This window comes from Corylus avellana, chromosome 10 (genome assembly GCF_965113065.1).
Source record: "Corylus avellana chromosome 10, dhCorAvel1.hap1.2, whole genome shotgun sequence".
Taxonomy (NCBI): Eukaryota; Viridiplantae; Streptophyta; class Magnoliopsida; order Fagales; family Betulaceae; genus Corylus; species Corylus avellana.
In genome coordinates, this window is record NC_142499.1 from 16,080,358 (window position 1) to 16,152,446 (window position 72,089).

The window sequence follows — 72,089 nt, forward strand, 5'->3', positions numbered from 1 at the left end:
CATCAGTAGGTATCAGAGCCCAAATTACTTTCCATGAATGGGGAGGGGCAGCCGGTGTGCACATATGAACGAAGTGCACGTGCGCACAAAGGTAGCACGTAAGGAGCAACTAGCGATTCGTTTGCGGCACATGGGTGATGGTCCGCACGGTTGTCATCGCCAACCAAGACCGCAGTACACGGAGGCGGAGGGCAAATTTATCGTTGAGAATGAACCTGTAAATCCTTTTGCTGGGCGCGGAGTGCGAAAGGAATTTCTTACGTCACAAGCTCATGCTATTTCACGGTTAGTAGGCGTTAAGCTCGACATCCTAGATTGGGTGGTTATTGTTGAAGAGGTTCTTGACTTCAAAGGGGTGCCCAATGAACGACGAGTCTCTTTGGTGGTAATCACATTTTGGGGAAGAGTTGCTTCGTGGTGGAAACAATTGAAGCAAACTAGTGTGCGTGATGGCAAATTGAAGATCAATAGTTTGGAGAAACTATTGAAATACATGCGAGTCGCTTTCTTGGCCCATAGTTATACCATGGGCCGAAAATCACAGAATTGGAGACAAGGTTCTATAGTTGTGACAGAGAAAATAGAAAAGTCATACTAAAAGAAGGTGTCTAGGGAGGCGGCGGAGGTCAAGTATAAATCTGTATCCCGATACATTAGAGGTACGTGCCGACGATTTCAGACCACATGCACCATGGGAGGCAAGGTGGCCAAGCTTGTCATTGATCCAAAGAGTCTTGTGAATGTAGTCTTGGAGGAAGCGGTTCAAAAATTGGGGCTTCAAACCAAAGACATCCTACTCCCTATCAGGTAGAATGGCTCACAAGAGGAAACAAGGTAAATATTTGTAAACGTTCTCTAGTGTCCTTTACCATTGGAGCTAAATCTTAGGATTATCTGTGGTGTGACTTGGTCGCCATGGATACGTGTCACCTATTGCTACGAAAGTCATGGCAATATGAGAAAGCTGCTGTCCATGATGAAACAAAGAACACGTACAACTTCATGGTTGACAACGTCAAGTTGACATTTCTACCTATCCAAGATGCAGGGCCAAAACTTTCACAATGGGATGGTAAACCACTAGTAGCAAGGCCAAAAGTGACTGACACAGAAAGGGCCATCAAGAGGGTAGTATTGGAAGTGGGTGAGGATGACATGGTTTCCTATGGCGAGGTGATGTGTCAACGGGAGGAGGTACGGCTAGACGATCGGGGTCCGAGGTGCGACACCTTAGCCATTATTCGCAAACCTCAACCCCAGCTACCAAATTCGTATTATGTGGAGGAGGAAGATGAATGGGCTAACAAGGAATTACAAGAAGAAGGATTCATTGATGAAGAGTTCAAGTAACAAGAAGATGTTGAAGAGCCTTCACAGGGGTTGGCAGATTGGGACCCCTCCCCCCAACATGTGATCCTGACGAGGAGGATGAAGATCCTAAGGAAAGACCCTTGCCATTCGACCAAGAGGGAGAGTACGCAGCAGACTAGTTTACTACCATGTTTGGTGGCCTCTACCCCGAAGAAGATGACCCATTGGAAGAGGAAGGACTTGCGGATGGTATTGCAGATCTAATGCGGTTTTCGAACCTCATGAGGTTGATGAAGACCTTCCAGGTGGAATGCCTAACTGTAATGATGAAGGAGTAGGTTATGTTGATTTCCTTGGTATACAAGATATTTTATTAAATTCTAATACCAATGATTTTGATGAGCTTTATGCGGTGGAGGAGAATTACATGTTCACAAGGGAGACAATGACTGACCTAATTTTTAGTATTTTCATGGCATGTGGAAGGGAAAAGGTACGAGGGAAGTGCGGCAAACCTGACGTATTGCTAGGTGGCGTGTGGAGCCTTCAAAATAATCATCATAGTCTACCAATGATTAAGAGCATCACGTCTCTTGTGGGGTGTTGCCTTGTCTTGATCTTGAGTAAGGAAGAATGGAACGAGTTAATAGGGCACCTGAAGGACCAGGGAAAGAATTATCCGAATTCGATGACGAATTCTCTCCAACCTGAGGAGAATGATGTAGATCAAGGGACCTAAAGGGAGGACTCTGAAAATCGCGTCCGGACACGGGTCTAGCCTATCCAGAAATGCCATCAAATAAGGAGTTTTTGGAAATCGCATCTAGACATGGCGGCTGGCCGTCCGGAAGCCTCTATGTTAATTTACGCACGTTTTAAGTGTCTGTCTAGACAGGGGTATGTCCTATCCGGACAAGCCTTCAATTCTGTCTTTATTTCGTATTGCTTTTAGGATTAGGGTTTGGGGGCCTTTAAATACATGTTTTATAGACCCTAGAATGTAGCTTTTGATATTATTTAAGTTTTGTTCAATAAGAAGTCTCAAAATGGAGTTTCTTCATGATTTTCCTTCAAAGCCTATAGAGTATCTAGCGTTTAGAGAAGATTTCTAGATCTTTGATAGACTCAAGATTTAGAAATACCTATCCGTTATTTTCTTGCTGTTCTTCTTTGCAGCCCACTAAGTCAGTCACGTTGCATCACTTTATGTGTTGTTTGTGATTTCATAGCTTCATACTTTCACACAACCCTTTTTGTATATTGATCATGTTTTAGAACTTTGTTGGTAATAAAGGTTACCTCATTTAAGAGTTTTGTGTTAAAGGTGAAATCTTTGATATCTAAATATGTTCTATGTGTGTAAAGTGCTTACATTTAGGACCCTAGGACCCCCTTCTGCTAGTGGGTTTTGGAAAAGTTGAATGGTGGGACAGGGAAATGGCTTAAATGGGTTTTGGACAGCTAGTGATCAATCAACCCTAAGCAACCCAAACCAAAAATTCATATTTGGTTTTTTAAGTGTATTTAGGGTATGTCTTTCAGAAACCAGAAGTTTGATTTTTCGAAAAGTCCAATGTTAGATTTTAGTGTTTTAAATAAGTACTCAACCATTGAAACGCCAAAATACTTTGTCATCAACCGTGGATATTTTATTTATAAATTGTGCAGTTTGACATACGTGTCTTCCGAAAAAATATGTTGTGAGCCCCGGTATTTTATAAACGATGATTTACAAGTGCATTGATTCATTGTAATACCCATGAATAAATTATGCATTGTTTGGGGTGAAGAATCTGGGTACATGCACACTAATATATGGATTTAAGCATATGGCTCACATTGTATGTTTAATGTTAATTTCCTTGGATCCGATGGTTGGAAGTCCCCGGCGCAACCATGTACAGATGGTAGTCATACTCCAAGTTATGTAGTTCACCTAAGGTCGGACTCGGTTTGACAACTAGTGGTGGCTAGCCAATGAACCTCACTGAGGCACCGATGTTGTACCATATGTCCCACAAATGTGAAACTTCACCGTAAAAGAGTTAAAAGTAGAGATAGGCCATCTAGAGGACGATTGTGGACTATAAAATAATTATTGTTATTTTATTGGGCACTTCATCAACGTGATTTTCTATTTCATTTGAATTTTTCCCTCTTCTGATAGAACAGTATTTAGACCCAAACTTCACCTAAAGGGGACAAAAAGTGATCTACCACACAACAACCAACCAAAATCAAATAAACCATATAACAAAGAAATCACAAGATTTTGGTTACCAAGCTAAAACCTTTGAAAAAATGTTTATAGGCTCGGAAAATCAGTCTACTAATGATTAAAGTTTACTAAACAACAATATTACAAAACCTTTGTAAAATAACCTTACTTGTACCCAACAAACAACTTGTTTATTCATTTCACAGTTGCTCCAAAACTCTAGTCAATCTTCACTCTGATCTCATCTCACACATCAAAAGTTCCGATGACTGAAGATTAATTCTTCTATGTGTGTGTGGTTTATCAAACTACAAGAGAGAGCATAACGTTTAGGCTTCAATGGTGCAGTGCTCTCTTAGTTCAACCAAAATAAATTGTGGGTATTGGTTCGATTCGGTAGAATCATTTTCGGTTGATTAACCAAAATTTTCGGTTAAAATTGGTAATCGGTTACTGTGGGTTTTTTTAATTGGGGAAAAACACCAAAGGGGGAAAAACTATACTTACGCAATTGCACAGCCAAACCTTCTGCGCTTTTTCTTCCTTGCCATCTCCTTCCACCTTGGAGGTTGAAGAACAACCTAGATTGCAGTGTCAAATACAGCTTTGACATTCTAAACAATTAGAGCGGCTGTAGTGGGAGACGAGAGAGAAAGAGGTAGGCGTGAGAGAGAGTGGTTTGAGAGAGGCTGTCGGCAGGACTGTGAGAGAGAGAGGAAGGAGGTAGGAGACACGTGAGGAGGGTTTGGGCTAAAAGTGAAAGAGAGGTATATATACAAGCCTAAAACGACGTCGTTTTGCATTCCAATTAATTTTTTTTAAAATGAAACGACATTGTTTTACTCTGAAAATTTCAGTTTGATTAATCGAAAAAAAATTTGATATACCGATTAACGGAACCAAACCGACGGTTAATTTTGGTTAGGCCATAGTCGGTAGGGAGTCGGTAATTTGTAGGCAGTTAATTTGCCCACCCCTAAAAATAATGGCTTTAGCAGCATAGTACATAGCAAGCCCTTTTGTGTTAAAGGATAAAATCTGAACAAATCAAGCATATCCCACTAAGTCAACAATCCCTTGATTTCCTCCCCATGTTTCATGCTTACTCCATATTTTATTCTATGATTTATGGGATGTGTTTCCCATCATTAGTCTATATATTATCTTCTCTTGTAACCATGGAAATCATTGAATAAAGATGTAGTCCTTTGTGTTCTCTTCTTCTTCCCTTTCTTCTTCTTCTCTTTACATAACTTTCATCAACTTTTCTATATTTTTACATGGTATCGGAGCACTAAATCGACCAACGTCGTTCTAGTTCCTTGCCCGTTGTCTCTCTGAGTCATTTTATTAAGCACCTTAGCCGCATCACATCTATTTGTTGAATTGCAGGTTGCAAGCTCACTCCTTCTCCACAGTTACCGCACACCTACCTTAATCCTTGGTCAAACTTCTCTCTCACCTTCATCTCCGACCAAACTCCACAAAAAAAAAAAAAAAATCATTTTCAAGTTTTTCGTATTTTGCGGTGAAATCTAACCATCCATTGGTGGTTTTGCGGCGAGATCTGACCGTCCCTTGAAAATTTACATTGAGGTCTAACTTCTCTTTGGTATTTTACGGCAAGATCCGACCGCCCCTTAGTGTTTTTGCAGTGAAATCCGACCGCCCCGGGTTGTTTATGGAGAGATTCAACCGACAAACTGCCAATTACTTTTTTGTTTATCAAATTGAAGGAAGTTCCTATCATCAATTTGTGGGGGAGTGTTAAAGGATAAAATCTAAACAAATCAAGCATATCCCACTAAGTCAACAATCCCTTGATTTCCTCCCCATGTTTCATGCTTACTCCATATTTTATTCTATGATTTATGGGATGTGTTTCCCTTCATTAGTCTATATATTATCTTCTCTTGTAACCATGGAAATCACTGAATAAAGATGTAGTCCTTTGTGTTCTCTTCTTCTTCTCTTTACAAAACTTTCATCCACTTTTCTATATTTTTACATTTTGTCACACCCGAATTCCAAAAAGGTGACCAATTAATGCAAAGATTCTTTTTTTTTTTTTTTTGAATGAGTTAACTTTTCATTAATATAACAATCAAATAGAGCAAAATGCTTTCTACAATACCAAAGATACAATATTGAATCTTCACAACCCAAATATTATCTATGTTATGGTCTATGGTTTGCTCCAAGAAAAATGGTAAGTTTGGAAAACTCAATATGTGCATGCATAAAAAATAAATTAAGATAATCTTTAAAAATCTCAGTAATCTGTGAAATACCTCCTTGATAAAAAGTTATCTCTCTTTGGAAACTGTTAAAATAAGATGTCTTTGAAATTTTTTAATTTAAAAGTTTTCATAAAAAAATTTCTTCTTCTTTGATAACTCTTAAATAAAAATGACTCTAAATTGTAATGCTTTCATGGTAAAAACTCTTTTTTTTTGTCATATAAAATAACTCTGAATTATAATGCTTTTATAGAAAAATCTCTTTCTCTGTGAAATTTCGTAAATAAATAAACTATAGGTTAAACACATTTTTAGTATATGTGGTTTAAAGACTTTATTTTTTACCCACTTTTCATTTATAAAAGAGCCTTTTTTTTTTTCTTGAAACCATTTAATCATTTCATATATCATTGATGAATACTTTGAACAATACGTTCAACCATTACAATATCAAAAGCACATTGATGAGCTTCTTCTATTTGAATTACTTCTTACATAATTGTGAGAACACTCTTTGCAAGCCTATGAGCTATTTTGTTTGCTTATCGTCGAACATGAGAGACTCTACTTTGTGTAAGAGATTTCAACACAATTCGAGCATCGTCAATTACTTAGCCGTAGCGACACCAATTTTGCCCCTCTTTTCGTAAGGCCTGCACTACTTGTAACGCAACTCCTTCTAGCTCCACCTTATTCTACCCCATCTCTTTAGCTGCCCGTAAAGCAGCAACAGATTCAGCTATAATTGGGTCAGTAATATTACCTTTTGGAGATTGCAAGGCAGCCATCACCTCTCCCACAGAGTCATGTACAATCACTCCTATGCCTATATTCTTATTATGTATGTCTACTGCGGCATCCCAATTGACCTTGACAATTGCTTCAAAAGGAGTTGTCCAACGATGGCAAACCACTGTTTCTTCATCTTCTATTTTATGTTGGATGGTTTGTGAATCTGTATATTCTTGGATGGTCTCAAGGGCCTTCTGAACAAGTTGGTTAGGATGGTCAAATCCCCCACATGGACCACATAATTTCTTCTTAGCCATAAGTTTCGAGCGACCACCACCATTGCCTCCAATTCATCCTTATCCAATTTTTTGCGAATAATATCTACAAAGAGTATAAACTCATTATACATCTCACCACATTTTTGAAGCTTCCGACAACATACACTCCATGCATCTCTAGCTCGAACTTGGGAAAAAAGAAAGTCAACTTGACATTTATAAGGCCCAACACATATCAAGTAATTAATGCTTCAAAATAAGAGAAATGCTACAGTTACTCATAGTGTTCTCTTATTCCATGTGAAAAAAAAAAAAAAAAACTTACCCCACTAATCCCACATTATTTTTTTTAACAAAAAAACAATATCTACGTGGGATTAGGAGAACATAAGGAGAAACCAAAACATTACCCTTAAAATAATGCGTGTGTATTCACTTGTGTATATTCCTTTTATTTATTATTATTTTTCTTAGATATTTTGAAGTTAATATGTACTATACACAAATGTGTTTGCATGGTGATAAAGCACTTTGATCATAGATCGAATACTATCACTACAAAAAACTTACCAATTTATAACGTGTCCACTGTTCATTACTTTTTGACACGTTACCAATTAGTAACGTGTCAATTTGTGACACGTTACTAAATATTTTAATAACGTGTTAAATGTAACACGTTACCAATTGGTAATGTGTCAAACTGCCACGTTACCAATTTGGTAACGTGTGTAAATGACACGTTACCAATTTGGTAACGTGCCAGTGTGGCACGTTACAAATTGGTAACGTGTGTAACTGACACGTTAACAGTTTGTAATGTGCCAGTTTGACACGTTACGAATTGGTAACGTGTCAAATTGACACATTACAAATTGGTAACGTGTTAAAATGACACGTTACTAATTTTTTGTCCTTAATTCGAATACTATTATTTATACTATTAACATTATATTAGTAATTCCATAATATATACTAAAATGATTTATTTAGTTTTCAAAATAATTTTGTTATATTTCATAATAATATATATTAAAGTAGGAAGAGTTCCAATTGTTGCTCAAGTATAAATTATTCATGTTACCAAAGTATATAAAGCTTTCCATTTGATATATTTATCATATTGTAATGATAGTTAAACTATTCAAATTAATATAACAATTATGAACTAGCTAGCGATCGATCCACTTACTCCCAATGTTATAATGTTATTAAAAAATAACATTGTGATTTTTAGTAATAATATTCTAGACTATATATAATACAGAGTTGCCTGGTGTTTTCCTAATCTTAAGTATATATATTTTTTAAAAAAACCAATTAGTTTGTAAGAGCCATATATATATGGAGAAAATTTTATTTGAAAGAAAATTTGATTCATTAAAAGAGGGCATGTTTCTCATAAGTATATGATAATTTTATATAGCCAGTTGAAAGACGTTTTTTTCGACACAATTTTTTTTAGAAAAAAACCTTGTCCAAAAAGAGAAAACTATATATATTTTTCTTGTAGTAGAAATTCAAAATTTGATGTCTATAAAAATTGGTAACATGCCACATGGCACGTTACCAATTAGTAACGTGCTGCGTGTGGCACATTACCAATTTTCATCAGGATTGCGCGGGTAAGGCTTCTTCTTTTTCCCCTTCCTTCTTTTTCTTCTCCTCCCGCGCGCCACTCTCTCCTTTTTCTCTCTTTTGCTCCGGCCGGCACAACCTCACTGCTCCAGCATTCCTCACTCTCCGGCATAAAATCTTTCTTCGAGCTCCTCCCGCGCGCACGTCCGCCCAGTCCTCTCTCCCTCTCTCATTTTTCTCTCTTCTACTCCGGCCGGCATTGTCTCCCTCCCAGCGGTCTCTATCAATCTGACATTCTCTCCCTCTCCAACAGCAGCGTACTGCAGGTATATATATATATAATTATATATAATTATTTATATATATTGTAAAAATTGTAATTACGTTTTTTTCAATTTTTTTATATGTTTACAATTTATTGTCATATTGTTTGGGGAAAATTTAGATTAAGAAATTGATTTTGATTACGAATGTAGGTATTTCGGTTGTGGGTATTTCATTACGGATGATTTTGATTAAGAAATTTTCTGTTTGTAGTTGTGTTTTTGAGAATTTTCTGTTTGTAGTTGTAAAAATTGTATTAACGTTTGTTTGTATGTTTGGATAAGATTTGAGTTGATTTGGTTAAAAAGTTTATGTTACTATCAACATTAAATTTCACTTGCTATCGGTGTTTGATTTAGCGTAAGGAGTATGAGGAAATGTGAAAATTTCTTACTGCCCATTAATCTATTTAGTAATTTCCCGAAACTTATATAGGAGAAAAAATTGTTGATAGTTTGCGATAATTAGGTAACATGAGAAGATGTGAACATTAGCTTATTTTGGAACTAAAGCTTAATTTCTGTGATATGATTCAGATTGTTTGGGGAAAATCTTTTTCAGTAGATAGACATTTGTTTTGGCGAGGAAAGATAAGGCAAGAGAAACGCAATAATAAACTTTTGGCACCTAAAAAAATAATAATAATAATTAAAAAAAAATATATTGGCCCTTATTTTTCTGCTAAAGACAAACTATGGGTCTTGATTTTAACAAAAATGTTCTAATTATTTCACAAAGGTTCTAACATGTTGCAGAAAGTGTAATTTAGTCAAGAGTGGGGTAAGGAAAAGTGTATCTTTAGTATTTAATAAAATAACCATTTATTAAATCCTCACCTTGGTTTATTTGACCCTATTCGTACTATATATCGATCTCAATATCTCCACGGTATGAAATGGACATCTAACTTCCTTTCATGGTAAACCAAAAAAAAAAACATAATGGTTAATTTATTTGTTAACATCTTCAAAATATATTTTCTTTAAGATAGGGATAGGGATGGAAATTATATATACATAGGTCAATCATAACCCGACCAATTTAATTAAACAGGTCAACAATTGTTTGTCATTATGTCGCATATCAAATTCGGTTCGTGTTGAAACATGAATATAAGACTGTATAAGTCAATGATAACTCGACTCATTTTATAAGATAAATGATAGAATTCATTCTCATTGTCAACCATCTTTTAATCATCTCCATAGTGAATAGATGAATTCACTACTTAAGATCAAACGTTAATACAAGCAAATTGTGTATTATGTTTACAATTTATTGTCATATGTTGTGTTGTTATATTAATTGTGAGAAAAAATTTTATGGTGAATGATTAAAAGAGATTTGGCTCAAGTAAGTTTTGTAGAGGGTATATTGAATTTAAAAAGAAAAGACAAACCAGAAGTCTAATATTGTGTAAATGTTAAAAAGAAAAGAAATAATTACTTAGATTAATTTTGTTTAGGGTCCCCATAACAAATGTATGTAAATTAATTAGTGGCCAATAATTTTGCTTAGGTTTATTAATAATATATTCATTTGTGTAATTTTTAATAATAAAAAAAAAACAAACAAACTAGCCTAGATTAATTTTGTTTAAGTTCCCTATAACAAATGTAGTTAAATTGATTGGTTACCAATAATTTTGCTTAGGCTATTAACATTATATTAATTTGTGTAATTTTTATTAAAAACAAAATAAAACACACTTATGGGTCAAGTCTAATTTAAGAGAATGAATAATGAGTCAAATCTAATTTTAATAACATGCATGTGATTCATTGATTTTTTTTACTCTCTTCCACCGACCCATGGTGGAAGAGAGTAGTGTATTTTCCTTGAATGGTATAAAAGTTACTTGAATGGTTGAGGCTAGTGTATTTTCCTTCCACATCTATTCATTTTTTTATTTTCAATTTATTACTTTTGTTTAGAGTCCCCATAACAAATGTAGTTAAATTAATTAGTGGCCAATAATTTTGCAATGGTTATTCCAAAACTAACCTCGACTTAATTAATGTACGTAGTAACGCTATGGACAAGAGTTAGATGACGAAGTTTAGGGGTGCGAAGGAATACAGAGACGGGTGTAGATCATTTGTAGACTTCGCAATTAGGAATTGTAGAACTCCAGATGGACTTATTGTGTGCCCCTGTAAGACGTGTCGAAACAACAGGAAACACCCGCTAGGGTTGGTATATGAGCATTTGATAGGGGGGAAAGGAATGTGGACACAATACCAACAATGAATTTATCACGGCGAGAGGTCTGTACGAGCTCCAGTTGAAGGCGCTCATTTAAACCGTTCTATCGCAGATGTGGGTGAAAACGCATAACAGGGTGGAAATATGCACAGCCTGTTGTGTGATTTATTTGGCATGCACGAAGTTAGGGAAGACAATTGTGAGCGTCAGGTCGAGGTGCAGGGTGAGGAAGAACACATTGTGCATGATGAAGCCGATGAATGTGACGTACGAAAGTACGAGTACTTACTTAAAAAGGCAGACAAGCCGCTTCATAAGAAAACCAAACACAACAAACTGAGTGCTACTATACATCTGTATACCTTTAAGTGTGTAGGTGGAGTTAGAAATAAGATATTCTTAGCTTTCCTAGAGTTCATCAATTAGTTGCTGCATGTAGATGATGGGGCTTTGCCAGTTAATACATTTGAGGCCAAAAGGTTTCTAAGGGACATGGGACTCGGGTATGAGAAGATATCGGCTTGTCGTAATAACTCTATGTTATTCTGGAAGAGCAATAAGGGGTTAGATTTATGTCTTAAATGTGGAGAATCTAAATGGGAGGATGAAATCCATTTAGACGAGGATGGCCACCCCATAACGTCAACTAAGCGACATCCGGTGAAGGTGTTGCGGTGGTTTCCAATCATACCACAGCTACAAAGGCTTTTTATGTCGCAGCATACCACACTCCATATGAGATGACATGCAGACGGCTACACAAAAGATAGTGTATTGAGGCATCCGGCGGACGGTGAAGTATGGAAGTCATTTGATAATTTATATATGAATTTTTCAGCGGACAGTAGGAAGGTAAGGCTTAGCCTCATCTCAGATGGGTTTAATCCTTTTGGGAACAAGAGCACATCCCACAGTACTTGGCCTGTAATGCTAGTACCATACAACTTGCTTCCTTGGATGTGCATGAAACAAACTTCTTTTATATTATCCTTGATTATTTCAGGTCCAAGTTCACCTGAAATGGATATAGATGTTTACCTGCAACCTTTAATTGATGAATTACATGAACTATGGAATGTAGGGATACAAACATTCAATGTCGCCCTGAAAAAGAATTTTATGCTCAGAGCACAGTTGATGTGGACAATTAATGACTTCCCCGCATACGGAGACTTGTCCGGGTGGCCTGCTAGGGTGGAAAGGCATGCCCTTGCTGTATGCATGCAACAAAGTCTAGACGGTTAAAACACGGGAATAAATTTTGCTTTATGGGGCATAGGCGATACTTGCCTATAGATCATCCGTGGAGGCGGAACAAAAGGACATTTGATGGTAACAAAGAACTAGAATGTGCCCCTGATGTGCCAGGTGCAGATGAAATCCTAAAACAGTTAGAAGGGATGGTATTTGGGGATGAGAGTACCGGTAAGTCAAAGCCTACTGATAAATCCAAAGAGGAAGAGGACTCATAATGATAATGTAGTGTGGAAGAAGAAAAGTACTTTCTTTAGGTTGCCGTACTGGAAAGATAATTTATTACGGCACAATCTTGATGTTATGCACATAGAGAAAAATATGATGGACAACATAATAGGCACACTGTTGGGCATCAAAGGGAAAACGAAGGACAACCTCGAAGCACATGAAGACTTGCAAGAAATGGGTTTTAGACTTACACTTCATCCGTTCATGAAAGATGGGATAATCTATATGCCCCCAGCTTGCCACACGATGTCCAATGAAGATAAAACAAGTTTACTGAAAGTTCTTTGAAATGTAAGGGTGCCCGACGGATATGCCTCAAACATTTCCAGGTGTGTACGACTTAAAGACCGGTCGATTTCGGGTATGAAGAGCCATGACAGTCACATACTGATGCAACAGCTTCTCCCTATTGCATTGCATGCCACGTCACTACCAGATAAAGTGGTTAGACCTCTTGTTGAGATGTCTGCAATCTTCAGAGGCATTTGTTAGACGGCATTGAGTGCAGAGGATATGAACCGTATTAAGGGTGACGTCTGTATCACTTTGTGCAAGATGGAACAGGTATTCCCACCCGGGTTTTTCACGAGCATGGTTCATCTTGTCATGCATCTTGTCCGTGAATGCCACCTCGGTAGACCGGTACAGTATAGGTGGATGAATCCGGGAGAGAGGTAAAGTTAATTCGACGTAAGAGTTACATTTTTTTGCCCTTCATTTATTTAAAAACAATGACTAAATGCAATGATTGACTGATTTTATATGTAGGAGCCTTGGGGGTTTCAAATCTAATGTGCGCAATAAAGCGGCTCCTAAGGGTTGCATTGCAGAGGGCTACAATGCAACTGAGTTGGTGACGTTTTGCTCTCATTATTTAGATAACGTACCAACATTTCACAATAGGCCGCAAAGAAACCTGGATGGGTCTAAAGGGGTGGGGACACGAGTCGATCTCGACAAATGCACATTGACTCAGATCCACCGTTATATTATGTTTAACTCGGACGAGTTTCTATAATTACGGATGTGATTCGGGTTAATAGCATAACATGTTCATTTATCTTACACCCTTAGTTGTGGATTATAATTTATTGATTTAATTTGAAATTGTAGGATGCACATGGATATTCTTAGGGAACCAAGAACTAGGGGGCGACTAACGGACGATCAGTTGGAAACCCAACATGTTGAGCAATTTTGCCATTGGTACCGTGACTACGTAAGACTAATGTCATGTGTACGTACTAACTTAATAGTATTTGCTTCTTATTTCTATTCCCTCACCACACTAACTATGTGTCTTTCATTGTATTATACTCACAGGTCGATCGTTTGGACGATCGACGCAAGAATGAAATGGGTCACAAACTAGTAATGCATTGTAGAGGGTTGATGATCTCAGCAGTCCAATGTAATAGATATGTTGTCAACGACAAGTTGTTTCGCACTCTTGCACATAATGTGGGAAAGAGGTCGCAAAATAGTGGAGTGTGCGTGCCGACTGTTGACGGCCAAATATACTTCGGGAAGCTAACCCAAATACTTGAGGTGGAGTATTATGACAGGACGAAGTATGTTCTGTTAAAGTGTGATTGGGCGGACAACACATTGGGCAGGGGATACGAGGTGGACGAGTATGGCTTAACATTTGTGAACTTCAAAAACCTTGTCCATAGGGGAGAGTTGATTACTGATGAGTTATATGTGCTGACTTCTCAAGTGGAACAAGTTTTTTACGTCGAAGATGAAAGGAACCCAGATTGGGCTTGCGCTATAAGGACAAAACCTAGAAACGTATACAACGTTGGTCAGGGTCAAAGGCCTCATGATGATCATGTCAACTACCACGAGAGTGAACCACTACTATTAAACAGAAATCTTGATGATTAGCATGATGACGTCGAATACGTTCGACCAGATTTACCACCGATCGAAGCGTATGTGATCATATTATATTTGAATATTGTGTACATGTAAAGCTTTGTTATCTATTTATACATTGATTGTCATTCATTGGTTTGATGGCGTATATTTAAACATTGATTGCATATTTGCTACATTGTACACATAACTAATCTGTGACATGCTTTATTTCGCAGGGTAGTATGAGTACTCGAGGGAGGACGACAAGATGACAGAGGACACAGTCTTCTACGCCACAGACTACAGGTGGACATGGGTCGAGACCGTACGACCCTAATGATAGTGAGGCGCAGGACGTTGCTATGCTCCTGAGGTAGCAGTCAAGGTATCGACCGATACTTCCAGAGCATGTGGACGGGCAGCCCCCTGCGACACATATTTATGTCTTCAACATTGAAGATATTGCAGGCCCCTCGAGTCAAATAGACCCGACTTGGCTTGACCCATCCCGTCCGACAGGTCTTACCCAATTCGGATGTCGATATGAGCCTAGTCCTCCTTGCGAGTCAGGCGAATCCCTGCGTTTGCCATCCCTGCCGCTGACATTGACCCAGCGAGGTTTGTTGCCGCACGGCTATTTTGATCGGCCGCCACACTGCAGTGCACACATGGATGATAGTGATATGCAGGCCGATGGCGATATGGAGGATGAGACAAACGACCCATTGGACCTCCAGCCCGTTGGACCTACTGGGCAAGTGTTTGGAGTCAGAGAGGTTCGGACGATAGATATGTATGCTAGTCAAGGTTGAAATATATATGTATTTGTTTATGCATATTATTCTATATATGTAGTTATAAGCATTCACTTCCAATTAATGTCGGTACTTATTTTTGTGTGTGTTAAACATCAATGCAGATTCACAAGATAAAATTGAAGTATTGTATATAAATGAGTCGCGCAAGGTGTGGGACATCCCCTCGGGAAAAGGATTGTGATGGAATATAATGGATTGTGGCAGCCAATAGGACAAAGCGGGTCAAAATTTAGGCAGGTGATGGGCAAGACTGCCAGGAGCGGGGCTTTCCTCAGGATATTTGACGACTGGTTGAAGGTACCCGACAACACGGAGGAGGATTTATGGAGCTCATTGATGGTATGTGAAACGTTATGATATTCTTAATTTACAATCATATGTACATAGCAGCTATTTTACTTATTTTGTGAAACAAATAGTTGATGGTGAAAGTACAATGTAGGGTTCATAATTTCCCAATTTCAAACTTATGCAGATGCAGTTCTATACCCCGCTTGGCTTGGACATTTAGGCAATCAAGAAGGACGCATTCCGTGACATGGGCGAGAAGTTGAGGCATTGGAGACATGACTTGAGAAAGAAACTCAGTATTCAGCACGATGAGACACCTGTGACAGTGAAGCGGAGGATGTGCAAGCTCCTTGGAGGGTACAACAGAGCAGACGTGGATACATTGTTGGAGAAATGATGCAATTTATCCTATCAAGTAGGTCATTAAGTTAATTTCAATTGTGTAGTTTTAGTAATTGTAAATATTATAAAGATGACTCACATATTAATAACGTATATATGTTGTGTACGCATAAGACTATGCTCAGCATATGAGAGAGATATAAGCATTGAATAAGACACCACACTGCACCGGCTCGAAGAGCTTGGCAAGGTTATCAAATGAGGAGGTATGTTTGCCATTTACCATTTATATAAATATATATGTCATCATTAATTTAATATACATACTAACATATGTTTGTTTTTTGGGTTTTTAATTACAGCTAATTACTACAGGCAGGGCCCCTACTTGAGCGAAGGCTTACATCAAGTCCTATCGAAAGAAAGACGGTAGCTACCCAAATCAGGAGGTTGAAGAGAGAGTTGTATGTTGTTTACATCCTTTATCTCTCATTTGTATTTGTGTATATAAAACTTATTTATGATTAACACATAAAGAACAATGATTGGATGTAATGTAACATACATGTGAGGATGGAGGAGCTATTGGAAAACGATCCTGCGGAATTGGTAGACGCTCCTCATGGGACTATTCGGTGGGTACCGAACGACGCATACGCCCAGGCGTACGGCTCTAAGCCTGAATATGCGGGTCATGTTCGGGGGGTTAGTAAGAATATTCTCCCTGCACACGGCTACATCCACTCTTATTATACACCATCGCAGTCACGCTCACAGAACCTTAGAAGCTCGAATGTCTCGCAAATGATTGAAAGAACACTCGAAGCTGAAAGAGAGCAGCACAGGATACATATGGCTGCACAGTTGGCCCAGTAGAGGATTAAGATTACTGCGGAGGTGACCCCGCAGGTTATCGCACAGATGGCTGCACAGATTGTGGAGCAGATGGCGGTATATGAGACCCGATTTCGTGTGCTTGAGGGCTCGAGACATGTCTCCGAGCCGGAGGTGACCAATGTTAGAGCTCCGCACGACATAAAGTCCCCAGTCCATGTGATTGTGAGGTCCTCAGTTGTAACATCCCCAGCTTGTTAAGGCCGAGTTTGCTACTTTTCTTCTTTCACAACAAAAGTTCTTGCAAAGATCTATAAGGTCTATCAGAGTACTTGATTTTGAAAGATACGAAAAATGCATAAAACATTTTTCAAGAGATTTTATTACAAGCGAAATTAGAAAACATTAAACTTTAGTTGCGGAATATCATATCATTACAATAACTTATATGAAAAGACTTTGAAAATTAATAATTATTCCCACCCCATTCCGGCCTTCTATTCCAGCATCCTTTCTACCTGAAAACAAGAAATAAAACTGAATGAGCCCAAAGGGGGCCCAGCAAGTAAAATCCACAACCATAAATAGTTTTACTCCTTTATCTCAGTTTTGAAAATCGTTTTCGCAAATAAATATAATTCTAGCCATAATAATATCTGTATGTACGGTTGCATCTCCCGTAACATATACATACTATTACATCTAGTAATAGATCATCGTTGTAAATCATCTTTATAAATCATCATCATAATGCATCATTATAAATAATCTTTGTAAATCATCATAGCATATCATCGTTGAAAATATAGTATCATTTTCTCATAATAGGGCCCATGTACACTATTACCCCTGTGCACGAGGGTTGCGGGTCCTTGTGACCATGGCACTGAACTGTGGCCACAGCCATGCCCGACCGTCAATTAACTCTTTCTTGGTGCACTCAACGGTCTAGTTGATGGAATACCACCTTCTGGCATAGCCTCCTTCAGTGGTTTCGCCTCCATCCGAGTATCGGTACCGAACTCTCATCTTTACTTATCTTGGGGCCAAAAATACTCTCCTCCATACATGTGCCCTTATTTCATAAACATTTATCTCATCTCTTGTACTTTTCTTTGTACTTCTTTTGATGCATCTTAGGGCAACATGTAGGAGGGTTTATCATCTTTTTTCTTTCTTATAATCATCATCATTTTTCAACTTTCTTTTCTCAAAATGGAAACCTTTTCAAATATAAACTTGTTGTACTTAGAAAGCGTTTAAATAAATAGAAACTTTTTAGATAATTCTTTTAGAAATCCTTCATGCATGCAACATAACTTCATAATACATAAATAAAATAATCATTTACAATTTACTAAAGAATGAATAAATAGCATGACATGAAGTAATTTTAGAAGGGGTAGTGAATTTACTTACCTCGAGACTGAAGCTAAAAGTGGTATGAAGGAATCTAGTTGCTCCAATATGACTAACACCACTAGTATATCTTTTGAAACTAATTTCTAAAGTCCGCTATCTCTTGTGTTCTTTCTTTCTTGTAGCGCTTGGTCTCGCCCTTTCTCTCTCTGTTCTGAGTAAACACTCTTAGAAAGAAGAAAGACCGAGTAAAAAGCGGAAGAAGGAAGAATATATGCAAGAGATGGGAGAGGAGATGAGTGGTGAAAATTCTGAAGGAGAAGAGCTCTATTTATAGGAGAAAATCAAACACTATTCTACCGTCAATTTACAATTATACCCTCATTTTACTATTTCACCAACCCTATACTATTTCACCAACCCTATACTATTCTACCTTCAATTTACAATTATACCCTCATTCTATCTTCAATTTACAATTATACCCTCATTTTACTATTTCACCAACCCTATACTATTTCACCAACCCTATACTATTCTACCTTCAATTTACAATTATACCCTCATTCTATCTTCAATTTACAATTATACCCTCATTTTACTATTTCACCAATTACCATTCTCTAATTACCACTCTCATAAATTTTCCAAGAATTAAAAATCCTTAGCTACAATGGATATTAAAATAACATCATTATCAAAATAATCTATTTAAATAGCTTTGAAAATTCTGGGACACTACATCAGTAGCTAGCCGATTAGGTAAAACTATATTAGTTTTTGTTTTTCTTTAAGTAATACTATCAACTTCTGAAATGACTATCAGTTTAACAGTTAGTAATTTTGTTTGGTAATCACACTTTGTTCGTATGTTTTTGGAACACATGCATGTGTATAACACATTTACACCATAATATGTGTGGATGACGTAAGGCTAGAAACTGACGACAGCGATCAAAAAGAAAACCCACAACGGACCCCGAGTGGACAAAAGTCTCGCTTATCAAGACAATGTACCACTGGTTCAGCAAGCCTGTACGTATACATATGACTTAATAAGAAGTTATTATCGAATATTTATAAATAGCGTATATACTTAACTCAAAATACTTGAAAATTAGGAATACAAATTAATATGTGTTGTGGTTATGGAAATGCTGGATACGCGTAGATCATATATATGTTTCATAATTTCAGATCATTTTCACATTTTGAATGGATTATCATTGAAACTATGTATATACCCTAAGGTGTGTGTTGGCAGTGTAGATATAACGTTGAAGTTGTTTGTCTGACATTTATACACGTCACTAAACCTGAATATTATTGAGTATGACCTTCGTATACTTTGACATTGCTAATCGCTTAGAACTTGATGATTCCTGATTGATTATTCAAGTGTTTGTTTGCTGATTGATTGTTGTTTAATCATTTGCAGTGAGTGCGGAGAATTCGACCCATCATGATGGTGTTCAGTCGGTTTTTTGTTGAGGTGTTTGTACGTAATGTATTCGTGAATCACTTAAGTTGTATTTCTTATGTTTTGTTGATGTATATATATATAGTTGGAATTATTTATTTATTAACAATGTTGATGTATATAGACAATGATGTATATATGTATGTTTTGTCGACATCATCTCGATTGATAGTTCGGATACGACTTGAGAAATGATGCATGTTGAAAGCAATTGATGTCGGGAAATGGATGTATGTTGATAGCAATTGATGTTGAAAAATGGATGTATGTTGAGAAATACATCCAAATGGATGTAATAGATATGGATGTATGTTGATGTTGGTAACAATAACAATTGATAGCTATTGTTATCAGGTGTACAAATAAATAAATTTCGAAGAAATTTATTAAAGACAAATTTATTTATTTTGCATGGTTTTGTAACGTGTCAATTTTGACACGTTACTAACGTTTAGTAAGGTGTCAATTTTGACACGTTACTACAGTTTAGCAACGTGCCAAAATTGGCATGTTACTATTTAGTAACGTGCCAATATTGACACGTTACTAATATTTAGTAATGTGCCCAAATTGACACGTTACTAAAGACACGTTAAACTTTAGTAACGTGTCAATTTTGACACGTTACGAAAAGCTTAGTAACTTGTCAATAGGGTTGGCACGTTTCTAACTAGTAACGTGTTAAAATTGACACGTTTCTAAAATGGATTTAGCAACACCCAAATTATTAACACATCAGACACGTTACTACACACGTTACTAAAATATAGTAACGTGTCAACCCTATTGACACGTTACTAAACTACCGTTACAAGATATACAATTTTTTGTAGTATCATTTTGTGACTTTTTTTTAAAAAAATTTTTAAATTATAATTTCGAAGTTTAAAAGTATTTGATCAGTTTCTTTTCCCTTTACAGGTTGGGCCATACAAAAGATTAAGGGCGGTAAGTTTTGTGAAGAGTGTTCCAAAGTCATCTTCAGGAAAGATTTTGCGAAGAGTACTCATTGAGAAAGTCCGATCCAACATATAAAGGTACCAAGCTCTCATAAAGCACTTGTCCCCCCCTTCAAGCCTTAACCAAGGCCAGCCTATCTTGTCTTTAACAAATGACTAGATCGACAAGGTGAATTATTGTTGTGCCGAATATCACCTAAATTAATTGACAATATTCAGTACGTTTTAACTCGCAAGTGCACAAGATCAAACGATAGTATAGTGCAGCAAATATGAGATCATTCCCTCGAGGATTGTTGATTTTATTTAGAATTGATTTTCTAACTTAAATATCAAGATTGTCACAAAATTGATATACTGAAAGAGATAAAGATAAATGAAAGTGTTAGAGGTTCGACATTCACTACTAATCAGACTCATTAAGATAACAATATGCCAATGCGTCAATCATACCAGTATATTTAATGTTTGCCAACCTAAGGGCATGGGTATATACTACTTAAGCTATTGATCTCCCTAAACAACGAATTAGGCATGGGTGTCTACTTTAATTCTTTTATTTCTCAAAAGATTTAGCATGGGTGCCTACTAAGTTGTTCTTTAAGAAAGTATAAATCTATGGAAATCGACAAACACATAAAACCTAGGGCATGGGTGTCTACTCCCGGTTTTCCATGTTGATTAATCCAAGTACCCCAATGACGAGATTCCTTGTCACTCTATTAAGCCTAGGACTCGGTCATTCAAATTAACTTAAATAACAAATCCATACCACGTGCATATGTTGATGAGGCACATTCATATGAAACCTAGGGCATGGGTGCCAATATTGAAATCCTAAAAATACATGATTAGAGCTTTAATCTAGCCCATAACTAAAGAGTTAGTTATACATAATTAAAATAAAGGGAAAAGAAAGAACCAAAAACGATTCCTAGAAAAGTAGCCTCAAATTCCTCTCTCCAAAGACTTGTCTCTGGAATTGTATATCTTTCTATGAGGCTTAGAGGTCTATTTATAGGCTTAGGAAAGACCTAGAAACCCTAGTAAACCTATTAAAATCGGAGGTCTAACTTTTCCTAGTCCAAACAGGATTAGGAAAACCTAATTTGGGGTGAAAAAGGAGTCAGGCCACATCTGGGCACCCCGAGTGCGCTTGATCGCAACGTTAATGCGGTCGATCGTAGTTGTGCGATCGATCTTCTGTGTTGGGCGCTCGAGCACTAATGCGCTCGAGCCTAGGTCTTCTGCGCTCGAACGCACGCTTCAGCTTTTCCCAAATTGCCCTTTTATGCTCAAACTTTCTGGAGATGCATCATTTTCTTCCATGACCTACAAAAACACAAAAAACACAAAAAGAAAAAAGAAAAAAGAAAAAAGAAAAAAGATATTTAGGTAGGCTTTTACACTTTACCCATTTCATTATCTTGTATTTTTGTCCTAATGCATTTGATGTTTATCCCTTCCCACAGATCAATCATTTTATTGTGGAGAGCTTTGTGGAGAAGAGAGCTTTGTTGGAGAAGATTGACGTGCATGGATTTGGCTTAAGTGCTATAAAATTTTTTTAATACATCTATTGTAATTTTTTAAACGTCTAAATTTATTTATTTATTTTTCTACTTTCTCTTTCTCATAAAAAAAACTTAAAATTAAATCTAAGCCCATGAAAAATCTCACCTAAGCCAAATTCGACATGCATCGCAGCTAGAGGTTACTCGGTATAGTGTTATGTGAATGATTTCGCAAACACAAGACAAGATAGATTGTTAGTTTTTTAAGGAATCTAAATTCTTTAGATTTGTTGAAGGAAACCTAAACCTTTTATAGATGAGTAATAATATTTTATTTGAAATGAGAAGTGAATTGACAGAGTCAAAGTTCAAACTCAGAATCTTTGACTCTGATACCATGTCAAATCATAACTTATCCTAGAGATAAATTTAATCATTTAAGCAATACTTTAACACTCTCTCTCACTTATTGGCTCAAACTCTCTTTTAGTAGGTGACGTCAAACACGTATAATATTTACTTAAAATGGGGATGAATGACAGATTCAGGGTTTGAACTCATAATCTCTTGCTCTAATACCATGTTAAATCACTACTTGTCCAAAAAAAACTTAAACTTATATCAATTGTTTTTTTTCTTGGGATTCCATTGCTTGGTATGTTAGAAGCTTAGAAATAGATACGTGAGTCATACAAGCAGGGTCCATCTATTGCCTTTATCTTTGAATTAACACAGCATCAAAGTAGACAACTCTTTATCTGGTAACATTCTCTTCGCCTCTCCTAAAAAACCCTAGCCCCTACGTTGTGTGAGCACCGCACAGATAGGGAGGAGGGGTGGCCTTCGCTGCCCTCAACCCTTTTGTGCTAGGCTATTTACCTAATGCTCCCTAGCTTTTGTGAGGTGCTTCCCCCCTTCTCTTCCGCCCCTTTTCCCCTTTAGTGTCCTGTTTCTTCAGCCCCCCCCCCTTTTCCTTCGTTCTGCTCAGCCCCTCTTTTCGTCTCAAAGCTCAGCCCCGTCGTCTCGTCGCCTTGCCATCTCCTTCGTTTTTCCGCAGGATCTGACTGGGCTCTTGGATCGACGCGAATCCCACCTCCTAGCTCTCTGACTCTGCCTTGGTACATTGCCCCTGCTACAGTTCTGTCGTGTTCCGGTCAGTTTTTCCTTCAGCTTTTTTCCTTCCGTCAAGGCTTCTGTTTTGGGGATTTGGGTGTTTTTTGCTTTTTATTTTCCTGGTTCTATTTCTTGCGTTTTTGCTTCTTGTTTTTCCTGTTCGTTTGTTTGGGTTTAGGTGTTTTTATTTCCTGTTTGTTTATTTAGTTTTTTGCTTGTTTGGCACTCTGTGTTGGTGCCGCCCTTGGGGTTTCACTCAAACTCTTCCCCCGGTTCTGAGTGCACCGCCAATCTCCTCTGTATCCGCCTTGCCGCCCACAATCCACTGCCAGTCTTTTCATGCGTCCCCTAGTGATAAGCTTTCAACGCCACTTTCCACGTCGGTTTTCGGCCATCACGTGATCGGCTTCCTTCCGGCTGTCGTCATCCGCATAGTGTGCTTTTCCTGTTGTTTCTTTCGGTTCTATTTATGTTTTTACTTGTATTTGCTTGTATTTCCGTTGGTTTTTTCCCTATACGTTTTTCTATTTGTTTTTTTTTATTTCGTTGTTTCCTTATTTACTTTTGGTCTAGACCTTTTGATTGTGGATGTGATTGATATCATGGCTTTCGGGTCGAGGAGGATGAGTTTTGGCTAGGAGTTTCTTTGCTCTTAGGGCTTAGGAATAAACGCTACCTATGTCTGTTTGGTACAGATCTAATATTAAACCTGATGAATAGCCATGAATTATCGGATGTTTTTGTAATAGTTAAATTGGTATGTTGTTGATGACGTCCTAAATGCGGCCGGAGATGAGATGAGAGTGATTTACAATAATGATGGCCTTCACATGTTGAACAGAAATGGTGGCCTCCATATTTTTTCTTGTTGGATGTTACTGTAATGGCCGGTGGCCTACTGCCTACGTGTCATAACATAGTCCTCTTATGTTGGATGTCATATCCTCTTGTACACACTTTCTTCGTTACTGACTCCAATCTCCGACATTTTCCCACTCCCCAAACACAAACACCCCATTCATGGCAAAATCCTTCAATCCCAAGACCCAAACCTACTCATCTCCACGACCACCCATCCACTTCCCTGCCAACCCCAACCTCTCCCTCACCTCCTTCCTCTTCCAAAGCACTTCCTCTTTCCCTCACACCGTCGCTCTCATTGACTCCAACACCGATGAAACGCTCACCTTCCACCAGCTCAAACTCCACGTCTCCAAGCTCGCGCAATCTTTGCTCCAGCTCAGAATCGGCAAACACGACGTCGTACTCATCGTCGCCCCCAACTCAATCCACTTCCCGGTATGCTTCCTTGCTGTAGTCGCCCTCGGCGCCGTCGTTTCAACCTGTAATCCTTCTTACACCATTCCCGAACTCTCCAAGCAAGTCTCAGACTGTAACCCCAAGCTCATCATCACCGTTCCGGAACTCTGGCACAAAATCGAAGAATTTAATTTACCTTCCATAATGTTAAGTTCCTCAAACTCTATGAAGCTAAAGTCAAATTCGAAAATTTGGTACTACTCTGAATTGATAAAATCGAACCGGGTTTTTGATTTATCGGCTAAGAATGTCAGACAGAGTGACATAGCCGCCCTTCTGTACTCATCAGGCACAACCGGGACGAGCAAGGGAGTGATTCTAACGCATAAGAACTTCATTGCGACGTCATTGATGGTGACAGCAGACCAGGACCGACACGGCGAGCCGAGGAATGTGTTTCTGTGTTTCGTGCCGATGTTTCACGTGTTCGGGCTCTCGGCGATCACGTATTCGCAGCTTCGGAGAGGGAACATGGTGGTTTCGATGGGGAAGTTTGAGTTCCACAAGATGTTTGTTGGGAAATTAGACGCCACTAATTCCTCTTCAGGATCTTGGGATCCAATCTGTCAAGAAAAGCAACAATACACAAGTACGGTAAATAATATTTTACCAAAGATACAGCTCGGTATGTTCCCAGGTAAGATTGGAGGAGTCACACCGGTCTCACTTAAAATCCAATCTTTCCTCGACAGAACATACACGTGTACTTTTGATTAGTACTATAAACACGCACAAACATACACAAGACAAGAAATTTATACGTGGTTCGGCCAATACTGCCTACATCCACCGAGTTGCAGAGATTTCACTACTTTGGGAGAAAATAACAGGGAGACTTTACAAGAGATATTTCAGAGAGAGATTGCACACAACTCTTCTATGTTGTGATCTGCAATTCTTATATGCCTAACACTAGACTTATCTCTCTATACCTTTTTTCTCTCAACCTTTCTTTCTTTTTCTCTCTCTATACTTGCTTGTCTTAGCACACTATGAAACAATGAAGCTTGATGCTCCTTATATAGGTATAGAAGGGTTGGTGAGAATGGTTGGTGAGAATGGTTGGTGGGAATGGTTGGTGAGAATGGTTGGTGCAACAACCATGTTCTATTCATTCGACGGCTTGGTTGGTGCAACAACCTTTACTATTCCTTTGACGTCTTCTAGAAGATACTACCATAGTTTACTCATTTGACTCCATTTTTCAACAATCTCCCACTTGGAGTCTAATGAGTTTGAATCTCAACAATCTCCGCAATTCCCTCTTCTGCAACTCGTCCACTTGTCCTCAAGCTTGAAGACCAACTGAAGTTGAGCACAACTTCAGTTTCTCTATAGTAACTGTTTTGGTTAACATGTTAGCTGGATTCTTGCTGCCTTGGATCTTCTCAAGTATCAACACCTCATCTTCTAGAAGTGATCTGACGAAATGATACCGAAGTCCAATGTGCTTGGTTCTTGAATGAAATGCTGAATTCTTTGCTAAGTGTATCGCACTCTGGCTATCACTGTACAAAACATTCTTATCTTGTCTGAAACCCATTTCTGCCAACAATCCCTGTAACCAAATCATCTCTTTGCTTGCCTCAGTTACAGCCACGTACTCTGCCTCTGTAGTGGATAAAGCAACAACCTTCTGTATCTGCGAAATCCAACTCACTGCAGTAGTACCTACTGTGAAAACATATCCGGTAGTGCTCCTCCTGTGATCTACCTCTCCAGCAAAGTCTGCATCTACAAACCCTTGTAGTTTTAGATCGCCTTTTCTGAAACATAGGCTTCTATCAGTTGTACCTCGTAGATACCTTAGTATCCACTTCACTGCCTCCCAGTGTTGTTTTCCGGGATTTGACATGAATCTGCTCACAGCTCCCACTGCGTGAGCAATATCTGGTCTCGTGCAAACCATGGCATACATCAAACTTCCAATGGCTGAGGCGTATGGAACCTTAGCCATGAATTCCTTCTCTTCTTCTGTCTTGGGGGACTGATCCTTGGATAGCCGAAAGTGACTAGCCAAGGGTGTGCAAACTGGCTTAGCATTACTCATGCTGAACCTTTTCAGAACACGGCAAATGTACTCCTCTTGAGACAACTGCAAAGTACCCATTTGCTTGTCCCTATTTATTCTCATCCCAAGAATTTGCTTCGCTGCGCCCAAATCCTTCATGTCGAACTCACTCGATAGTTGCTTCTTCAACTTCTGGATTTCATCCATATCTGAACCTGCTACTAACATGTCATCGACATACAGTAACAAAATAATGTAACTGGATTCAAACCTCTTGAAGTAACAACAATGGTCAGCGTTGCACTTGTTGTAGCCATGCCTCTGCATAAACCCATCGAACTTCTTGTACCATTGTCTTGGGGCTTGCTTCAGGCCGTACAAGCTTTTAGTCAATTTGCACACAAGTTTCTCTTTCCCTTTGACTGGAAAACCCTCCGGTTGCTGCATGTAAATCTCCTCCTTTAGGTCTCCATGGAGGAAAGCAGTCTTCACATCTAACTGCTCTAGGTGCAACCCCTCTGCTGCAACAATGCTGAGAACTGAACGAATGGTATTCAGTTTCACAACCGGTGAGAAAATGTCGGTGTAGTCAATTCCTTCTTTCTGCTGAAAGCCTTTGACCACCAATCTTGCCTTGTGTCTCTTGGAACCATCATGTTCCTCTTTGACTCTATATACCCATTTGTTGTGTAGAGTGTTCTTTCCCACAGGTAACTTAGCTAGCTCCCATGTCTTGTTAGAGATGAGAGACTTCATCTCATCCTTCATTGCAAGCTCCCACTTGCTCGAGTCCTCTACCTGACATGCTTCAGCATAGCATTCAGGTTCTCCACCATCTGTTAATAACAGAAAGTTCATGTACTTCCTGTTTGGTACATGTGGACGAGCTGACCTTCTAGGTGCAGGCGTAGGAGTTGGATCTTGTGGTGCTTGTTGTTCTGCAGTTTCTTCAGGCTCTTCAGGCTGAGGATCCTCACCAACTTGTTGCACCGGACTACTTTCTGGAAGATCATCCAACTCAACATACATATGATCATCTTGTATTGGACTAGTAGGTTGTGCAGCACCTCTATCCTTGTACATCACCTTCTCATTGAAAACCACATCTCTACTTCGAATGATTTTCTTATGTTGATCATCCCAGAGTCGATAACCAAACTCATCTCCTCCATATCCAATGAAGATGCACTTTAGTGACTTAGGGTCTAGCTTTCCCCTCACATGGTCACTAATGTGCGCATAAGCAATGCAACCAAAAACTTTTAACCATGAAAGATTTACCTTCTTTCCGCTCCATACCTCCTCCGGTATGCGATGCTCCAACGGCACTGATGGTCCTCGATTAATGAGGTAGGTTGCTGTGTTGATTGCTTCAGCCCAAAACTGCTTGGGTAGGCCTGACTGAATGCGCATGCTTCTGGCTCTTTCTGTCAGTGTTCGGTTCATCCTTTCTGCCACCCCGTTCTGCTGTGGGGTTCTTGGAACAGTCCGCTCTAAACGGATCCCATTCTCGAAACAGAACGTTTTGAACCCGGTGTTCTCGTACTCTCCACCGTTGTCAGATCTTAGCTTCTTGATCTTCAAGCCTGTCTCGTTCTCCACCATGGCCTTCCATTTCTTGAATACTTCGTACACCTCCGATTTCTGTCTCAAGAAATAAACCCATACCTTCCTGGAATGGTCATCAATGAAAGTCACAAAGTATGACTTTCCGCCAATGGACGAGACTGCAGCTGGCCCCCAGACATCTGTGTGAACTAGCTCCAGCTTCTCATTTCTGAGGGTTCTGCCACCCGTTTTGAAACTCACCCGTTTCTGTTTGCCGAAAATGCAATTTTCACAAAAGTCGATATTAATCGACTTTAACATTGGTAGCTTCCCCAATGAGTGCAAAACTTTGAGCCCTTTTTCACTCATGTGCCCTAGCCTTTGGTGCCACAGATCTGCTTCAGCACTTGCATTCGCAACAGCAATAGTATCCCTCATATCTGTGGTCATATAGAGGGTACCAGTCTTTTCACCTTGAGCTATCATCATAGCCCCAAATGTGACCTTCCACTTACCTCCGTGGAAGTGAATGCCATGCCCTTCATCATCAAGCTGTCCCACAGAGATCAGATTCTTCTTCAGCTCTGGAACATGCCTGACTTTCTCCAACTTCCATACTGAATCTGCATGTATTCTGATCCGAACATTTCCCATGCCCACAACATCCAGCGCCGTACCATCAGCTAGATACACTTTCCCGAAATCTCCACTAACATAGTTTCCCAAGATTTCGCGTATCGCTGTTGTATGAAAGGAAGCTCCTGAGTCTAACACCCAAGAATCAAAGGGACTGTCAACCGAGAGGATCAGGGCCTCTTGCGCTTCATCTGCCACCACGTTTGCAGAGTCGCTTGTTGCCTCCTTTTTCGGAGCTTTACATTGATTTTTGTAGTGACCCGTCTTGCCACAATTCCAACACTCAATAGTTTTTGAGCTGCTCTGGCTGTTGGAATTTCTTGGATACCTTGATTTTGACCTGCCGGCCCTTGATCTCGACCTTCCATGCCCGTTGCCTCTGTTTGATCTTCTGCCTCTACTTTCCACATTCAAAGCAGATCCGGAAGTGGACTTATCATCTGCCTTCTTCATGGTTGCATGAGAGATGATGTCTTGCACAATCTCATTGAACTTGAGAGTTGTCTTTCCAAACATGAGCGTGGTGACAAAATGCTCATATGAATCTGGAAATGATGCAAGCAATAACAAGGCTCGATCTTCTTCACTGAATTGAACATCTATCCGGTTCAAGTCGTTGATCAAAGCGTTGAAGATGTTGATATGCTTCATCACGTCCTCGCCTTCCTTCATCTCCAGTTTGAAGAGTTTCTTCTTGAGGAAGAGCTTATTTGACAAGGATTTCCCCAGATATATGGCTTCTAGCTTGTCCCACATATCTTTGGCAGAGATTGCTGATATCACATGATTTAACACATCATCTGTGATATACATCTCAATGGTAGAGATTGCCCGTTGATTGATATCTGACCACTCGGGGTTAGTCATGCCCTCCGGTCTTTCTTCTAAGGCAACTAGCAGCCTTTGTTGAATAAGAACGCCACGCATCCGCCTTTGCCATAAGCCAAAATTGATCTTCTCATCAAATGGCTTTATTTCAACTTTCATAGATCCGCCTGATCCATAATGTGGACTCCACTTCTTTGAACTGTCACTTGAAGAAGGAACTTCATGAGTGGTTTCGGGGGTTTCTTGAGACATCCTTCTTGTTGTATAAACTTGACGCTATTGCTCCCACTCGAACGGAACACGAACCGAGCTCTGATACCAATTGTTGGGAAATTAGACGCCACTAATTCCTCTTCAGGATCTTGGGATCCAATCTGTCAAGAAAAGCAACAATACACAAGTACGGTAAATAATATTTTACCAAAGATACAGCTCGGTATGTTCCCAGGTAAGATTGGAGGAGTCACACCGGTCTCACTTAAAATCCAATCTTTCCTCGACAGAACATACACGTGTACTTTTGATTAGTACTATAAACACGCACAAACATACACAAGACAAGAAATTTATACGTGGTTCGGCCAATACTGCCTACATCCACCGAGTTGCAGAGATTTCACTACTTTGGGAGAAAATAACAGGGAGACTTTACAAGAGATATTTCAGAGAGAGATTGCACACAACTCTTCTATGTTGTGATCTGCAATTCTTATATGCCTAACACTAGACTTATCTCTCTATACCTTTTTTCTCTCAACCTTTCTTTCTTTTTCTCTCTCTATACTTGCTTGTCTTAGCACACTATGAAACAATGAAGCTTGATGCTCCTTATATAGGTATAGAAGGGTTGGTGAGAATGGTTGGTGAGAATGGTTGGTGGGAATGGTTGGTGAGAATGGTTGGTGCAACAACCATGTTCTATTCATTCGACGGCTTGGTTGGTGCAACAACCTTTACTATTCCTTTGACGTCTTCTAGAAGATACTACCATAGTTTACTCATTTGACTCCATTTTTCAACAGTGTTGGGGGCGGTGGAGAAGTACAAGGTGAGTTATCTGTACGTTGTTCCACCGGTGATGATTTTGCTGGCAAAGCATAGTGCGGTGAAGAAATACGACTTGTCGTCGTTGAAGCCGATTGGTTCTGGTGCGGCACCTTTGGGGAAAGATGTTATGGAGGAGATTGAAAGGAATTTCCCTCAGGTTTCGATTATTCAGGTAATTGGCTGCGTTCTTTCAACATTTTTTTTTTTTCTCAGCTATGTGATATACTCAATTCACTTTTAAAATTTTTTTATAATTAAAAGATGAATTCAGCATCCCATGTCAGTATATCTCTTCAAACTAATGATTAATCTGTAACGTATATATATTCCACTTTTGCTTAAAAAAAGAAAAAAAAAATGCCTTAAAAAATTGGGTAAAGTCCACTTAACCTCCTTAAACTACGACTTTAATGACAATCTACCTTCCAAACTATCAATTAGGACAATTTACCCCCAAACTATCAAAACAATGACAATGTACCCCCCAATGCTAGCAAAATGATGAAATTACTCCTATAAAATTTTCAATAAGACAAAAATACCCTTAAAATTTTGAAAAAAAAATTAAATTTTAGTATTTTTGTTTTTATTTTAGTAAGGGTAATTTCATCATTTTGTTAAAATTTGGGCTACATTGTCATTGTTTTGGTAGTTTGGGAGGTAAATTGTCGTAATTGATAGTTTGAGGAATAGATTGTCAATGAAGTAGTAGTTTGAGGAAGTTAAGTGAACTTTATCCTTTGTAATTTTTGGGTTTTACCAATATTGTTTGTTAAAGACTTTCCTCCCACTTCAATACTATTCACTTCATTTTTTTTCAAAAAAAATTAACTTCAAAATATTCTCATTTTATTTACTTTTTATATCATATCATTTACTTTTTACTAATGTTTAAATAAAAAATTTACTATAAAACAAAACTTTTCAATACAAACAATTTTAATATTATATATTACATCAACTACAGTATCGAAGGAAAATGAGTCGAACGTATTTAACAAAATTCTTCCCAATTTTTCACACCTTTTCTCGTTTTTAGTTGATTTGACATTATTAACACTCAACTCAACTCAAAATTTTTCAAGTTTATTCAAAATTTTATATTCTTCATACAATCCAAAACATAAGCTCAACTACTTGTTTTTTCCTCATATTCACAATTTTGAATTCAGTTCAGAATAAAAAAAAAAATTCAAAAAATTTATATTCTTGTCTTATTTGTCATGCATGCAGGGATATGGTATGACAGAAACATGTGGAACCATTTCAACAGAAGATCCAATGGAACAATCTCCACTCTCTGGATCAACTGGAACACTTGCTTTAGGAGTTGAATCCCAGATAGTCAGCACAGAAACATTGAAGCCTCTTCCACCTAATCAAATAGGAGAAATATGGGTTCGAGGACCCAACATGATGCAAGGTAGACTTTTCATTTCATGTCTCCGATTTAGTTTCCCACTTTGGTAGAACATGTCTTCATTATGGAAGTTGTATTTAGACCCTGACAACACCTAACTAAAGGGGACAAAGAGTGACCTACCACACAACAACCAACCAAAATCAAATAAACCAAAAACAAATAAATCACAAGATTTTGGTTACCAAGCTAAAACCTTTGAAAAAATGTTTAAAATTTTCAGTTAATTTTAAAATCGCAAGAAATCATAAGACAACACCTAAAGTATACTGCGGTGATTAACCGAAATTTTTGGTTAAAATCGGTTATCGGTTAAGTTTGGTCAGTTACCGTGAGTCTTTTTAATTGGGGGGAAAACACCAAAGGCGGAAAAATTCTGCGCTTTTTCTTCCTTGCCATCTCCTTCCTCTTTGGAGGTTGAAGAACAACCTTGATCATTGCAGTGTCAAATACAGCTTTGACATTCTAAACAATTAGACAGGCTGTAGTGGGAGACGAGAGAGATAGAGGTAGGCGTGAGAGAAAGAGTGGTTTGAGAGAGGCTGCCAGCAGGACAGGGAGAGAGAGAAAGGAGGCAGGAGAGGCGTGACAAGGGTTAGGGTTAGGGTTAGGGCTGAAACTGAAAGAGAGGTATATATACAAGCCAGACGTCGTTTTGCGTTCCAATTAATTTTTTTCAAAAATGAAACGACATCGTTTTACTCCAACTTTCGGTTTGATTAACCCAACAAAAAAAAATTGTTATACCAATTAACCGAATCAAATTGACTTCTGTATAAAAAATTCATACCGATTTTCGACTCACAAAAATCGGTAGGCATTTAATTTGCCAACCCCTAAAAATAATGGCTTTAGTACATAGCAAGCCCTTTTGTCACACCCGAATTCCAAAAAGGTGACCAATTAATGCAAGGAATTTTTTTTTTTTTTTAATGAGTTAACTTTTCATTAATATAACAATCAAATAGGGCAAAATGTTTTCTACAATGCCAAAGATACAATTTTGAATCTTCACAACCCAAATATTATCTATATGTCATTGGTCTATAATTTGCTCCAGGAAAAATGGAAAACTCAGTATGTGCGTACATAAAAAATAAATTAAGAAAATCTTTAAAAATCTCACTAATTTGTGAAATACCTCCTTGATAAAAAGTTCTCTCTTTGGAAATTCTAAAATAAGATGTTTCTGAAAATTTTCAATTTAAAAGTTTTCATAATAAAATTTCTTCTTCTTTGATAACTCTTAAATAAAAATGACTCTAAATTGTAATGCTTTCATGGTAAAAGCTCTCTTTTTTCTTTTTCTTTTTATCATATAAAATAACTCTGAATTATAATGCTTTTATAGAAAAATCTCTTTCTCTATGAAATTTCGTAAACAAATAAACTATAGGTTAAACACTTTTTTTTTTTTTTTTTTGTAACAAGACATCCATTAACAAACCAAGGGGCCAAAGGCCTTACAACAGGAGAAAGAAAGAGAGGGGGGTGGATCAGGGGAAAGATGGAGAGGGGGGGGGGGGGAAATAAGTGGGAATGCAGCCCGAGAACACTCTTGCGGCGACCCAATAAGCCACATGGTGGGCGCAGAAGTTTGCACTTCTGTGAATTTTCTTTGCCTCCCAAAGAGGGGAGGCTTTAAGGAGTAACAAAGAGTTGGCAATCACTGATTGTATATGCCAGTCAAAAGTGATGGAAGGGTTTTGCAAAGCATCTATAATCACCGATGAGTCACCTTCAAGAGAGAAACTTGTGAGCTTCAAAGAGGCTGCTAAGGAGGCAGCAAGCTGAGCTGCAAGAGCTTCACCATAGATGGGATCACATGGAGGATTTATTTGGGAAATAGCCTTAACAATGTGACCCTTTGAATCTCTGCAAACAGCAGCCTGCACTGAAAATTTTTCCCTTATAGCAGTGTCAAAATTGATCTTGTGTGAACCTGCTGGGGGAGGGGACCAGAATTCTTTTACAGTAATAGGGGAGGAATACTTCCAAGCTGCTGCATGATCCAGAGATGTTCTTTTGATGGAGCTAGCCAAAGAAATGATATCTGGAATAATGCCTTCATGCACTGCTTTATTTCTAGAAAACCAGAGAAGATCACATAAAACCGAAGCATAAATTTGAAACAAGTGAGAATCAGCTTTAGGAATGCCAAAAGAGGAATAAGGATAGATGATGCCTTTTATCCAGTCTGGGAGACTAAGAGAGGACCAAGCTAAGGAATCAAGAGGCCATAAAGAGGATCTCCATGCAACTCTAGCAAAAATGCAACGAAAGAAGAGATGGGAAAGAGAATCCTCTTCTGAGCTGCAAAGAGGGCAAAGGGATTCTGAATTAGGGATATTGAAGATAGCTTTCAGCCTGACTTTAGAGGGGACAATGTCCCAAGCAATTTTCCAGAGAAACAAAATCAGCCTAGCATTAAGCTTAAGCTTCCATAAAGCCTTCCAAGAGCCAGACTCAAGAGGAGAAATGACAGTAGAGGTTCTAGGGTTGCTAATCAACCTATAAGCTGAGCAGGTAGAAAAATTGCCATTTGAAGAGGGGGTCCAAAGAAAAGAAGTGGAAAGGTTAGGGCTGATTGGAATCTTTAGAATTTCTTTGACACATGGGGAAGTGAACAAAGAGACCAGAAGAGGGAGATTCCAAGAGCCATTTGGGGTAATGAGATCCGATATTATCAAGTCAGGATAGGAGGACCTATTCAGAAGAAGAGGAGTGGGGGTGAAAAAAGGCACAGTAGGAATCCAGGAGGAGTTCCAAACAGAAAGGGAGGAAAAACTATGAATCCTATGGTAAGCACCTTGAGAGATGATTGGCTTAGACTTTAAGATGCCTTTCCACAGCCAAGAAGAGGAAGAAAGGGAAGAGGGGGAGAGGAAAGATTCAGATTGGAGATACTTACCTGAGAGCTGGGACACCCAAAGAGAGTCTGAACCCGTGAGGAGCTTCCAACCAAGCTTTGATATGAGGGCTAGATTCACATCTTTCATCCTCCTAATGCCTAAGCCACCAAAAACTTTGGGGGTGCAGATAGAGTTCCAAGACTTGAGAGAGAGATTCCTGGTTTTTTATGAGGGAAATCCCCACCAAAAATTTTTGAAAACCTTGTCTAACTGGCTGCAGAGACTCTTTAGGAGCAGGAAGGTGCTCATGGCATACGAAGGGATGGCTGCAGCCACAAAATTGATAAGCATCAACCTTCCAGCTTGAGAGAGGGACTTTGCACGCCATCCATCCATCTTAGATTTAACTCTATCAAGGATATTGAGGAAATCTGCTTTTTTGGAATTGCCTAAGAGGATAGGGAGACCAAGATAAATAGACTTTGATGGGTTTTTGGAGTAGGGCAAGATATCAAGAATCATTGCAGCAGTGGTGAGGTTGGTGTTTTTTGAGAATCTTATAGAAGATTTTCCATTATTAATGGATTGGCCAGACCAGAGGCAGTATTTCTTAAGGCAAGAACAGATACTATTGGCTTCTTTCAGGGTGGCTTTACCAAAGATCAAGAGATCTTCAGCAAAAAGGAGGTGGTGGATGGCTGGGGTATTCCTGGAGATTTTCAGCCCTTTGATGTTTCCTAGAGTTTCTTCTCTAAACAGCAATCTAGATAGGACTTCTGTGCCTAAGATGAAAAGGAAAGGAGAGAGGGGATCACCTTGACGAAGGCCTCTCTCGGGGGAAAACTGACCAAAGGGGCCTCCATTAATAAGAATGGAGAAAGAAGAAGAGGAGATGCATAGTCTGATCCAGTTAATCCAAGATGGATGGAATCCCAACTTCTTCATAACAGATAATATGAAATCCAATTCCATTTTGTCAAAAGCTTTCTCCATATCCATATGAAGAAACATGAAACCCCCTTTTCCTTTTTTGCTTTTGAACGAATGCAGAAGCTCATGGGCCAGAATGGTGTTGTCTTGGATATTTCTGGAAGGAACAAAAGCTGATTGCAGGGGAGATATGATCTTGGGGAGCAAAGTCTTCAATCTAGTGGCCAAAATTTTTGTAATAATTTTGTAGACAATGTTACACAAGCTGATAGGCCGCAAATGGTGCACTGAATGAGAACCCTGCTGCTTTGGAATCAAAGCAATGTGAGAGTGATTTTGCTCCTGCTGCAGATGATGATTCTGGAAAAAATTTCTAATGCAAACAAGAACATCAGTTTTGACAATGGACCAGTATTTCTTATAAAAGAGAGCTGTGAACCCATCCGGACCAGGAGCTTTAGTTGATCCTAAACTGGAGAGGGCTTGAACCACCTCTTCTTCAGGAGGTAAGGCACATAAGAAAGAGTTGTCCTCTGCAGAGACAACAGGATCAAAAAGACTAAGCATATCTTCTTCAATAGGAGGAACCGAGGAGGAGAACAAATTGGAGAAATGGGACACAAAATTCCCTCCAATTTCAGCTCTATCAGAAATCCAAGCCCCTTCATTTGTCTTCAAAAAGTTTACTACATTTGATCTTCTTCTAATCAGAGTAGAGGAGTGGAAAAATCTGGTGTTGAGATCCTTACACTGCAACCAAGTTTCTCTGGATTTCGACCTCCAAAGAGATTCTTCTTTAATCAATAAACCATCAAGTTCTTTTTTCAGCAGAGATTCTTGCAAGCTAGCTTGGGAGCTGGGAGGGGAAATATGGACCTGATCAATCTTAAACAGAGAGGACTTGATCTTTGCTTGAATGTTACCAAAAATAAGGTTGTTCCACCTTTTAAGGGCTGCTTTTGTTTGAGCCAGCTTCTTCACCAGAACAAGGCCTGGATGGCCAGAAACCAAATGCTTCCAAGTAGCTGCAATGACCAGACCACAAGAGGGATCCAGAGTCCAGAATTCTTCAAATTTGAAAGGTCTAGGCAAAAAGGAAGAGGTAGTATTAGTGTTTAGAGAGATGGGGTTATGATCTGAGATGGAGGCCAGGAGTTGGATAAGAGAGAAATCAGGGTGAAGATGAACCCAATCTAGGGAGGCTAAACCTCTATCAAGCTTTTCTTTAATAGTAGCAAAACCTTTTCTATTGTTACACCAAGTGAAGGGGTTACCGACAAAGCCAAGGTCCACCATGCCATGCTGATCTATAAAGTTTCTGAAGGGACAGTGGGAGGAGCTAGCAACAGGTCTGCCTCCAAGTTTTTCAGATTGATCCAGTACAAAGTTGAAATCACCAATGCAGAGCCATGGACTAACAAAAGCCTCACCAGCATCAGTGAGAGAATCCCAGAAGGCTAGTTTGTTTTTCTTTTCTGGGGGGCCATATATACAAGATAGGATCCAGGGGCAGTTGGGAGGGTCAGAATAACACCAAGCTGTGATGTTGTTCTTATTTGTGAGAAAGCTTTCTAGTTCCACGCCTAACCTCCAGGCAAGAACAAGACCACCACTAGAACCAATAGAAGCAACTTGAGTCATCAAGTAGAAACCAAGACGATTCAGAATAGAGGAGACTTGAGAAGGAGAAGTTTTTGTTTCAGAGAGAAAGAGAACATCAGGGCTATTGGCTCTGATCAAAGCCCTGAGACCACGAACTACAGCAGGACGAGAAATCCCTCTGCAGTTCCAAGATAAAATCTTCATATGCTGCTGGGGGACACCACATGGTCCCCTAATTCAGTGGATACAATATTAACTGGCACAACAGAGGCAGCAAGAGAGATAGAAGGTATAACCATTTTCTTTTTTCTAGAAGCTTTGAAGAAAAACCTTGTTGGGAGCTGCAGAAATTTGTTTGGAATGGAGTCCATAGGAGTGGGAGATTCCTATTCATCAGGTGTGAGAGCTATCAGAGGCGAGCTACATGAGCCTTTCTTGCATGGGAGAAGATCCCCAGTCAGCCTAGCTCTTTTCTTTTTAACCAGAGAAGGGTTATAACCTATAGGGGAAGGCTTTACAGGTTTGTGTAGGCGTGGTGGGAAGAGGGAAGAACGAGTGTTTTTTGAGGGGCTAGCTTTTTTGGAATTGTTTGAAATTTTTTTCCCGGGGAGAGTTGAAGGGTTAGTTAAAACCGTTGGTGTGAAAGTGAAAACTGATGTGGAGGGGAGAGGTAGAGACATGTTTGGGCTTAATGGGAGACTAATGAATAGAGAAGGTTCGGCTTTAGTGGAGGGCCCAGGTAGATCCTGGTTCGAGACTAACGAGCAGTGGGAGTGAGGAGATAACTGATTAGGAGGTTGGGATATGGGATGGATAAGAGATTGATGTGGAGTTGGTGGTATGGCTGTGTTGTCCAATGCAGAAGCGGTGGAGGGGATAAAGGTGATGGCATTTAATGAAGGAGAGGTGGGGAGTGATGTGACAAATGTTTGAGATATTTTCTGCTGCATGAGACGTGTAGAGTCTAGCTGAGTTTGGGCATTGTGAACAGGAGTTCGGCCAGCTTCACTAGACTGAGTTAACTCATTTGGCCTATTTTGAGAAGATGAAGGTTGTGTTTGGGTTATGGTAATGGCAGGGCAGGTTTTTGTAATGGGGGAGTTTGAGAGCATGTTAGAGAAGATGTTAACTTGGAGAGAAACAGCATACTTTTCAGGAAATCTATCTTCGGGTGGAGCAGTGCAATGGAAGAGTTTATGACCAATCCTTCCACAAGAAGAGCAGTATATATCCAATCTCTCATATTTCAGAAAAATCTAGAGAGACTCACCTCCATCTCTACGAAAGGTGAACCCAGGCTTCAAAGGGTTTCCCACTTCAATATCCACAAGGAGCCTTAGAAAGCTTCTGAACGTTTTCTTTTCACCACTTAATGCATCTACCTTGATAAGCTTTCCCAGGCCTTTCCCAATAGATATGGCAATCTTTGTAGTCATATTGATTAGAGGAAGACTGTGAACTTGGATCCAAAAGGGGGCTTTGTTGAAAGGTAGTTCACCTAAAGTAGCTTGTGGATGCCATTGCTGGAGAATGATGAGGAAGCCATTGACATTCCAAGTGACTTGTTTCTGAATTCTTGCTAGGTGTTCAGGCTTGGAAAGTTTGAACAGAAATTTGTTTGGTCCTAAAACAGCATGCGAGAAGGGGACGGTAAATTCCCAAGCTTTTGAAAGGGCTACAAAGACAGCCTGGTTGTTTTGAGTTTTATGAGAGATGACATGTCCTACCAAAGGTAGGCATTCATCCGTGGCTGTTTCAGCTTTTAAGGACTCAATCTGGGATGAAGGATCATCCCAAGAGAGAGCCTCTGTCTGGGCAATAAGACTCTCAATATCCATAGGGGAGAAAGGTAGAGAGAAAAAGGATGAGAAAGGAGTAAAAAGGAGTAAGAGAAGGAGAAAAGGTTTCAGGTTGACTGGGAGGAGGAAGAAAAGTTCAGGGGAAAACTTTCTTCAAGAGGAGCTCTTTCAGAGAGAGAGAGCGAGGAGGTTAAACACATTTTTAGTATACATGGTTTAAAGACTTTATTTTTTACCAACTTCGGTTTTAAATGGTAGCTTTCTTATGATTAAAAAGGGAGATAATACTTTTGTTCAACTTCCATCCATAAAATTAACAAAAATCCATGTGGCCAAATGATGAGATCACACGTGGCCATACGCTCATTAAAAATTAAAAATTGTATCAATATTTTTTTTAATTAAAAAAAAAAAAAAAACAAGATAACTTCCTTAGTCTTGAAAACAATCTTATATCACTTAGTTTATTATTCCTTGTCTTATAGATTCCATATTGCAAGTATGACTCATGTAGGGTCTAAAAATCCTTTCAGGTTACCATAACAATCCCGAAGCCACAAAGCTAACTATAGATGGACAAGGATGGGTACACACAGGAGATCTTGGATACTTCAATGAAGAGGGACAATTATTTGTTGTAGATCGAATTAAAGAGCTCATCAAGTGTTATGGTTTCCAGGTTACTTCGCCATGCTAACCATTTATTATGGAGAAGTTTAAAATTCTTGTTTCTTCTATATTTGTATGAATAATCCATCATCAATACATACAACTCTTTCTACTATCGTCTAATTTCCAGTGTTCTAGATTCCATTGAAATCATGGCAAAACTCTGTTGATTCTTCAACTTGTGTGGAGGAATCCAGCCTCACAAATGAGCATGAATATTGTTTGTTAGGTGGCACCGGCAGAGCTTGAAGGGATGCTGCTTTCTCATAATGAAATATTAGATGCTGTTGTGATACCGTAAGTAGGAGAATCATAGAATCCTTTTTCCCCTGCTGCTATTGCCTTTATCTTTGAAATTAACACTTCATCAAATCAAAGTTATATCTTAATTTCTATTTGTAGATTCCCCGACACTAAAGCTGGTGAGGTCCCAATTGCATATGTTGTTCGCTCCCCAAACAGCTCGCTAACAGAAGAAGATGTCCAGAAATTTATTGCCAAGCAGGTAAGGATGGGGGGCCTGAAAAGCATAAGTTTTTAGACAAGGAAATAGTAGTTTTTATAAGTGAGATGCTGAACACCATTATAGTAGTCTCTTTTGAATTGAGAAATGCTATAGCATTTATCTCAATCTTCTTTTCATTTTCTTCATCCTTTTATTTTTTTTTAAAAAAAAATAATTATTTGATCTATAGAATCTACCTAAATGAAGGTGTAAGTCCTACAGATCTAATAGTTGATTATTTTTTTTTTTAAAAAAAAAAAAAAAAAAAGTATGGAGAAAGATGGAAGAAGAATGAGAGAATACTATGTACCAGTTCTCTTTTGGATTATGGATGCATCCTCTTTTTGCCTATATATATATGGTTTGTGAATGTTTTAAATAAAGGTATTAAAGAGCTTTATTAAAAGCACATTGAGGAGCTTCTTCTATATGAATAACTTCTTATATAATTGTGAGAGCACTCTTTGCAAGCCTATAAGCTACTTCGTTCGCTTCTCGTCGAATATGAGAGACTCTACTTTGTATAAGAGATTGCAGCACAATTCAAGCATCGTCAATTACTTGGCCATAGCGACACCAATTTTGTCCCTCGATCTTTTCGTAAGGCCTGCACTACTTGTAACGTATCTCCTTCTAGCTCCACCTTAATTCACCCCATCTCTTTAGCAAAAATAATTGCCCGTAAAGCAGCAATAGATTCAGCTATAATTGGGTCAGTAATATTACCTTTTGATGATTGCAAGGTAGCCAGCACCTCTCCCACAGAATCACGTACAATCACTCCTATGCCCATATTCTTATTATGTATGACTACTGCGGCATTCCAATTGACCTTGACAATTCCTTCAAAAGGAGTTGTCCAACGATGGCAAACTATTGTTTCTTCATCTTCCATTTTATTTTGGATGGCTTGTGCATCTGTATATTCTTGGATGGTCTCAAGGGCCTTCTGAACAAGTTGGTTAGGATGGTCATAGACCCCCCACCCACCCACCCCACCCCAATTCCTTCAGAAGGAGTTGTCCAACGATGGCAAACTATTGTTTCTTCATCTTCCATTTTATTTTGGATGGCTTGTGCATCTGTATATTCTTGGCTCAAGGGCCTTCCGAACAAGTTGGTTAGGATGGTCAACCCCCCCCCCCAATGGACCACATATATTATTTCTTCTTAGCCACAAGTTCCAAGCGACCACCGCCATTGCCTCCAATTCATCCTTATTGCGCATAATATCTACAAAGAGTATAAACTCTATACATCTCACCGCATTTTTAAAGCTTCCGACAACGTACACTCCATGCATCTCTAGCTCGCACTTGGGAAAAAAAAAAGTCAACTTGACATTTATAAGGCTCAACACATATCAAGTACTTAATGCTTCAAAATAAGAGAAATGCTACAGTTCCTCATAGTGTTCTCTTGATCCTATTTGGAAAAGCGAAAGCAAAAAAAAAAAAAACTTACCCCACTAGTCCCACATTTTTTTTTTTTTAAAAAAAAACAATATCTACGTGGGATTAGACGAACACGAGGAGAAACCATAACATTCTCCTTAAAGTAATGCGAGTGTGTATTCACTTGTGTATATTTCCTTTTATTATTATTATTATTATTATTATTATTATTATTATTATTTTTCTTAGATATTTTATAGTTAATATGTACTATACACAGATGTGTTTGCATGGTGATAAAGCACTTTCATCATAGAGCGAATACTATAGGTTATTTAGTGACTTTTTTTTATTTTTAAATTATAATTTTGAAGTTTAAAAGTTTTTGATAAGTTTCTTTTGCCTGTACAGGTTGCGCCATACAAAAGATTAAGGGCAGTAACTTTTGTGAAGAGTGTTCCAAAGTCAGCTTCAGGAAAGATTTTGCGAAGAGTGCTCATTGAGAAAGTCCGATCCAACATATAAAGGTACCAAGCTCTCATAAAGCTCTTGTCCCCCCTTCAAGCCTTAACCAAGGCCAGCCTATCTTGTCTTTAACAAATGACTAGATCGACCAGCTGAATTATATTAATAAATAATCATGTGTGTGTGTATATATATATATATATACTACAGAAGAAAATCAAGGATTTGCGTTGTTTTTTAGATGATGTGATAAATAATAATGTGAAGAAGTTCACGTCGTTTTATTCACTTCTTTTTCTTTTTCTTTTTTTTCTTTCATATAATCAAATTTGGACAAATAAGTGATCAAAATATCAAAAAGGGGTGAATTCGAAAAATAATAGTGCAAATAAACGAACTAAACTAGGAAATTGGCCAAATAAATGGCTCGATCCTCTCAAAGGGACTGTGCACATAAAGCAGTTATAAAAGCAAAAGGAGCACATGAAGATTGACAAACCTCAAGCGTGTCATAAATCCTAATTACATGTGTAAGAACTTTAAGATATCCAAACCCATCTGCCCCTCAGCACAGAACAACATCATCCACCCGAAAGAAGTCGATGCAGGAAACACACTGGAACCGAAGAGAAGGGAGTACCGACTCCGGAAGCACTAGTCAAATAGTAGTGACGGCAGTTAGGGCTGAGTATCGGTCATATCGGTCCAGTTAATGGGCTTACCGGTTACCGACCGATAAGCTATCGGTTAACCAAAACCTAACCGATTACCGACCGATAAGAAATGTTATCGAAAATTATCGGTCATATCGGTAATCGGTTAACCGGTCGGTTAAATCGGGTTTTTCTGGACTTTTTATTGGGCTTTTAACTGGTTGCTAATTGGGCAAAAAATTAATTGTTTTGGAGGCCCAAATACCTTTTGTTGGGCTAAAGCCTAAAATAACTTATTAAAAATTAGTTATTTTGGGGTATATTTTTTGCTAAAATAACTTATTGAAGCTTTTTTTTATATATTGATCCACTACAATATAAAATAAAAATCAAATGAATAAACTGCCAAATGCATGTAATGCTTTAGGAGACTTTTTTTTTCTTTTTTTTTTTTCAGTTAAGAAAATAAGCACAAATAATCAAATAAGAGAGACTAAAAAATAAAAATCACAAATATGCTCAATAGTCAATAATTATACAGTACTCTACTCATGCAATAGAAATATAATTACCAATAAAACCACCATCCTAAACAAGCCTCCTCTTCAGGAACTTATTGTTTACAAACTTATTTCCCTGTCAATGTAAACAAACCTAAAATGCCAATTAATGAATAATGCTTTCACAAAAGGCAAAGAAATCACATCCAATGCATTCATTAAAGCAGCAAACAGCCAAACACCAGCACCAATCTGGCAATCTCAAATCAACAAAACTCACAAAAAAAAAGAAAAAATCAAACCTACGTTACCTACCCAAACCCAAATTAAAATCCATCCAAAAATAATAAACAAAGTATCAACTAAGTAATGTCAGTAAGTCACTTAGTAAAAGGAAAATAAGTTTAACCCACATAAAGGGCAACACCGATTACACAAATATCAAAGGTAGAAAGAAAACATAAAGATAGTAATTAATATGGATAAACATAAACACAGTTACACAATAATTTTCATGATCCACCTCAAACATGGATTATCTTCAATTCCTTAAATTTGCTTCCTTCAATAGACAAAACATAAACATAGTGAATCGCTATTAGTGATTAATATTAAAGAGTAAGAAATAAATATCAAGTAAGAAAAAAAAATATGATGCAAAAAACTTACCAAATACTTTAAATAAAAATCACAGCGCAAAGTTCATCCATCAAGCCTTTAATCAGCATCAAATGTGAGGGAATTAGACAGAATTTCTACCACAATGAAATTTTTAAAGGATTAGTAAAAAATAAAAATAATTTAATCAAATAATTAGAACAATGAACAAATTTGAAATTAACAAATATTATCCGACTGAAGCTTGTAGCTTTCTTCATCTTCAATATCAAGCAAGAGTGGCTCACCATCCACAAAATTGGGAGAAGATCTCAACTAATTCTGACAACAAATAAGAGCTTCCACTATTTTTGGAGCCAAAGAACTCCAAAAAGGATCTATGATGCGACCTCCGGTGCTAAACGCCGACTCAGAAGCAACAGAGGTAAGTAGAATTGCTAGGACATCCCGTGCTATCTCGGCGAGAACCGGAAACTTTGACTTATTTACCCTCCACCACATTAAAATATCAAAGGTCTTACTTGGTGATTCGACCTCCTCCGTACAATATTGCTCTATCTCTGTCCGACACATCATCACATTTTTGGACGCCCAAAATGAATGGTAAATAGCTAAAGCATCTTTCTTATTAGTACCCACACCTTCGAAACTTGTACCCACATCCACACCTTCATTTGAAACCCTAGTCCCACTTCCTTCAACATTCATAGCATAATGTTGATAAAATTGGTCCAAGACACTCTTTAAGTTGACAATAATTCTTGTTGCTTTTGGTGTACCCACATTTGTCTGCAACCAAAATTTCAAGACAAATATCTTGTAACGTAGATCAAGCATAGCAGCAAGAAACAACAAGGGGTTAATAGCCTCAAAGTCTCCCCAATACTTATCATATTTCTCTTTCATACTTGTTGCCATGTTACTCAACGAATAATCATCATTTTCACAATACTCCGTCAAACAATGATAAACATTTTGGAGTGTATCAAAAAACAAGTTGGAAGTTGAGTACGAGGAACTCGACATCCTTACTGTCTCCTCATAAAACACACGCAAAAAATTAAAAAAGTGTCGAACCTTCTTCCAATCATCTTCAATCGGAGTCCCCAACTCATCATCATTCAAATAGTTGAAAAAATTCGAATCTTCGTCTAACATAAGATCAAATGTCCTTTCATACTTTTGTGCCACCTCCAACATGGTATAAGTAGAGTTCCATCTAGTGGAAACATCAAGTTTCAATGAAGATTTACACCCAAGTTGCTTCCTTTCTACACAAGACTTAAAGAGGGCCAATCTTTGGGGGATCCCTTCACATACTTCACCATATTTTGGATCCATTCAATTGAATCATATACATTCTTCGTACCTGCCTACACAATTAAATTTAGAACATGCGCACAACACCTGATAAGCACCGAATGTTGCACATTCAAGCCCCTTAATTTGCATATATTAATTCCTTAGCGTTGTTATTTGTTTGATTTTGTTTTGTTTTTATTGTTTTCAGGTTATAAATAAAGATGAAATTAACCAATCATGCTTAAGTTTAATCAAATAAAGAAAATGATTAATTCGGAATTTCTCAAATTGGAGTCAAAATCGGATTGGATTCAAATTTGGATTCTGCATATGTCTCGGTATTTCGGCCATAACTTTCATCTCAAACATCCGATTGAGATGATTCAAGTGGCACTGGAAAGCTAACTCAAATTGTTACAAATCATTGTGAAATAAAATTTTCCACATTCGGAGCGCCACAATTCCAAAATCGCTCCGCAAGATAGGAACGCAATTCTGGGCGAATCCTATTCCGATTTGGACTTAGGTTTTCTTTATTCTAATTGGACTTGGACTTAAATCTCCGAAATTTCTAGGTTTCCTAGGGCTTCTAGGACTGGCTTGCTCCCTATAAATAGACCCTTAACCTTCAAGAGAAGGTGTGCTTAGTTTTAGATAAAAAAATCTTCTTGGAGGCTTGACAAGTTGAAGAGAAGATAATCCATGGCAGGAGGCCATCCTAGCACCCCGATGAGCGGCTAATTCTGTAATAGGGTGTTGATGTAGCCCTTTCCAAGTAACAATGGTTTAATTGTATTTCTAGATTTTCCAATTTATGCATGTTGATTGTATAACTATGAGAATTGCTACCTTTCGATTATGTTCTTAATTATTAAACGCAATTGTTCTTAAATTCCAAAATCAATATTTTTGAAATTCTTCTCTTGTCTTAGAAAGTATTTTACTTTTATTGATCTCAAATCATTCTTGTTTTCTGTGATCATGAGAATGATGGTTATAAAATGAGTTTAATTGATATATGATCAATAGGATTTGATAGGCCATGCCTAGGGAAGACGGATTGTACTACACCCTAGTTTAGTGTAATTTAGGTAGACAGTCCGTGCCAACCGAAGATGGGTTACACTTATTCATTGATTGTATGTATCCTGTTATAGAATTTGATAATTCATACCTAGGGAAGATGGGTCGTACCGCATCTTAGTGGTTAGGTGGACGATCCGTGCCAACCGCAGATGGATTATACTTATTCTTTAATAAGGTAGTTTCTTGTTTCTTTATAACATGCATAGAATGAATTTTTGGATTAAATCTGATTGACCATTGTTATGCGGTTAGTGGTGAAATCAACCCCCTATTCTATCTCTCATACTTTTTATCTTTATTTTCATGCACTTTACTTTTAAAGAAAATCAAATCAATTCTCTTTTTAATTAAGTTAATTTTGATCTTTCGAATTTGATAACAAAACCCCTGCAGTCCTTGAGGTTCGACACCCTCTCTATAGCCGTATCCTACAAAGATTCGTCCTATTGCGAGTGGTTATTTTTATAATTGATATTTTTGGTCGCAAAAATACCACATCACATGGACAAACTCAGGGAGACAAATAACATATGTATTGGACATATTTCTTTTTTAAAACTCACTAATTGCCTTGTCATTAGCACTTGCATTGCAAGTGTTATCACCAACAAATGGTTAATCCCCCATTCCACCAAACATTGCACTATTTCCTTGGTAATCATTATTGCCTTGTGATCCGACACTTGACGAAATGCTAATATTCTTTTGTGATATTTCCAAGAAGGATTAATGAAATGTCCCGATGTGGTATTTTTGTGACCAAAAATATCGATTATAAAAATAATCACTTGTAATAGGACGAATCTTTGTAGGATACGGCTATAGAGGGGGTGTCGAACCTCAAGGACTGTAGAGGACTGTAGGGGTTTTGTTATCAAATTCGAAAGATCAAAGTTAACTTAATTAAAAAGGGGATTGATTTGATTTTCTGTAAAACTAAAGTGCATCAAAATAAAAGAGATTTAAAATAAGAGAGAGAGTGTAGGGTATTGACTTCACCTCTATCCGCACAACAATGGCTAATCATAATTAATCCCAGAAATTCATTCTATGCATGTTATAAATAAACAAGAAACTACCTTATTAAAGAATAAGCATAATCTATCTTCGGTTGGCACGGATCGTTCACCTAACCACTAAGATGCGGTACGACCCGTCTTCCCTAGGTATAAATTATCAAATTCTTTAACAAGATACATACAATCAATGAATAAGTGTAACCCATCTTCTGTTGGCACGGACTGTCTACCTAAATTACACTAAATTAGGGTGTAGTACAATCCGTCTTCCCTAGGCATGGCCTATCAAATCCTATTGATCATACGTCAATTAAACCCATTGTATAACCATCATCCTCATAATCACAGAAAACAATAATGATTTGAGATCAACAAAAGTAAAATACTTTCTAAGACAACAGAAGAATTTCACAAATATTGATATTGGAATTTAAGAACAATTTAATAATTAAGAACATAATTAAAAGGTGGCAATTCTCATAGTTATACAATCAACATGCATAAATTGAAAATCTAGAGATTAAATACAATCAAACCATTGTGCTTGGATAAGGATCATCAACACCCCACGAAGGGGTTTAGCCGCTCATGATCTTCTAAGCTCCAAAGACAAATTTCTAATTTCTAGCTGTAGGAAGCGGTGTGTCTTTTTTCTCAATGGTTAGAGGCCTATTTTTAGGGATTAGGAGAACCCTAGAAGCCCTATGAATTTCAGAAAAATCGTAATTCAGTCTCCCAGTCGGATTGGGAGACCTAGAAAAACTTTCCTTCTCAATTTTGGATTCCTTTTTGTCTCTGCCGCGCATGTGCGCTCGAGCGCACTATAGCTGCACTCGAGCGTACTGTAGCTACAGTAACTTTGCTACAGTACTTGAAATGCATTTTGAGCCCAAAATCAATGATTTTCTTGTATCTTTATTAAACACAAAAACAAAAACAAAATCAAACAAATAACAATGCTAAGGAATTAACATATGTACATTAAGGGGTTTGAATATGCAACATTCGGCGCTTATCACACCCCTAAACTTATATATTGCTAGTCTCTTAGCAATACAAAATAGAAAATAAATTGAAAAACAAAAAGATAAATCCATCTTTCGTGGGATGTACGATTGCATGTAGCGTATGCAACAAGCCTTTTAAACCCCTAGGCATTCCCTAGAAGACGAGTGAAGTCTCGTTAGGGTTTTCCAGGAATGATACCCACAAACATTATCATCATTATGTCATTCAAAATGATAAAGCATCACAAAAATAATGGTTCTCATTCATTAGCAAGCTTAAAATTATAAACTTCATCTTCAAAATTCCAAGGAATTTACAAGTCAAATCACTTACAAATGGCAGATTGAGATACACAAATTTCAATTAGTGCAAAGTGAACTAACACATAATCATGAGGCTTTAAAATAATTCCAATATGAATGAATCAGCATCTCAAAATTCATTGGACTTCATATCAAATGAAACAACCAAGGCATACATTTTTTTTTTTTGTAGGCTTTGCAATGCTTAGCTCCCTTAAGCTTTCTAGTTGACCCATGTATCGAGTGTTGGGCCAATGTCTCCCAAACCAAATGGCTTTAAGGCACTAGGTATAAAGACACCCTTAAGGACTTACTAACTCGAGTCAAAAAGACTACGAAGCTCAGCTAGCCATTTTATTAATCAACCCAAAAAATTTCACTTTTTGACGTGAACACTCACTGCTTAATGAGGCAAGAGGTCCGGTTACTCAGCGAAAAATTCAAACTTGATTTATTATTATTATTATTATTATTATTATTATTTTTATATATATAACATGCCAAAGTTATTCATCTAATATGTCACCCAACAAAATTCAAGACATTGAAAACAAACACAATTGGTTTCAAAATTCATACCTCATAGACATGTGTTAGTGTGCTCAAGATAGATTTAAATTGAAACAAGAAGCATCTCATGTTGCCGAAAGTAAGTGACAAGACTCAAAATTCCTAAGTCATATGATCATGTGTTCATAACTTTAAGCCTACCAATGAAATTCAAACCAGAATCAAAGCTCAACCATAAGCTTAAGAATGACATAACAATAAAAATGGATTGTGTTTTGTTTTTCCATACCCCCAAACTTGAATCATACATTGTCCCCAATGTATGTATAGAACTAAAGAATAAGATTAAGAGTATAGGAATACTTGAATGAGCGGATGTGGGCATATCATACCCCCAAACTTGAATGCAAAAACACATGTCCTAAAAAAAAAAAATGTGATACTTCAACCAAATACCAATCATGTACATACATTGTTGTAAAAATATAATCAAATAATGAAGCAACAATGGATGAAATAAACCTAGATGGAGATCATGTACCCTGGTGAAGTGAGGAGCCGAGCACACAGCGCCTGCACTCGATCCTATGAGGTATTTCTCAATTGAAGTACGAGTTTTGAAGGATCTTACTTCGATCCTTCAGAAGTCCAAGCAAGCTCTTCCATCCCTTCTTTTTTATGATCATGTAGCACTCGACAAGGAAGAGGATTCCTCTTAACATCCCGAAACTGCTTCTCCCTGCTAATAGGTCTTGATGCTCCCCATGACGATGTTCAGGGTGTTTGTCTCGAACTGATTTCATGATCAACCTCTTGTCTTTATGGGAGTTCTCAAAAACTGGGGTAGCCAGGGAATTTGCCAAAAAAATTTCCACCCCAATGAAATCCACTTCAGCAACCTTTGAATGAAATATGTCTTCTGTGGGGTTGTCATCAGGTAGTGGAGTACTTAAAGTGAGAAGCATAGGCTCCGGTGGGTTTCTCCATGATGGGGCTTCAGATTGAGGATCAGGAGGTGGGTCTTCAACAGTTTTTCCAGTGTCATGCAAGAAGAAACATGTATTCTGATAAGGCGCATTCTAGAAGGCATTGAAGATGTTCAATCTAATCTTCATATTCCCAAAAGAGATCTTCATTACTCCAATCCGGCAATTGATGCATGCATTGGCTGTGGCAAGAAAAGGACGCCCAAGGATCACCGGAATCTGCTTCCCTAGATTTGGGACCGGTTTTGTGTCTAGAACTATAAAGTCAACTGGATAGTAGAACTTATCCACCTTGATAATGACATCTTCCACAATCTCACGGGGTTTCTTGATCGAGCGGTCAGCCAATTGCAAGACAGTACTTGTCAGTTTCAATTCCCCTAAGCCCAGTTTCTAATATACCGAGTATGGAAGCAAATTAACACTAGCTCCTAAGTCGAGGAGAGCTCTCTCAATCTCAGTGTTTCCGATGACGCACGAAATTGTAAGCGCTCCAGGGTCTTTGAACTTTGGAGAAGTGTTATGCTGAATTAGAGAGCTTACTTGCTCGGTGAGAATGACCTTCTTAGGAATGTGCTTACGATTCTTCCTCTTTTGAGAGCATAAGTCCTTGAGAAATTTTGCATAGGCTGGAATTTGCTTGATGGCATCAAGGAGTGGGATGTTGATTTGAACCTGCTTGAAGGTTTCCATCATGTCTTGTATCTTCTCTCCTTGTTTCCCGAAGTGGGAGGGTGCCTTAAGCCGCTCTAGGAATGAGACCTTAGGCTCATATGGTACCTCAGGAGTGGGGGCAGATGATGAAGATGCCTCGATGCGTACTTGTTTACCATTGTCCTGATGCAGATTCTGTGGGGCCTCAAATTGCTCATCCTTCTTTTCTTCCACATGATTGTCAACCAGTCTTCCACTTCACAATGTGGTGATGACTTGAACTCTCTCCAGATCAGATGTGCTTCCTTCTACCATGTATAGTCCCCTAGGGTTAGTCATTGGCTGACATGGAAGCTTTCCTTCGTCCCTCCTTTTGAGGGCATTGGCAAGTTGTCCGACTTGAGCTTTGAGCTTGGCAATGGATTGGGAGTGTGAGTTCACTGTCTCCTGTTGAGATTTGACAGTCTGACTTATCTCGCCCACCTGGCCAGTCAGCTCACTCATCATTTTCAGCATCCGATCCTCAAAATTAGAATCTGTGCGAGGTGGTGCGGCCTGGTATTACTACTGTGGAGGCCGGTAAGTGGAATGAGGTTGGTAGGGTTGCCTGTTGGATTGAGCTTGATTATGTGGCCTTAGGGCTGAGTTGCCCGAAATTGGATTCTTCCATGAAAAATTGGGATGATTTCTCCACCCGGGATTTTAAGTATTGGAATACGGATCGTTGCCTGGTCTGGAGAAGGCTGCATGAACCTGCTCATTAGCAACATCAGTATAATTTCCAGCAACAGGGTAGTTATTTACATGATGCATAGGACTAGAACAAAATAAGCAAGGTTCCTGTGGTGTATGCATGTGGGCAGTATTAGGAGCAAAACCAGCAGTCATCAAAACTTGATCTAGCTTTTTGGCGATAGCCTCAACTACTTGGGTGGCCATGTTTGGTGAATGTCCTGCTTCATACGGACTCTCTGTCTTAAGTGCTTTAGATGCTGGCACCCTCGGTCAAACCATCATAGAAACACTGCACTAGTTGCCATTTTGGGACAGCGTGGTGTGGGCATGATCTAAGAAAGTCCTGCAACATATCCCAAGTCTCATGGAAATCTTCTCCCTCATATTGGGAGAAGCTAGTGATAGCTCTCCTAGTGTCATTGGTAATTCCTATTCTTAAGAAATTCTTGTTGCAATTGAGCCCAAGAAGTGATTGAGTTGGGTGCTAAGGACTGGAACCAATGTTTGGCTTTTTCCTTGAGGGAGAAAGGAAAAAGATGCATCCTTAGGGCATCCTCAATGAATCCTGTCATTTTAATGGTAGAACAAATTGCTTCGAAATCACTGAGGAAGTCATAAGGGTTTTCAATGCTAAGCCCTAGGAAAGAAGGTAAACTTTGTATAGTGCTGGGCTTAATTTCATAATGGGCTACCATAATCTCCGGCAGCCTAAGACATGTGGGGGTAGTGTAAGTGGTAGGGAGATAATGATCTCTCAAAGCCATGTGGTTAGCTTCGCCCATGGTCCCAGTAGGACGCGCTTCTAGCAAATTAATAGTCATTTCGGATCTAATTTGTCTAAGAGTGCGTTCAAGTTCAAGGTCGAAAGGAATTAATGGAAAAGACAAAGAATGGCGACCTAGCATTTAAAAAAAAAAAAATCAAAAGTAAAAAAAAAAACTAAACTAAAACAGAAAATAAAAGCTCACAAACGGCCCTTAGATGCGCTAGGATTTTGGATGCAGGTTGCTGCTGGTGCGCTCGATCGCACGGCAGGGTGCACTCGAGCGTACTGCCATAGATGGTTGTGAGCGTAGGAGGGGAAGGCTCGAGCGTTGCTGGCTTGATTCCTACAGGAGTGCGTCCGTGCGCTCGATCGCAGTCACAGAGAGGGCAGCTACGGACCTGTTTGAGAATTCTTAAAAAAATAAAAACAAAACACAAAATAGAATTAAATTTAGCACCGAAAAGCATTAAAAAAAATAGATTATTAAGCTAAATTTAATCCTTAAATTTAGGTAATGAAACCGTTAAGCAGTCCCCGGCAACGGCACCAAAAATTGATGTGGTATTTTTGTGACAAAAAATATCAATTATAAAAATAACCACTCGCAATAGGACGAATCTTTTTAAGATACGGCTATAGGGAGGGTGTTGAACCTCAAGGACTGCAGGGGTTTTGTTATTAAATTCGAAAGATCAAAGTTAACTTAATTAAAAAGGGAATTGATTTGATTTTGGGAGTGCTTTAAAAAAGTGGGTAGTTAAAATAGAGAAAAAATGTACTTTTAGTTATTTTGGTGAATAAAATTTGGTGAGGCTGCTAAGAATGCTCTAAAGTAAAGTAAATTAAGGACTATGTTCCCCCAACCCCCCCCCCCCCCCCCCCCCACACCTTCCATTTCCTTCCACCCTCTGGCACATCCTCCCAACCAAACACACTCTAAACGTATTTATACCATACAGTAGAGTCAGGTTCGATTGAACTGTGACATTGCTACCTACTGGGGCACCTGGACAACTAGTGCATGCTCCAATCTTATCCCAGATCTAAGATTAGATGTGTTCAACACCCCTATGCACACATGACTAACATCCCAAATTGTGCCCCTCTACACCACCTAAAATTATCAAGCCAAATGAAAGCAAAAGGAAACAATATGCTGGTTGAAAAATGCAGTACATATTAAAATTGTAAGCAACAGGTGAAACATTAACAAACAGTGAGCAGTATAGCTTACCCATGCTAGTAGAAAGATGTAATGTTATGTAGCAGTGATACATAAAACATTCAACATGAGAGTTTTACTCATGCAGTGATATGGAGATTTAAATAAGAGAGAGAATGTAGGGTATTGACTTCACCTCTATCCGCACAACAATGGCTAATCATAATTAATCCCAAAAATTCATTCTATGCATGTTATAAATAAACAGGAAACTACCTTATTAAAGAATAAGCATAATCTATCTTCGGTCGGCACGGATCGTCCACCTAACCACTAAGATGCGGTACGACCCATCTTCCCTAGGTATAAATTATCAAATTTTTTAACAAGATACATACAATCAATGAATAAGTGTAACCCATCTTCGGTTGGCACGGACTGTCTACCTAAATTACACTAAACTAGGGTGTAGTACAATCCCTCTTCCCTAGGCATGGCCTATCAAATCCTATTGATCATATGTCAATTAAACCCATTGTATCACCATCATCCCCATAATCACAGAAAATAAGAATGATTTGAGATCAACAAAAGTAAAATACTTTCTAAGACAACAGACGAATTTCACAAATATTGATATTGGAATTTAAGAACAATTGCATTTGATAATTAAGAACAGAATCTAAAGGTAGCAATTCTCATAGTTATACAATCAACATGCATAAATTGAAAATATAGAAATTAAATACAATCAAACCATCGTGCTTGGATAGGGCTACATCAACACCCCACGAAGGGGTTTAGCCGCTCATGATCTTCTAAGCTCCAAAGACAAATTTCTGATTTCTAGCTCTAGGAAGCAGTGTGTCTTTTTTCTCAATGGTTAGAGGCCTATTTATAGGGATTAGGAGAACCCTAGAAGCCCTAAGAATCCCAGACAAGTAGTAATTCAGTCTCCCTGTCGGATTAGGAGATCTAGAAAAACTTTCCTTTTCAATTTCGGACTCTTTTTTGTCTCTGCGCACTCGAGCGCACTGTAGCTACTGTAAATTGCTACATCACTTTGCTACAGGAACATCTACAGTATTTTGCTACAGTACTTGAAATGCATTTTGAGCCCAAAATCAATGATTTTCTTGTATCTTTATTAAACACCTAAAAACACAAAAACAAAAAAAACCCAAACAAATAACAATGCTAAGGAATTAACAGATGTAAATTATGAGGCTTGAATGTGCAACATCCAGCGCTTATCATGTCTAGTTACAACCATATAATTCATATTCTGAATCGAAGTCCAAGTGTCTGTGGTCAAACAAATCCTTTGACCAACTATCAACAACTTTTTTTTGATTAGGTCCTTTTTGGTCATAAACAACTTAACACAATCCTTCATCACTGTATAGCGAGAAGGAAGCGTAAATCGAGGCTCAAGAACCCTAAACATTTTCTTAAGACCCTTCTTCTCCACAATTGAAAATGGAAATTCATCAACAATGATCATTTCACAAAGTGTCTCCCTAATAAGTTCTTCAGAATACTTAGCAATAATTAGGTTATTACCACTAGCACCACTACTCTGATTCTCTACGGCCATAAAAGTGAACTTAGACTAAGAGCTATCTTCTCTTGCTTTTAAGATCTTATACTTTTCACAATTTCTAAAATGGTACAACATGTTAGAAGTGTCATTTCTTGTAGGATGACATTTATACTGCCTCCCACAGTAGTTACAATTTGCAGTAGGAAAATCTTCAGAACTACTTTTATCTTTAGTAAAATGGTCATATACTAAAGATCTTTTCATTCTTAATCTTTTTTAACCAGGGATTGGTGGTCGTCCACCACAACCATGAGATGTTCCCATAGAACCAGCACATCTAATCCCTTGGGTATCCGTTTCAAACTCATCAGTTTCATCATCATATGTTTCTAATTCTTCATCATCTATGTCAATGGGACAAGGAGAAGTAGCTGATGTAGGTGCGTATTCATCCATCTAAATTACAATAAAAATAAAAATAGTTTGTATTCAATATTTTAAAACTTATGCAATGTGAAAAATTACTTATTAAAAAAAACAGTATATGAAAAGTTCAAAAAACTAGATGGGAATCAGATTCAGATGGGATGATAAAACTGTAATTGATTAAAAAATGCCATCTAATTAACCAACAGTTTTGTGGTCCGTACCATGATTTAGTTGGATGGATTTTATCATGAATTATTATTATTAGGGAAAATTACACTTTACCCCCCCAAAATTTGGGGCCATTTTCAATTCGACCTCCAATGTTTCAATTTTTGCAATCTACCCCCCCGAACTTGTCAAACATTTGAAATTCAGCCATTCCGTCAGTCAAACCCCCTTTGACTGACGCAACCGTGATCACATGTGACGCACGTGACCACTTCTTGCCATTTTCTGCCGAAAATACCCCTCCATCCAAACAGAGACTTGACCTGCCCACTTGACCATATGTGACCCACCATTAACCCAACCCAACCCAGCCGAACCCAACCCAGCCAATTAGTAAATTTCCCGTTCAATGACTTTTTCTCCTTTTCAACAACAAGTCGTGAAGGGCAGAAGAAGAAAGAAAGAAGCACGGAGAAAGCGAGGACCACATCTCACCCATTTCGGCAACAATCTCGCGACAACCACTCGACAGCGACAAAGCAGAGAATTTACTTGCACGAGGTAAGTGTTTTTCGTTTTCAAATCGTATACCCCCATCGTGCAAAAAAGTAGATGGAAAAAAAAAAAGGGTTTTTGGTGATTTGGGGCTTTAGTGATGGGTGTTTTTCTTTGGTTATACTGTAGTACGTGATGTTAATTTATTGTTTTGTTTGTCTTATTGTAGTGTATTTGCATTTGTTGGCTTTATTGCGAGCTTTGCTTTGGTGAAGTTGTTTGTTTTCGCTGCAAGATAAGTGGTGTGAACAAAAGTGGTCCCAAATTCAATATAGTGTTGTGGTGTGAACAAAAGTGGTCCCTAAATCTAGTAAACTGCCCTAAAATGATAAAAATGAAACAAAGTTCTTAATATGCGACTAATTATAGGTCAATGTGTGCCAGCCTGACAATAAAAGAGATTTATAATCTGCTATATATTATGTCCTTTATCTTCTATGTATATTCTTCTTTAGGAGAATTGCTATATATTTAGGGCCGTCCCGATATATTTTGAAGCCTTAGGCAAAAAGTTTAAGTGGAGAAATTTATAAAGGTATGAGTTTGTAATTGAATAAAATATTTTAGAAACTTTCCATCGTCTAGCATTTATTTATTTACTTTTCCCATTTGATTTTAGATGTTAGAAACAATCTTTCAAACCTGATCCTTTCCTCTCCTTTCTCTACTTGAGGGTTATGTTTGTCATTTCACAAGGCCAAACAAAAAAAAAATATATATATATATATATATATATATATATATACCTTTTTAAGATTGTATTTTTTATAAGAATATCTATATTGTTATCCGATTCCCTTTATTTTATTTTTATTTTTTTATGAAAATTGTTTCATTATGTTCATTAATTGGAGGGCTATTTAAAATGTGACATCTTGTAAACTACTTCTTTACCATGAGTAGAGGCCTTAATTAAAGAGTATGGATTTAGGGTTTGGGTTTTTTTTTTTTCTTTTTGTTTTTTAGGAAAATTGTTTGTATTAATATTTGTTAATTGATGGCCTTATTAAATTTGGGGCCCCATGCGATTGCCTAACTCACCTAGTGGGTTGTGCCCGCCGTGTATATATTATGCTTTTTGGAGTAAATTTTTTAACACACATGTTTTAAGAAAAACAAATTAAGTAGGGCACACCCTCTGAAGAAAACTTAAAAGGATTAAAATGGAGTCGCCGTGAGTATATTTATAAAACTTACATTCCTTCTTAACAACTGCATGTGCAATTCTTAAAATAGTTTAAACGAACACAAGATTTTTGCCAACCAGCAATGATAAATGTCAATTTCCATGTTCGTTTGTATTCCTCTAAAATTTGTGTGGCTTTTATAATGATCATTGCATTAAAAATTAATTAAAATTAACTATGATCTCTTATAAATTCAATGATGATTTTAAAGCCATATTAGCTTGACAACATTACTCTTTGTGCTGTGCTGTCTTACTCCTTTGTGTTGTTATGTCTATATATGTAAAGATGCTGATCATATATTTTTATTCGTTCCCTTTGTAGGATGTCATCGAATTTAGTGTTTGAGGTTTGTTATGGGGGCAGGTTCGACAGGAGTTCTGGTTGTGAGTATGTGGGTGGAGAGGTGACTGTTCACAGTGATAGTTATGATCCTGACCAGTTGTCTTTTTTTGAATTGGAAGATATTTGTAAAAATTACGGGTACAAGGCAGGGGATTTAATATATTTTAGAGAACCCGAGAACAACTTAATGGGTGGTTTGCATTTGATAACCTCGGATGATGATGTATTGTATATGGTTGGTTGTTACGCACAAATTGAGAGTTTTCAGAGTTACTTGTGTGTCTAGTAGACATATGCTTGTGTGAGCATGCAGTTTTCTTAGTAAATTATGGTAATGTCTTGATTATTAGCTGTTAATTCTTCCTGAATTATGACACGAGTATTTATGTTATAATTTGATCTGCAGTCAACAGTAGCACAACAAAATAATATATCACCTTGTGCTCAAACTATTCTTTCTTATAATAAATGCATGGTGCCTTAAGTTGTGAGAAATATCTGCCACTCTTTTTCTCACAACTTCTGAACCCTTTTCCTATCTTGTTTTTATGATAATTGTTCATTTTCCACCAAACAAATGCTTCTACAACATGTGTTGTTAAATCAGTACTAGAAGAAGCATGAGGGCATTCTGTTGGCAACATAATATTTGGTGTCACAACTTTCCCATTTTCTATATTCTTTTCCTAGCATTATGTTATTAACTAAACAGATTCTCGGTTGTTTGATGTTTTATTTTCTCTATATGGTGCAGTTCAGTGTTACTTCTATGCTTTCCTCATGTAGGCATAATTATTATTTAATTATTAAAAAACATCATGTATAGATTTGTGGACATTTTTATGGTTTAGGTACAAAACCATAAAGTGCATTGTTACAATTCACTGACAATTTTTTCGGTAACAGAAAAGCCAGACAAAGAAAAAGAGTGGCAGTGGTGGTCCACAGTCATCAAATGCAGCGAAGGTACATAAAGAAAATTGTTTTTTATATTGTACATATTTATATATTTAGTTATTTAACTTGTTTGGAAATTCATAGTTTCCCCTCTTTTTTTTTTAGAAGAGTAAGGGGAAACTTCAGCATACACGTACTCCGCAACAATTTGTAGTCCCCAGTCTTGTTGATGAAAGGGAGCACACACCGCCACCTGGATTTGGTCCTAACAAAGAGGTCACCGGCCTTGGACCTGCACCAGGAATTATCTTACCCCCAACATGGGGCAATATGGCTGGCATGGAAGAGATAGAAATTCCTGCAATTGTCACAGGAGGTCCTGCAACAAGGACTCGTACATCTGATCGGATTAGAGGTATTTTCCGTACTACCCCCACCAGGGCTCCTGTACACATTGACCTTATTGAAGAGGAACCTAAAACTAGAGGTCCTACAACTAGAGGTGGTGCAATTGGAGGTCAAACTATTGGTGGTGGAAGAGTAGGGCCTAAAACTAGGGGGGATTTGCAGGCAGAGGTGGTACAGGGAGAGGCAGTGGACGTAGACGTGGTGCAGTCAAAGGCGGTCGAGGCCAAAGTGGTATAGTTGCATCTACTGGTGTAGCTGCTACATCCAGTGGTGCTGAAGCAAAGTCAGAAATTGTGGAGAAAGCTAAAAGAAAACGTATTGTGAGTACAATACAGAAGGGAATTGCAATTGTGGAATCGAAGAAAAAACGGCTCAATCCAGGGTGGAAGCCGTAATGTGCTGGACTTGTAGTTTTATGTTTTTTTTTTCTTTTGTGATTTCTACGTAATGTTTGGTGTGACAAGTATGTAATATTTGTTGTGACAAGTGTGTAATATTTTTTTGTGACAAGTATGTAATGTTTTATGTGACAAATATGTAATGTCTATAGACAACATGTTAATGTCTATGGAAGTTGGTATTGTGTTTTGTATGAATTTGTGAATGTGCATATTAATGACATTAATTTCTTCTACTTTATTGTGTTTTGTATGTATTGTGTTTTACATATTTGTGAATGGACATTAATTTGTTCTACATAATTGGAATAAATTATTAATTGAAGATTGTCATTATTTGAGTAATTTGTTAATTATTAGTTGAAGCTTAGTTACTTGTTGGAAAATGTGAGTCATTATGCAGGTGCAGATTAATCATATCAAATATAATGCTTATCATATATCATGTAGGCACAATAATTTTATAGTTAACGGCAAGGATGAGATTTGGTTGCATGATGTCATACTTCTCCACAATTGACATTTGGAAGCTCATAGTCATACATATAGCAACTAATAACTTAATTACAAATAACATGTGCGATATAGTACGCTACATGGGGTAAGCTAAAAACTACATTACATTCATAATGTCATCCCAAAAAGACCTAAAAACAAAAGACACAATTGTGCTCCCAAAAGTACACATGCACAACAGAGCACACCATGCTCCCAAAATGACACTTAGACATAAAAAATGACAATGTCATCCCAACAGTACATACACCTCAGTTCAACTTCATATGCCCAACTTTGCATACGTACAGACCACTTTGATTGTATCCAAACCAAAAAACAAGAATACAACTTAAACAAATTATCCACGAACAAACAAGCATTATTTGGTAATTCTGCTTTACTGCATGAAGTTTGATCTCCCCAATCTCTACTTCCTTACGATACCGGGTAATTTCTTTATCAATTTCTACCTTCACACACATATTTTCTTTATCCATTTTTGTCTTCACCCGCAGATTTTCTTTCTCCATTTCTACCTTCACCTTACTGACTTCGACTTCAACCATGTCTCTACACCGTTTTGCTTTGGACAACAATTTTTCCTCCCTTCACCAAAACCAACTTCCAACCCTTTTACAACTGGCACACAACTCAGGATCAATCCATTCAAAAAAACCACAATCTCGGTTAATCTATAAAATAGTAAACAAATAAATATTAATCACCAATCTAAAGACAAAAAAATATTTTGGAGTAATGAACAAGCGCTTTGCAGAAAATTACTAGTACTGCGTACACCATCTGGAAAGCACTAGTGCTGCATAAAGAAGCACTCTGCAGAAAATTACAAAAGAAAAAGCCATTCCCAATTATTTACCCAATGAGTTTACTTCATCAATTAGATTCTGCCTAAGGTACCGAATTAATCTAGTGCTCATATTTCTACTCAATTTACTATAATGACCTTCCACACACGAAGTATTAATACTGTTCACGTCAAAACTACCTTAATCTAAATTGTCTCACCATGTCTGATTCTCACCCCAGATACCTATATATGGCCCGTTAATATCACTATTGCACTGCTAGCAAGTGGCATATCCATGGAAACTCTTTTTGCATATGCCCATTAATTCATGTCTTCGAGCATTATGTAAAAGGTAAACCAACTTTATCCATTATGCAATTGATCTATGCAAACTGAAGTTCCATCTTGCATTTTTTATATGATATAAAAATGAAACTAATTAAAAGATTGAAGGGACATGGTAGATTAAGAAGGGTAAGTATAGTTTCCCAGACAATAATAACAAAAAAACAAAATATATATATATATATATATATGATATGATATGTTAGAATGACTATAAAATCACCCTAGATGAATCCCTAAAGGCATAAACAGTCAATACAATCCTAAACAATTTATACTGCAGTGAATATACTACATACTAGGTCGAACAACAAGGCATAAATAGTCAATCCAATGTAGTACTGCATATACTGCACTGAATATACAACATACCAAGTACAACAAGGCATAAATAGTCAATCCAATGTTTAACAATTTATACTGCAGTGAATATACTATATACCACTTTTGTTCACAACACTAAGTAACAGAAAAAATAATACTGAAAGGGCCTTCAAAATGAAGAATCCTCACAGCCACGATGTTATGCTTGCAATTCAAAACATTAATTTACATGAAATACCAGCAAGACCATTGAGTTACAGGAAACAGAGAATTCAACATCAAAATTTTTTTTTTCTCTCCATTTTTCTTTTGCCAAGGGTACTCAATTACAACCCTAAACAATAAATTATGTCTTTGAAGAACTTGCCCAAATTTGTGCAACACTAACTATAAACATACAACTTGCCTTATAATTTTCACAACCCACGAACCTCCTCCCGAAATTTTTCTCTGTTTGAGCAGTTTTCACAATCATCGGCCGCTCACAGTAACAAAGCCGCTGCAGTGAAGATGAAGCTCCGCTTCCACTGCAACCAAGCGATCCACTAGAACTTGAGGTAGTTTCCATCGTTTCCCTCTGCAGTGAAGAACGAAACCCATCACTAAAGCCCCAAATTACCAAAAACCCTAGTTTTTTCCATCTACTTTTTTGCACAGTGGGGGTATATGATTTGAAAACGAAAAACACTTACCTCGTGCAAGTAAATTCTCTGCTTTGTTGCTGTCGAGTGGTTGTCGTGAGATTGTCGCCAAAATGGGTGAGATGTGGTCCTCGCTTTCTCCGTGCTTCTTTTTTTCTTCTTCCGCCCTTCACGACTTGTTGTTGAAAAGGGGAAAAAGTCACTGAACAGAAAATTTACTGATTGGCTTTGTTGGGTTCGGCTGGGTTGGGTTGGGTTAATGGTGGGTCACGTATGGTCAAGTGGGCAGGTCAAGTGTGCGTTTGGATGGAGGGGTATTTTCGGCAGAAAATGGCAAGAAGTGGTCACGTGCGTCGCACGTGATCACGGTTCCGTTAGTCAAAGGGGGTTTGACTGACGGAATGGCCGAATTGCAAATGTTTCACAAGTTCGGGGGGGTGGATTGCAAAAATTGAAACATTGGAGGTCGAATTGAAAATGGCCCAAACTTTGGGGGGGTAAAGTGTAATTTTCCCTTATTATTACTATTTTTTTAATTTTGTTGATATGCGTGTCCGTACCAAGATATATATACATATATATATATACACTTGAACGTTGAGGAGACTTTGTCTTTCTACCCGCTAGGTCTTCCTTTTTATGTGTTGGAGTTCTATTTTGGGGGTGAAATGGTCTTCTTTGATCTTTGATCTATAATTTCAATTCTCAATTCCAATTTCATCAATCTGTTTCATTCATTCAATAATATGAACCCATTCATCTTCATCCAAACATCTTAGCCAAATTACATCCAAAAATTCACAAAAGCATAGATTTTACAATAAATTATAGATTTTACACGGCAGCCAAACAAACCGGAGAGAGCGAAAGAGAGAGTGAGACTGACCTTGCCCCGGCAGAGCAGATCTCCGAATCCACTACATAGTCTAGACTTTTCCTTCTCATCTTCAATCACAGATTCCTATTTCACACAAAGTGACACAACACATGACTCACAATCAATGGGATAAGGTGGGAAGGCTAAAAAATTGGAGACCCAAACTAGAGATTACCTGGGCTGTGATGCGACTCTGCGAGAGAATATCGACGGTGCAGGTGTACGATGGTGCGAGTGAGTGTGCGATGGTGTGAAAGATCGACGGTGCAGGTGCTACAGAGGGACTTGAGGGAGGAAACTTAAGTTGAGAGAGTGAGAGAGGAGCGGCGCTAGTGCAGAGGGACTCGAGGGAGAGGACGGACGGAGGAGACTCGAGGGAGAGGGATTGCGGCGCTTCTGCTGCGAGACCTTCTAGGGAGACCTGCTGCCTGCGAGATTGGGAAATTGGGAAATTAGGGAAAACCTTAGTTAGGTTTGTATAGATAATAGACTGTATAGTGAAACCAAAACGACATCGTTTTGGTTGAAACCAAAACGATGTCGTTTTGGTTTCAATAATAAATATAAAATTATAAAAAATTAAAAATTATAAAAACTTATCAGTCATATCGGTTTTTCGATAACAAATTATTAACCGACCGATAAGTTTATCGGTATAAAATTTGTAACCGATTACCGATCGATAACTATCAGATACGGTTACTATTGGTTCAGTTAAATTCGGTAATCGGTAACCGGTTAATTTGCCCACCCCTAACGGCGGTGAAGAAGGTGGAGGAGCGGCTGGAGGAGCCAACTGACAGGGGTAGGTGCTTATACTCTTCCAAGCTTAATCTATATCCAATGACATGTATTTAGTTGGTCTATTTAAGAAACCATCACTACAAGAAAGTTGACTTTTAGGGGCGACAATTAGTGGACGCTAAAAGTGCAAAAGTGGACTCTATTGATCAACAACATCGATGTGTCGATGCTCAACTGATGCTCATCAGTGTCGACGTCCAAAGTGTTGTGTATGTTACAAGCAATTTATTATTTTGTTACTGGTTTTAACTATATTTTTCAGTTATTTCAAATGTTTTACCGTTTGACATTAAAATATTTTCATGAGATTTTATTATCTTTACGGTTAGTGACCAAACAGATTTTATCATCTATCTTCATGGTTATGAATCTTTGGTCCATAAAACTTTTATAACCATTGATTCCTTTTTACCGTTGGTTAATTTATTTCATCACATTAAAGACCATTTGTCCTTAACGCATGGTCAAGTAGTGTTGACCATCTGTCTTTAATGCATGAATACATGTAATGAGCTTTAAAAGAAAATAGCCCACACGTTTGTATAAATAAGGATTTAGCTTTGAAAAATGATGATTACTTCTTTTCTTTCATATATGCCAAATGTTCAACATACACTTGTTTTTCAAGGCATAAAGTCATATGCTATATGAGCTTTTCTATTTCAATTATTTTGATGTTCCTCATCGACTTTGACAAATGGGTTGTTCTATTACTCTTCGTTATTGAAAGTGCGTCCTTAACGAAAGTAGACGCTATAGTCTAATCATGGGAGGTTGCGTGTCAAGAGATGTGATCGCACCGAGTTACATACTCCGAGAGGCACGAATCAACCTTTAAGGACAACGCTCTTGCGTGATTCTATAGCATTGTGAGATCTTTCCATACTTTACTTTTCATCTTTTGTATTTTATTTATTTTATTGTTAATTTCATATTGTAATTATTTTATATTAATGAGAATTTGTGCACCATCCAAAATTATTTCCAACAATCTTAAAGGTTGAGTCGTGATGGTTGCACAAATATTTTTATTAAAATTATAACAATAGTATTCAAACTTATGTGAAGTCAAATACTATAAGAGTTAATTTGCAGTATGCAATTCGCATACAAGAAAGATGAAATCAATCTTGAGTGGAAAGATTTTGTTGTGGAAAAAAAAAAAATCTGGAAATTGATTCATTTATCAAAAGAAGAGCTTAATTTCATGTATAGGTATGGAAAGTGAAAATATTTTGATTGAAAGAGTTTTTGATTATTTGACCTCAAATTTGTGTTATTTAATTTGTTCGTCAAATAATATTTTATTGTTGGGTTGTGAATCTTGTAAGAAAAAGAGTTAAGCCCTTTATGATTTTTTAGAACTTAGCATTTTATGTTGTGTTGTGCTAAGCTTATTGGAAAACATCCATATAGATTAATAATAATTACAATGAGTAGTTACTCATGGTGTGATGGAAAAAATACATAGGCATTACTAATTATGTGCAGAGAATACAATTTTGTTAAAGCTTCTTGCAGATAAGCATAACGTAGGAGAAAGAGACGTGGTGCGTGCATTGAGTCGATCAGTTCTCACGACACTCAGTTCGTGTGTGGTGGCGACAATCTATTTTGGAAGATCTTGGAGTAAAGTTGTTGGCTTCGCTGTGAGTTTTAAACGCTGATTCATGTCTTATTTTTTTAATACATAATATACCATTTCATTTATTAAAATGGAATAATTCAAGTTATGAAGGTGCTCCTTGATTGAATTAAAGCTGGTGCAAAATCTTATAATTACATGAATTTTGTATATGATAAGCGTTGGCTTCTATTGATTCTTCTATTGCAAAGAAGAAATAGTATCTAGCACTTATGTTATCTATGGCATGCTAGATTAGCATTAATACTTTAAAAGTATTTGCTAATTTTTCATCTATATCATTTAGCTTTCCAGTTTTCGTGATATGCTGATTGTGAATAAAATATATGTGATTATTGATGTTCTTATTGAGGCTCATTTGGTCTTTGAAAATTTTATTGTATTGTAAGATTGATACCAATGGCATATTTATGACAGTGAGTCAATAATAGTTAATTATTATTTGGTTGAGCCTATTACTTTGCATAATTTATTGGACTTTAGGTGAAAAAGATTTTCTTTTAAAAATCTTGATAGAACTTGAAATATGTAACCCCTATATATATAATATATAAAGATCATGTTGAAAAATCACAAGTGGTGATTAGTATTTTAAAAAACATCCTTTAGAACTGTCAATTGACATAAAAGAAAGAAGAGTAAATGACATATCATACTTAGAGAAAGATGAGCTCATGGATGTCATTTCTTAAAGCACTTGTGAGCTATTAATGAAAATTTATTTTCTTGTAAATATTTGGTTTATTCCATTAATATTTAGCATAATAGATTTATACATGTAAATCTCGGCTACATCAAGAAAATGAAAAGAAACTAGAATATAAAGGAGTAACCAAAATTAGAACATTTGAATAAATGATGAATGCTATGATTGTCAATTTTGGGCTATCCACCAAAGTGTGGGGGGAAGCCATTATTTTGTTTGTTACATTCATAAGCATTGTTTGGAATACCTCGAAGTGTGGGGGTATTTGGCAAATGTTATGTTACTCGAACCTAACATGAGGAAACTTGGTTTTAAAACTTATGATTGTGATTTTATTGGTTTTGCATGTAATAGTTCATGCTATAGATTCCTTATTATCAAGAGTGATGTTTGAGATTACAATACTATTATTGAATCTAAAAATGTTATTTTCTTTGAGCATGTGTTTCATTTGAAAAATAAGGAAAAATTATTTCATGAATTTTCTGTTGCTTCTAATAAATTATTGGTGATGTATAAGAATTGAGAAGAAGCAAGCGAGCTAGAACGGAAGGAATCTCGGTAATGATTTTATTGCTTATATTGTTGATAATTGTTCAATATGTTATGATGGAGCAATTAAATCTCTATTTGATGCATTTTTTTTGGTTAAAAGCTATAAATAATGAATTGGAATAAATTATGTCTAACCATATTTAGGAACTCGTTGAGTTACCTCATAAAACAAAACCAATTGGTTGTAAATAAGTGTTTAAGAAGAAGCTTAAACCGAATGATACAATAGATAAGTACATGGTAGACTTGGTAGCTAAAAACTACAAGTAAATGTATATGTTGATTATTTGATATTTATTTTCCAGTTACTAAAATTGCATCTTTTGGAATGTTATTCGCCATTGCTTATATTTATAAATTTGTTGTACATCAAATGGATGTCAAAGTTATTTTTTTAAATGATGAAGAGATTTATATGGAGCAGCCCGATGGACTAGTAATCCCCAGTCAAGAACATAAAGTGTGCAAACTAGTGAAATCCTTGTATGGATTAAAGCAGGCTCCTAAACAATGGCATGAAAAGTTTGACAAGGTGATGTTATCTAATGCATATTTGATTAATAGTGCAAGTAAATGCATAGCAAATTTTACAATAATGAATGTGTCATTATTTGTTTATATATATATATATATATTGACGACTAGCTTATTTTATTTTTGTTTAGCTAGCATTGATGTTGTGCATGATACTAAAATATTTTTTGCATCTAATTTTGATATGTAAGACATAGGTAAAGTTAATATCATGTTGGACATTAAGGTTATTAGAGATAATGATTGCATTATTTTATCTCGGATATATTATGTCGAAAATATGCTTAAAAGATTTATACACTTTATTATACACCTATGTCTACAGACTCTATACCATATGATTCAAAATTACACTTGGTTAAGAATCATGGTGATGTGTGTTTTTGCAAGAAAAATATGCACAAATCATTGATAGCTTGATGTTTTGACAAACTGTATATGCCCTGATATTACTTATATTGTTGAGTAGATATATTCATAATCATGGCATTAAGCATTGGGATGCTATCTCTAAATTGTTGAGATACGTAAAGGGCATAATTAATTATGGTTTGTCATATTGTGATTATCCTTCTATATTGAAAGGACTTGTATTTACTCCAGCTAGTTGAGCTATCTCTTGGAAGCCTTTACAAAAAAAAAAAAAAAAAAAAAAAAAAAAAAAAAACTTGCATAGTAAGGTTTACTATGGAGTCCGAGATAATTGCCTTGGAGAAGGCAGGAACTGAAGATGAATGGCTAAAAACCTTATTGGTTAATTTATTTGCCTTTATATGCTAACACAGTTTCACCTATGTGTTTATTGTGATTGTCAGGCCGCCAAAGCTCGAGCAAAGAATTTATAATGAGAAAGTGCACAATATTGTGAGGCAGCTTATTGAGACCGATATATGTCTATGGACTTTGTGAGGTCATAAATGAATTCTGCAGATTCTTTGACCATACCACTAGCAAGAAGGCTAGTGAGAGAAGCATCGAGAGGGATAGGACTGATACCCAAATCATGACACTGTGATTGATACCCAACCTCTGTGATTGGAGATCCCATGAATGAGGTTTAATGGGAAACGAAGTTACAAGTGAAATGAGGTATGGTACTGTCAATTTATGTTTATTAACTATCTTGTTGAGAATATTAGTGATGAGTCCATCCCTATGGTGTAAGACAGTACAAGATGCAGAGTGATTAAGGATGAGCTTAAAGCTCTTAATGGATCCATAGTCCCTACCTATTGGGATGGGGTGTTCCCTGCACACACTCTTGATGGATACCACCTATATGAGTGTGGAGTTGAAATCTCCTATGAGACTTGGGTAGGTCTCTAGAGCGCTCATGAAAGCCATTTTATGGTATAACAACAAAAGATGCAGAGTGAGTAAGAATGAGTTTAAAACTCTTAATGGGTCCATAGTCCCTACTTGTTAGGATGGGATGTTCTCTGCACACATTCTTGATGGACGCCACCTATGTGAGTGTGGAGGTGGTGCCGCCTCCTATGAGACTTTGGCAAGTCTCTAGAGCACTCATGAAGCCCAGAGGTGCATGGCCTGTATAAGGCGCCAACCCGCTATAGAACAACCCAATTTTCTTTATTTGATCTGATTTGACTTTTTGTTTATTTGATTTGATTTAATTTTTTGTTTTTGGAGAAAGTTATGTGGATGATAAGTTTGTTTAACTTGTGGATTTGGTTAAAAGAGTTTAACTCTACCACGATTCATTAAGTTTCTACTTATTTATCCTAGGTGCGGTTAAAACTTTCGGGTACCACATCGATGCATGCTTTTAATCTCCTCTTATTCTATTGTTTGTAACATGTGGAGGATTGTTGTGTATGTTACAAGCAATTTATTATTTTGTTATTGGTTTTAACTATATTTTTCAGTTATTCCAAATGTTTTACCGTTTGACATTAAAATATTTTCATGAGATTTTATTATCTTTACGGTTAGTGACCAAACTGATTTTATCATCTATCTTCATGGTTATGACTCTTTGGTCCATAAAACTTTTATAACCATTGATTCTTTTTTACCGTTGGTTAATTTATTTCATCACATTAAAGACCATTTGTCCTTAACGCATGGTCAAGTAGTGTTGACCATCTGTCTTTAATGCATGAATACATGTAATGAGCTTTAAAAGAAAATAGCCCACACGTTTGTATAAATAAGGATTTAGCTTTGAAAAAAGATGATTACTTCTTTTCTTTCATATATGCCAAATGTTCAACATGCACTTGTTTTTCAAGGCATAAAGCTCATATGCTATATGAGCTTTTCTATTTCAATTATTTTGATGTTCCTCATCGACTTTGACAAATGGGTTGTTCTATTACTCTTTGTTATTGGAAGTGCGTCCTTAACGAAAATAGACGCTATAGTCTAATCATGGGAGATTGCGTGTCAAGAGATCCGATCGCACCGAGTTACATACTCCGGGAGGCACGAATGAACCTTTAAGGACAACGCTCTTGCGTGATTCTATAGCATTGTGAGATCTTTCCATACTTCACTTTTCATCTTTTGTATTTTATTTATTTTATTGTTAATTTCATACTGTAATTATTTTATATCAATGAGATTTTGTGCACCATCCAAAATTATTTCCAACAGAAAGTTGATGCTGATGATAACCCAACGGCGTCCACAAATGTTGACACTAACAATATTTATGATGGACGCTAAAGATTAGTTAGAATTGAAACTAAAGTGGACGTTATTGGTAGACCAACTTGTGGACGCTGATGTTTTGTGGACTCTGTTGGTCTACCAATAGCGTCCACACAAAGGTGGACGCTGATGGTCCACCATTAGCGTCGACACCAAAGTGGACGCTAATGGTGGACCATCCACTTTGTCGCCCCTAATGCTTTAACAAGTAAAACAAATAAAACAATTTCTCTAGATTAATATGCAAAAGAAAATGAAATATATTTGAAATTGGCGGAATAATTCCAGTTAATGTATTCATTTCAATATATAAAAAATACAAGTTATATGATAATCACAAAGTTACAAGATAATAAAATTCTAGAACACATCTGTTGCGATAAAATGTCATTGTTGTAATCTTCATCCTCAGCAGGTGATGTAGCTGTTACTTTATCCAAACTTGATAAACTTTGGAATGCTTAGGGAGATTGGTTGGATTCTTTATGATGCTATCGCGCAGTATCCTAGTGGATGAGGCAACAGCTCATTTGAGACATGAAGGATACATTAACGGCCCCTATAAGCCCATGAGAGGAATAAAAAAGATCTGTAAATAAATTTTTCTAACATTATACTCAATTACTCTAAATTCAATAATAATATCAAGGAAAATGTAAAAATTAGTATGTAAAGTGGTAATGATGGAACACCATGATGATACTTACACCACAGAGAGGCATAGAAGTAGTAATAGCATGACGCCCTGCTAAAGAGATAAAATTCTTAACCAGTTTCAAAAATTAAAAAATAATTTTCAATTCTTTATACCCAAACATATATGAAGTAAAAATGCTAGCAGAAGACTAATAGTGGTATTATATAGAAGATATGCACAAAACAATGAGAGAACCATAGAGGATAACTTCTACAGGGAGTTGGTGTAAATCAGCTCATTTGTACCCATCATTCAGCCATTGACACCTTAGCATATCAAAAAAATCTTAAGTTTATGAAATAAACACTACCACATCAGATTATACAAAATATAAAAAGAAAAATAATTAAAAAACCAATTAATTTTTTTTTAAAAAAAAAAAAAGAAAAAAAAAAAGAAAAACAAAGGGGTGGCTGGGCTAGCCACCCAACCCCCACTTGGGGTGGCCGGCAGCCACCCAAAGGGAGGTAGGGGCGGGCGGCCACCGCCCCCTAGGCCATGGGTGGCTGCGCCAGGCACCTCCAGCCCATTTGGGGTGGTTGGCGAGCCACCCCATGTGTGGAGTGGCTCGCGCGGCCACCTCCAGTAGATCTGGGGTGGTCGGCGAGCCACCCTATGGGTTGGGTTGGCCGCGCGGCCAATCCCGCCCATGGGGTGGCTCGCCGGCCACCCCAGATGGGCTAGGGAAGGCCGTGCGACCATCCCAGCCCATCTGGGGTGGCTAGAGAGCCACTCCAGATCGGCCTGGGTGGCCCACGTGGGCCACCTCTACCCATGGGGTGGCTTGTCGGCCACCCAATTTGGGCTAGGGGTGGCCGCGCGGACACCTCCACCCATGGGATGGCTCGCCGGCCACCCCAGATGGGCTAGGGGTGGTGGCGAGCCACCCTCAGCCCTCTTGCAATTTCTTAAAAAAAAAAAACAAAAACAAAAAATGGAAAAATCTATATAATTTTGTGTTTTGGTGCCTATTTGAAATGGTGCAATAATTTTAGGTGGCCTATTCTTATTGGTAGGCACAAAGGAGCTGATTTACACCAGCTCCTTATAGAAGTAATCCTCGAGAAGCATATTATGATAATTTGACTAAGCAAAACAGACACACGGTTGCACCTTTTGTTTTTTTTTTTTTTTCATTTTTAATAGGTAGCTATTTAGTAAGGAAAAAAAGAAGGGTAAAGAATGCAGGCAGTGTACTGTAGTTCCCCCTCCAAAATGACAGATTGATAATAAAAAAAAAAAAATCTAAAACAAACAAGACAAGCTGTCATCAGTAGGCATCCCCTGAAACAACGAACTCCAAAACAAGTGCTTAATGCTACAAAGGGGCAGCTCATCTCCCTAAAAAGCCCCCATTTTCCCGTCATACCATGACCACCACAAAAGACACAAGGGAAAATCATTGCAAAGCTTTCTATCCCCTCAATGCCCAAGCTTGCACCTCCCAAAATAAAGTGTAAAATAAACCAATTACTATATTCATCATCATAAACTATTTAATACAAAAAAAAAAAAAAAAAAAAAAAAAAAAAAAAAACCGTAAATACTAGTGACAACATGCCGCATGCAACAGGGAAAGAAGCAAACAATTATGCCATTTAACCATTCTTCTTATACATACAACACTAATCCATAGTAAATCCTCTTAATCAAACAATCCATTGTAAGAATGTATTTGTATGCCACCGTCCAAATACAAAATATCCATACAAGTATCCATCCACCCTAACCCAAACAGAATGCAATAACTCAAAAAAGGGCGCCACGGTGAAACCTGGTTG

At 37.6% G+C, this 72,089-nt stretch overlaps 1 protein-coding gene and 1 pseudogene across 1 annotated transcript; both read left to right on the plus strand.

The window, feature by feature from the left end:
• Positions 1–12,617: 12,617 nt before the first annotated feature.
• On the plus strand, positions 12,618–14,348 carry LOC148583409 (uncharacterized; annotated as a pseudogene).
• Positions 14,349–23,907: 9,559 nt separating this feature from the next.
• Positions 23,908–42,210, plus strand: LOC132192141 (putative CoA ligase CCL10). The gene is made up of 8 exons (XM_088510938.1): positions 23,908–24,777; positions 27,088–27,099; positions 30,327–30,506; positions 31,568–31,757; positions 39,471–39,616; positions 39,836–39,903; positions 40,009–40,111; positions 41,917–42,210. The coding sequence occupies exons 1-8, from the start codon at positions 23,965–23,967 to the stop codon at positions 42,028–42,030; spliced, it is 1,626 nt and encodes a 541-aa protein (XP_088367064.1). The 5' UTR covers positions 23,908–23,964; the 3' UTR covers positions 42,031–42,210.
• The last annotated feature ends 29,879 nt before the right edge of the window (positions 42,211–72,089 follow it).

What these genes read in the sequence shown, in the direction of transcription:
- LOC132192141 (XM_088510938.1), top strand. Translation starts at nt 23,965, where the DNA reads ATGGCAAAATCCTTCAATCCCAAGACCCAAACCTACTCATCTCCACGA. An exon ending in AGGACCCAACATGATGCAAG is followed by an intron (nt 31,758 to 39,470) that starts GTAGACTTTTCA and finishes AAATCCTTTCAG; the next exon opens with GTTACCATAACAATCCCGAA. An exon ending in AGAAATTTATTGCCAAGCAG is followed by an intron (nt 40,112 to 41,916) that starts GTAAGGATGGGG and finishes TTGCCTGTACAG; the next exon opens with GTTGCGCCATACAAAAGATT.